Genomic DNA, 72089 nt, shown 5'->3' on the forward strand with positions numbered 1-72089 from the left:
AACCCCCCCTCTCTGTTTCTCACATCAGCTCTATTAGTACAGTGTGAACAGGAAGTAGAAAGGCCTTTCAGAGTCGTACAGTACATCACAGCAGAGGATGGGTCACATCTCGCCCTGCGTTCTCCTCTCCTCTGAGTATATCTCTATTATTACTAGGTATAATGAACTAGTATTTCAACCATTTCAGTAAAAGAATATGTGGTTGTACTGAAACACCAAGGTTTTATTAAAGTTTAGCTGATTTTGAATGCAATGGAATCAATGTTGCAGTTTTGTATGTTGATCTGAACCGATGTCCAGTGGTGGAAAACATTATGTACTTAGTTTCTTAAGTAAAGGTATCAATACTGCAATGTAAGAAATATTCTGTTTACAAGTAAAAGTATGGAATTCAAATTTTACTTAAAGTACCACAAATACAAAATACTCTTTATGCAGAATGTCCCATTTCACAAGTTTTCAAATGTAATCATCTTTTGAAAATAGCAGATCTACAAGCTCCCAATCGCGACGCATTGTGAGCTCGTAGATCTGCTATTTTCGAATGGCCAAAATGTATAGGGCTGAAGTGGTTACTGTATGTTATGTAATAATAATCAAAATCTACAAAGTAACTAGTAACTCAAAGTTTTCAAATAATTGTAGTGGAGTAAAAGTACAATATTTGACTCAGTAAAGTAAAAAATACCTACACATACAATACTTGAGGAAAAAATTAAATAAAATAAGAAAAAGTAAAACAAATTTAATGAAAAGAGTAATTGAAAAAACACGGTCCCCTCACGCATTAGAAGACAATATCAATCACCAGAAGCAATCCATCATGGTTAAAATGGAGTTTGAAGTTACAATGGGTTTGGGTTTGTATAGGAAGGGGGTGTGTCTGATAAAATGAATATCACATATCTAAATACGGAATTAAGCAACTTAAAAACTAGCTGGGTGCTCACAAAAGACTGAGTAGACGTTGAAATGACCCAAAACATGTTAGGAATAATCATGAATAATTTAAATAGTGCTTGGTTGGCACATAGGGTTTAAGTACCACCACAGAGTCTAGGGCAGTGGTTTTCAAAGTGTGGTCCGGGGCCCCAGTGAAATTAAATCAGTTTACCAGTTTAACGCTAATATACATCAGCTATTTGAAAATAGCAGATCTACAAGCTCTGAGCTTAGATATGCTATTTTCAAAACAATCTTGAGAAAATGTAGATTGTACATTTGGAGAAGAAAATACGGTAAATAAAATAATAAAATAATCAAAATGCAGATATTTATGCTTTTCTTGATATTGTCTCATCAAATGTTTTTTCAGTGTTCAGTAGCTTCATCTCCAATGGACACAGACAAGGTGAAGATTGATTAATATCCATTCTCTATTTACTCAATAGTTATATTTCCATCTGTCACATCAAAACAAAAAGTCACACACACACACACAAACACACACACACACGCACACACACGCGCACACGCACGCACGCACGCACGCACGCACGCACACACACACACACACACACACACACACACACACACACACACACACACACACACACACACACACGTGCAGAAACGCACGCACGCACGCATAGTTTACTAATGTCTGTATGTGTTATCAAGGCATGTTTGATGCATCCTGTAATAGGGTGGTCTTTCGCTGCCACCATGTGGTTTTAATATGCAATTGCATATGTTTGCCTGGGTACTAAGAGTGAGTATGCCTATGCATAGGCTACTGCAACTTGTTGTGTAGTCTGTATCCTGAAGTCTCCATGTAAAGACGTGTGTGGAAGTCATCTTTCCTGTCTGATTAATGATCTATATATATATTACTCATCTACTCAACTTGCCATCTATTACACATCTACTCAACCCAACTTTTGACTGTGATTTAGTGACATAAAAGGCTGTTTCTAGCATTTGGTTTAATTCCCCTTAAAGTATGTGTTTGTGTTCTATGTGTTTGTTTAGAGAAGCCAGATGCTGTTCTGACCCTGGAACCCAAATGGTCCCAGTTATTTACTGGAGAGACAGTTACATTCACATGTGACATGAGAGAAGGAAAGAACACTGACTGGTGGTATAACATATACAAAGATGGTGTTGTTGCATATAACACAAACAATAACTATATATTCCAAGCAGATCCAGGTGACAGTGGTGAATACCAGTGTACCAGTGTTCATAAAGGGAATTACCTGGTCAGAAAACAAAGTAATAAAGTCACTTTGATTGTATCAGGTAAGTCATATCATTATACTTTCTCATCACTGCCATTATGTTTAAGTTCATAGCACGAACACGTATAATTATGGAATACCCGTAAAGAAATGTGTAACATTTCCTTTAGATCTTACATTTTTCATCTTTCACACATGAATTACCAGGATATGTTTTAAATAATGGTGGTGAGAGTTTTTATGTTGACATTTCCATTGAAAAACCAACAAAATGCATTTTGAAAATAATTTTGGATAAACAAACCTTGATGAAAATGAACATTTCATCACACTACTGACTTATGTTATGCTCTCAAAGATTTTAGTTTCATTTTGAGTAAAATAATTGTGTAATATTCACATTTAAGTGATTTATTTCCCCAGAAAACAGGACAGGATCATGAATTTCTGATGACAGAGCAACCACTAGGGGGCAGTTAGGGAGTACTGTCAGATCATCAGTTCATTTTGATGTGTACCATTAGATATCCATAGGTTTGAAACATTTTTCACCGGTCCAACATTCAACACATTCCTAGTTCATATAAATGAGGAATCATTGATACTTTAGAATAATGTCCCATACAGGTCTATAACTCTTAAACAAGGGTATTATACAATAGCCTTTTAAAAACCATTTGATAATAATTAGCCACCAATTTATTCATACAAAATACACTTTGTAAAGATTGGTAATGGAGAATATAATATAATAATAATGGAGCGACTTTAGAATAAGATCGCAATAAGGTACATTATTGACATGATCTTAACAAATAACTACTGGCCTTTAAATAAAGAGTTTATTACTCACTTCTAAAACATTATTATATATTAGTATGAAATTGTGTTTAGATAGGTGATGAGGCCAATTGTAGATGCAGGGAGGGTGCTGGGTGGTTGTAGTACTGTAGGTACAGTACAGTGGCTTGTAGTGCTCTGGTCTATCCCTTTCCAGTATTGCTGATTTTAAAATATTATCACTCAGCACGTTTCTAGGCAATACCATTGGATTTTGAAATATCAGGCATTGCATATACGTATATATTTTACAGTATGACATACCAGTAGCCTACAGTAAATAATGTTTTTTAAACAAGAGAAATGTGCTTTCCAACAGACAAACCTCAACCTGTACTGAATGTGTCTCCTCAATGGTTGAGTCCTGGAGCCTCGGTGAATCTGAGCTGTGATGTTGATGAAGAATCATCATCTGAAGGCTGGAGGTTCTACTGGTACAGGGCTGTTCCATCAGACAACTACTACGCTTATGAGCTCTTACCTGGTAGCCTCCATGGGACTGTAGAAGGTTCCTACATCATTCATGCTCCTACAGGCACAGGAGGATATGTGTGTAAAGCTAGGAGAGGAGACCCAGTTTATTACACTAGACCCAGTGAACCTCAATTTGTCTGGTCTGGTGGTGAGTGTGACTCATAATTCATCGTTCTTAATTCTTCTAGGTTGTTTTGCAGACAGCATACATGATTGACTCACTCAATTTCTCCTATTTTCTCTCACATTGTCTGATCTTTTTCTCACTTTCTTTAGTTTATTTCACTATGGCACTGTAACACTGCTCTTAGTTTGACCTCTGGTCCTGTATTGTGTTTTAGATGTTCATTCTTCAGCTTCCCTCACAGTGAGTTCTAACCGAACTCAGTACTTCTCATCTGAGTCTCAGTCTCTTCCACTGAGTTGTAAGTCTGTCTCTACTAAATGGAACATAAAGAAGTACCTTGATCAAATAGTCACATTACAATATGGTGGCAGTGTCACCTGGGTGTACTGGTGTGAGTCTGGACTGGGAGAGTACAGCAATGCTGTCAACATCACAATACATGGTGAGTCCGGTTAATTTATTCACTACCGAACAATACTCAGCCTAGTCGCCAGAGAAAACTTTATCACTGTACATTTTTGCTTCAAAGCGCAAAAAGCATTGAAACTGGAAGTTGTTTTATCCCAAAAATGTTGCATGTCAACATGCCTAGATGCAGAGCATGTTGACTCAGTCCTAGACTTTTTTTCATTCGAAGTAATAACTAACCCTAAACCTAAACCTAAACCTAAACCTAAGCCTAAACCCAACCCTAACCCTAACCCATGGCCGCAATACGCTGACAAGACATGCAATGTGTCAGCGGTTTGCAAAAACGTACAGTGGTAACTCATAAAAATATTTTTTTTTTTATTTGTTCAGTGTGAATCCTAACATTTGGACTGTTTTTCTATTACTTTTTAAATGTTTTACAGATGGTTCTGTCATCCTGGTGAGTCCTGTCCACCCTGTGACTAAGGGACATTCTGTCACTTTTCAATGCAAAAACGCCAGTCGCTCGTCTCTCTCCAACGTGGACTTTTATAGAAATGAAAAACTGGTCCAAAGTAAAACCAATGGAGAGATGATCATACCTGCTGTATCTATGTCTGATGAGGGCTTCTACAAGTGTAAATATTCTGGAGGAGAGTCACCACAGAGCTGGATGACAGTGAGAGGTACGCACACATTTACGTATTACTGTCCTGTGTCATAATCAACTCCTCCTTACTGAATTACTAAATTATTATTATTATTATCAATTACAAAAAAAATAAAAAATAAAGAAAACCCTAAGATACAAAACATTGGTCTCCCAGGTTCATAACAGTGGTTGAATCACAATTGTTTGAAGTATACTCTTTAACCTAAGTGCTAAAATGAGCTGTTCTATTACTAAAATATTAATTTAAGATTATATTTCCATTGTCGTCATAGGCTCTGTGGAAACTGGTTCTCCAGATGTAGTGGGACTGATTGTAGGACTTCTTGGTGTGATTTTACTGACCATCCCTCTGCTCCTGCTGCGTCGATACAGAACATCTAAAGGTGAGAACTACTACATTAGATGGATTACATATAGATTATATTCTCAGAATAACTCTCCAAGACCTGAGGCTGATTCTATAAATGCCTTCTAAACAGTTTTCTGAAAAACCTGTTGCTATAATATAGCAACGATATAAGTTAATTGAGTTTACAGTGATATTCATGTACAGTCATAAAACAATGTATCAGACCTCATGTCCTCTATACTCATTATGTGTAATGAATGTTTGTTTGTTGTTCTTCTGTAGAGATGAAACAGTCTGATCAGATGGAGATGAAGTCCATGGATCAGACATCAACACCTCCCGTTTGTCTTGGTGACAAGGTTATTATAGTTTTGTCAATCTGGGAACCCATTCATTAAAAAAAATGAAACAAATCTGGGGGCACTACCTCCTTGTTTGTGTAGAAACAGGGACTCGGTTTGACTCCTCCCCTTTCTTTGTCCACTTCCTCCCGGGTGCTTCTGTGTTTATTCCTACTAACACTACATGATTAAGGCAGTGGTGCTGAGAGAATCAGAGAGATTATAGTTTTGCTAGTTTACATACTATTTGTTTGTAAACAAATGTTAATTTTTTTAAAGCCTTTAAAGTTTTATTCTAGTTTTTTTATTAGTTAAATTGTTTTAGTTTTTTTATAAAATATAATGTGGACTATTTGTCAGAGGCCAGATTAAAAACTCTCTTTCACTCCATCCATCCATCCATCCATCCATCACGGGTGAAGAAGCAGGAAGAGGAGGATGAGGAGGGGGGAGCAGAGGGAGAGAGCAAGAAGGCCAATGGTCAAAATGATGTGAAGATGGAGGAGAAACCAGAGGTGAGGTGATCATTAACCCAGAGGTTCTCAACTCAAATTAATGTAATGAACTATCCGTTAAGGAAGGAGAGAGAAGCTCTCGTGTCAATGAGGACCTGGTTCTTTGTATCATTCAGCTTGCTGATACATATATTAGCTCCTTGGCTTGACCAGGCTCACAGAGTGGATGTTCAGTGGAAGGAGAGGAGACAGAACGGTGACAAAGCAGCAGTGCTCAGAGGCTTTGTGGCTGAGCAGGTCCACTGTGTGTTTCTGTTCTCCACATCCATATCAGCCAGACCGGGGTGTTGGTCTTGTGTCTGTCTCCTGACTGGCTGGAGGAGAATGAAAACACCTGCTTTACTGTCTCTTCATGGAGAGTTTCATCCTCCATACGCATGGCTTATCTTAGGCAGATATGAGCAGTCAAAGGTCAGCTGGTGGCCTCTATGGGTTTGACCCATTCTGCTTGTTTCCCCAAATGCATCAGGCAAGTTAATACAATATGGTAAATCAACACATTTTAATTTCTCATGTACCATCATAGATCCGCGGCAGGTAGAGAATTAATATAAGCCACATGTTCAAAATATAGACATGAACAAAGTCAGTCTGGATGTCTCGTAAAGACAGTGATGTCACTGAAATGTGACTACTTTTCTGTCTGCCGTCTCCCCCTCTGCTCTCGCTAACATTATGGGTAACCTATTCAAGTGGCAAATTAAATGTGAAACACATCCTCTATTGAGAAAACAAGACGATATGTTGACAAATACACCCATACATTTGAAAACATATCAATATTGTGTCCAGTTCATGTAGGATTATTTAAAAAGTAGGCAAAATTACAGTTGAATTCAGTGGCTTCTATGGGCTGGGCTGCAGTACACCGTTCTCAATTGTGGGTGTGAAATTTTAGGTGCCCGTGTGTCTCTATTCTTTCTGCAATGGGGAGGGAATAGTAGAATACACAATGAACACAAGACCAGAGGAGAGCCCAGCGGGGGCATTCACACTCCTACACAAAAAAGTGTTTTTCCAAAAATCTAAATATTAACAAATGTGACACGTTTCAGCATGTAGATTGGCTACGTTTGCCATTTGTCCTAATGTTAGTGCTAATTAACACTTTAACATACCTGTAAGTGATGCTTGAGCCTCATCTCGCAATTTATTATTTATTCTCTTTTCTGCCCCCCGAGTCTTGTTGCCTGATCATGTAACTACTAAACTTCACACCTAGGACCTAGGACTCACCTAACCACTGCTCATTATGCTATAGTGTGGGATGACTCAGGGTAGAGGACAGAGTACAGCAATTTGCAATGGGCCTAGTCTTCAAGATAGTCAATGGAGTAGTGCCTTGAACCTGTCAAACTACTGCTTATCTGTGTGGTTTTGTGTAGCCTGAGCGCCATCCACTGGTAGATGGTGCTTTGAGGCAAGGCATGTTAAAACATTGGCAAAGAGTCAGGAATCACAACAGTCTTTATTTATGTTTATTTAATATCCATCAATTTATTTTATTTTCTCTGTTTTTAGGGAACTATTCCTTTGCATAGTGAGATGGAAGAACATCCTGTTACAGAGTCACTGTCCTCTCTACATCCCTCTCTGGAGCTCCAAGATGAAACTGATCTAAGTTCATGCTTTAGTAGTTTGAGGATAGAAGAATCCATCTCTCTGCCTCGTTCTCACAGCTTTCCCTCTCTGAGCCAAATTCCATGTTTAGAGAACAAGACAGGTTTCAGAGCAAAGCGGTCCCACAGCGTAAATGATCTTACACTACAAGACAAAACACATACAATTACCCCTGATATCATTGTTGTAGAAAACAAGGAAAGCTACAGGTTCCACTGCAACCAAGCAGGACTGTTCCAATGCAGCGTGACCGGCCTGGTGTTTAAGATGGAGACAGAGGGAGATGTGACTTACAAGACAGTCCCTTGGGACTGTCTTGCTAAGCTTGTATCCCAGTTTAGCAAGAGAGCTGCAGGACCACTGTTTGACATCAAATGTCCTCAGATGTCTGTGTGTCAGTTACGTTTTCCACATTGTGAGATCCTCTCCACGGGTGGAGGCAAATACTTGTCAGTTCTCCATGTGATGGATGATGATGGAATTGAGCTGATCAAGCCCCATGTGATCACAGAAACTCATGTTATCATAAATGTAACTGGATTATCTTTATTTGGTATCATCATCGAGAAGTTGTTCAGGCCCAGTCCTGTCCAGGCATTGGTGTCACTGTTTTATACACCACCGATTGATGATGATGATGATCCAAGTTCAATCCTGTATGTGTTGCTGCTGCCTGGGAACGTTCCGCGGCATGAAGTGGTGAACAAAAGAAGGAGCATACGAGAGGAGATTTATATTGAAATGCCTCAATGTGAACTAATTCCAAAGCAAGAATACACCCTCTCCACTTCCACTCAAGATGATTCCATCATAATTCTACCAAATAAAGCAAAATTTAAAGTTGATGAATCATCCTACCACAATTACAATGCAACATTTGTCATTAATTTAGAGGAAAGGTTTAGCCATGTTAGGCTGCTCCTAAGCAACAGTAAAACCTCCACCCGTGCATGGGAAGGTTATGTGAAACTCTCAGCTGCTGCTTTAAGAAAACAACAAGTTCAGCACACACTGAGTCGTACGGCAGAAGGGAGACTGTTTGATGTGAGGAGCAGCTTCATCGACAGGGTTTCACTTCCCAATCTTAACGGTCTCCTGGACAAACTTTTCGAGAGGAGCGTTATAACTGACGCTGAGCGGGAGATGGCTGATGGGATGCAGATGAGAAATGACAAGGCACGTTTTGTCATCGATACAGTGAGGCGCAAAGGACCTGATGCGAGTTCAACAATGATATTGATTCTCTGTGATATGGACACGTGCCTCTCTGAACATCTTGGAATGATGTAAAACTGGACTGATACTTAAAATACCAGCATTTAGGCAATGTCCTGCTGCTTCTTCTTTTCCTTTTTTTCTGAGGATGAAAATACAAGTTGGACACATTGAAGTTGGATCATTATATTCAACTGCTTTTATGATTTGTTTTAATGAGTCATCCAGGGCAACTTCAAAGTAAACAAACAATGACAAATGCCTTGCTCAAGGACACTTCGGCAGGGTGCTTGGCTGATGTTACATGGACACTCATTGGCTGTTTCAGGATTAAACACATGATGTTGGACACTCATTGGCTGTTTCAGGAATAAAGTTTCTCCCCAATTAAGTCGTTGTGCCAATTAATTTCTCCCCACACACACATGTTTTGTGTGTTGTCACTGCTGTTGTATCCTACTGACTTACCTGCCAGTGAGGAGGTCTTACTTCTCCCGCCCAACACTCCCTGCTGACAGGCTCCGCCCCGTACGTAGTACGTACAGTGACGCCCGGCTTCCCTGCCCCGAACACGCGCGGGCCAATTGTGTTTGTATAGAGACCCTTGACAGAGCCGGATGAACCACTGTGGATTCGAACATCCAGACTCTGCCGTGGTGGGCACTGGGCAGCTACTTTACCACTGTGCCACACCGTGACAGGTTGTATGGAGACTAATGTTTTACAGTGAACACAGTGAAGATTAGTGAATGTATTTTTGGCTGATTGTTTTCACTCCACAAGCTCTGTATTTGCTCAAACATTTCTGTTTGCAACTAAAACTAAATGTTTTATTTCTGTTTGTTCACGTGTTAAAGATTAAATGATTGGTTTTAGGCCCTGAACGTGTCCAAATCCAAAGTCTTGTGCCACAAGGGGGCCACGGTAATTTTTCAGCTTTTTACAGATTATGAGAATGTAAGATTTCAAATGATGTGCAATAAATTTAAATCTGAGAAAATGTCTTATCAAAATGTAAAAATGTTAGCACCTCTCAGGCCCTGTTAATGAGTGTGAACAACAGGTCAACCCCTCCTCTAAGAAAGAATCTCTGCTACAGATGACCAAGGTCAATGCCATTCATTATCCATTAAACCTTTTCTCCTCAGTGGGTTTTTTCACTTTCCTCAAATGTAATAGTCCGGCAGCCGCTGAGGTGGGGTGTGAAATGTTTTTTTTTTTAATTGGTCCAAAATATTGTCTATACATACATTCATGAAACCACCTGCTGAGCTGACCTCAGAGCTGACCCTCTGATCTGACCTCTGACCCACAGTCATGTTGACCCATTTGTGTGCCACCTGGACAGGGATTGGAACGGGCAACCTTTGGGCTTCTAGGGCCCTACCTTATGCCTAAACTTTTTTGGCATTTTTTACTATTGTTGAAAAACATTTTAAAATAGTGAAAATCTACATTGACACGTTGTGAGCTTGTAGATTGGCTATTTGAAGTATTTAAAAATGTTTTTCAAAATAGTAAAAGCCTAAAAGTTTAGACATAAGGGGTAAGGTGTTGTGCAAGATAGGGCCCTGCTTCTCTAACCTCTGACTACCTAAAGCTGCCCACATTATGTATACCAGCTACACTAATATAACAGGCCATTATTTCTACACTAATATAACAGACAAGAACCATCGAATTCATTTTGCTTTTAGACAGACTCTATAATGTCCATACAGTTAATAAATCCTTGACATGCAGATCTTTTGACATATGGAGCACAAAAAATTCACTTGAACTGATGAACTGGAGTGGAGTGGAGTTTGAAATGATCTTGAATGATCTAACACTGCCTGACAGATACTCTCAGTGACATGAAGTTAAAACATAAATAACTTTAACTAAATGCACCTTTTACATTGTCTGACAGTCTTTGTCAGTGGAGAGATTAAAAGCTTAACTTTAACATGAACACCTTTAGACAGAGAAAATGTACTTGAACACAAATCATTTGTGGTTTATGTTTAATGAATAAATATCCTATACTGTATAATTTCCTCTAACTGAACATCTGAAGCCATTCTCACCACACCAGAAAAACAACCCTACTACATTTACTTGAATAACAGCTGATTACATGAAACATATTCTCAGCCGCTCTTTTCAGAGCCGGTATCATCACAACATGATGGTGTCCAGTTGAACATGAACTTTCCACTGGGTACGATGACGTGTCCAATGTTGCTTCATCAGGTGGCTTTTTGGGGCATAAAAGGAGGCTGTGAGACACCAACAGTCACTCTGTCAGAATGAAGGGCTGTGGGGCTTTGCTGGTTTTACTGTTCTGTCTGTCTGAGGCCGGGGCTCAGGTCAACGAGATAGAGAGCAGTGTTGAACCAGGTGGCCTCTTACAACCTGAACTGATCTGGACTGAGCTGAAAGAGGTTAGGGACATGGTGCATAGCTGGGAAGCCTGATATGTCACTTTTACAACGAGGTACAACTTGTAAGGATCGTGCATTTGTGGAATGAGTCTGGCACCAGTGGGGTAGTAGTACGGTTAGCTGTGTTGCTCATTCCAAAAATGCACAATCCTTACAAGTTGTACCTCGTTGTAAAGGTGACTAATAAGGCTTTCCAACGATATAAAATACAATACCAATTGGTATTATTGAAGAAAGAAGAAATTTCCAGTGAGCAGAGATATCTCTGATCTGTTGCCATGGAAGGAAAACTTAATGAATGACAAAACTGAATGAGACCTTAATACACTTTTTCATATTCCACAGATAAGGAAAATCAGTAGATGCAATGCCAGACTATAATGTTATACTGTATGTTTAATGCCAGAGTATCATGTTTTAAATGTGTTCTGTAACTCTGTTTCATCTCCTTAGATATATACATATGGTCCTTAGATACAGACAACCCAACACAACATGTGGATGAAATGGATCTTCAATAAATGCATCAGTGATGGAAGAAGTATTCAATTGTTTTACTTAAGTAAAAGTATCAATACCCTATTGTAGAAATAGTTTAAAGTACAAGTCCGGTATTAATGATTTACTTGAGTAAAAGTATTGGCATCAGAATATACTTAAAGTACCAAAAGTAAAAGTACTCATTATGCAGAAGGTACCATTTCACAACTTTTCATAATAAAAATCCTTTGAAAATAGCCGATCTACAAGCTCAAAAGTTGTGAGCTTGTAGATCTGCTATTATCAAATGGCCAAAGTATGTATATAGGTCTGAAGTGGTTTTGTAATAATAATCTAAATCTAAAAAGTAACTAGTAATTACAGTTTTCAAATAATTATAGTGGAAACTTTATTTTTGCTAATATTTGTAAAATTATTGAACATTGGAAGTACTCCAGTAGAGTAAAAATACCCAAAATAATTACTTAAGTACAGTACTTGAGTAAATGTACTTAGTTACTTTCCACCACTAGTAAATGCAGGGTAAGATTTATATCTGTAGCCATAGAAATGGGTCTTCACCAGTTAATGCGGGGTAACATATACACAACCATACAAATGCAATTATGTTCAAGCTCGTACGCACGCACAGTCACACACGTACATGAAGTCACAGTTTGGCGAGTTGTGAAAACATACTGTGCATTTTATAGAAAATGTTCACACCTTAATTTTCACTTGTCTTAGTCCACTAGCACATTATTGTAACTGTACATTTTCATGACAATTGTGTTTTTACATACATTATATTACAGGTATTATTATATTACGGTACAATTATTTTGTAGGTGTTAAAACGTCAGTATATTTTACGCTCAAATAAATACATTTAAAACATAAATGTTAACTGATTGTATACGGACATTTGACATTTTAATGACATTTGTGTAAAATAATTATATATTTTCAAAATTATTTTCTTTTAGATTTTACAATGTACATATGTTGACCTGCAGTCTGAAAGCTGCGTTATTTCATCTCAAACAAATAATGTCATGTTGTTCATTCTAATGTTTTTTTTCCGGCAAGTGTTTTATACTTAGCCTACTGTACATGTTTTACATTAATACATTTTATTCTCTTTACTCAGTTTGTTCATAAAATGTCATAATCCTTGTATGAATGATCTTAGAATCTGAACAAGGTGCATCTGCTTGTAATTGCAGTTCTATTAAAAGAAGTTTGTTCTTACACTGATGTTGTATGCCACAAGAACAGTGTCATGTATTTCAAATAGTTTACTTTTGACAGTCTACACTACAGCAGTGTTTACCAATTTAGCTGTAACACTTAACTTAACACATTTTATAATGGATCAGTGCAGCTCTGATTGGACTGAAACCTTGCCCAAATTAGGAGTCATACATCAAAGATATGACATTGACGACTGACGTCATTGATGACTACTGATGATACAGGCTGGCCAAGAATTGACCATGCCGATCCCTGTTTTAAAAAAAATGGAAGTAAACATAAATAACATTCCCTTATTTAGAATTTTTAACCAATCATCATTAAGGATAACAATCTCTCTCACTCTGTTTTGGCATTTTCCATGGCATATAATCGGCTCAACTCTACTCTACCCTACTCTATAGTCACTTTACTCTGTTTTCTTCTGCAAATAGGACCCCCTGAACATCCCTCGTGGTCACACTCACATAAACACCCACATCTCTCCATAGGGGGTACAAATGTAAGGGAAATAGTTTTTTTATGGTCACCAGGAGACAGGAAATTGCTTTTACAGCTTCACCCATAGCTGATGGCTTTGAGCACACAGCTTGCATTTTGTTCAGGGACACTTTGACACCAGACTGGGTGAGCCGAAGGTCGAACCGTTGACCTTCCAATTCCAAAGACACCCTCTGGTCTCTACCCACTCAGCTAAAAATGATCTGATCGGAAGGAATCTCTATTAACCTCTACAGTTCAACCAAAAAGTGTCAATAGGCCACGCAGTTGCTCAATGGATCCATTTCACATTTACAACGAATGGTTTGCTAACAGTTCTTGTTATGCCCCCATCTAGGGCAGTGGGTGTCAAACTGGGGTTCCCCAAATTATGGGGGGGGGGGGTAACAATTTAACCCTAGAACACTAACCATATATAAACAAACCTACCTTCTATGACGTCAGTGAGCATCCTGAAGGTACCAAAGGACCCGCCCACCTCAGACATCAGCAACATTATGAAAATCCCATAATTACAATTGTTCGGGTGAAATTCACCCATGGTTAGTGTTCTAGGGACTTAAGACAATTGTAATACCTCTAAGTCTAAAATGATACAAATACAAATAAAAGGAAAAAATACCATTACTGCCTCAAAAGTGATGAACAAACTTTGCTATAAAAGATTGGCCAAATTATCAAATATTACCTAAGAAAGTGGCAAAACATTTGAACATAGCCTATTTTCACAATATTTATCTGTGGAACCGAGTCAAACTAAATGTAATGCCTCAACTCCTACAATTCCAAGTGCTTGTCAGTGTGGGGGGTCCCCAGTTCAAATACGATTATTTTTGGGGGTCATGGCCTGAAAAGTTTGAGAACCACTGGATAAGCCAATCAGAGGCGGAGAAGAAGTGACAGCTCACATTGTGTTTTTTTATTTAATTTATTTACTCCAGAGTATAAACCACAGTGTAAATGTTTAAAATGTTAAAAATCTGAGAATAAAATGACATAATAAAATACAAGATCTGAAAGTATCTTTATACAAATTACATCTTTTTTTTTTTCCTTCACAGACAAAATACAAAAAATATATATAAAATGTATGTAGAATACTGCACATCTTTGCACCTACTTTTCTGTGCTATATTTAGGTTACAAGTGCAATGGATTATACAGGCTGTTAACACAGCTAATCTTATTTTACAGCAAACAAAGACAAACAAAAAAATACACAACATCAAAGAACAAAGAATTGGATAGGAACCATTACTGATCACAATAAAAAGATGCCTTGATCAGTCTAGACCAGGTGTTTTTCAGGCCAAGGACCCCTTAACAGAGAGAGAGAGAGAGATGAAGCAGGGACCCCCAAACTACATATTTATACAATTGTGTTGCAGATAAAAAAAAGATAGATACATCGATTTTCACCGATAGCTTCATAGACTTGTTTGACAGCATCACTGTCAATTCATGTTTTGTTTGTTTACACATTTCTTTCATTTGACTTCTTCCTTGCCCGCTTCTCTTCTCCATGTTTTCCTGACATCTTCATGATTTACTAACCTGGAACAAAATAACATCAAATAACTTAAAAAAAACTCATACCAAGTCGCACTGAGATATTCCAGTTTGGCAATTTATATTTCACTTCTATTAGCTACTTAACTTGACATTGTCATATTGCATTGTATAATGTAATTTACCGTCATACAGATTGTGTTTAGTCCCTGAATGGATAAAATTGGTATCCCAACCTGAAAATGTTGCTATTTTCTGTTCAATAGAGAGCTGTTACTGAACAAACACTCTATAGCAATGATTGCTATGAGAATAGAGCTCCATGGTGGGGGGTGGGGGGTAGTTATCAGTGAGAACCAGGTGGAAAGCCTGGTATGCGTTACTAAAGACCCATATGATCCGGTCTAGGCCACGCCTACTGAAAAAAATAAAATAAAAAATAATCCTCTTTCCGGATTGACGGATCCGGTTTTGCGGTGCCGCTTTGTTTTGGTTCCCCAATCCCTATTTAAATGTAATAGAATTTCCCCGTGCAATACGGATAATACAGACGCTAAATAGTCTCCGGAAAGTACACTCACATTTATATTAAAAAAATAAGCTAAACTACGCCGCATCAAGGATTTTATAGGACGGACCTATTCTGGGGTGAGACGTCTTTCCGGTTTGTCGCGATCCGGTCGCTGATGACGCGGATGACGCGCCTGGTGACGTAGGGCTACTTCCGCTCCCGACCGGATCATATACCCGAAAAGGAATGCTGCCCAGGCTACACAGGACTCTTGACCCTGATTGGATTGTGACATTTGGAAGGTGGTTTGAAGACACCACTTTTGGTGTGACGGGGAAAATCGACAATGACAGTGGTGAATTATAGCGGGATAGGGTGAGTCACTCGGGAGAGACTCGGAGTAGAGACGCTGCTCCTATGCGTGGGAAGGAGCCAGTTAAGGTGGTTTGGGCATCTAATAGGCTAAAGATGATTCCTGGGTGTCTCCCTAGGGAGGTCCATGCATGGGCACGTCCCAGTTGGAGATGACCACGGGGCAGACCAAGGACCAGATACAGGTCATTATATCTCCACACTGGCCTTGGAACGCCTCTGGATCTCCCAGTGAGAAGTGAATAATGTGGCCCAGGAAAGTCTGGAACTCTCTGCTGCAATCGTTACCCCTGTGACCCGATAAGCGGATGAAGATGGGCGGATAGATGAAGAAGAGTTAGCTCTGCAGCTGTTATAGATGAAGATAGAATCTTACCAAGTGCTGCTTCTGGTTTGACCTGGGAATAAACTGTATCTTCCGTTTTCTCTGGAGCCGGTGATTCAGTGAAAGGAAAATAGACACAGAATATGTTAGCAGAATTTATAAGTAGGATATCTCAATCCAAAGTGTGTTGAATATCAGTGTGATCAGCTTCAGCCTTTAATCATACGAGGTTGAGTCTGTCTTAATTCATGTCTAGCGGTATTTTCTCTTGTTTCAATGGAAAAAATGCATGGTTGAGAGAAACGTTATGTATATGTTACACTGTATGTGCTTTTCACTAACCTTTCTTATTCCAGGCTTTGTCTTTGTTTTGGTGGTTAACCTGGGCGTAGGTCACACCTGGTTCTACAAGATAACACACAAGTCAGCATAGACAAAGTTTATTGCAAATTTCTTAAAATATCTAATATTGTTATTATGCTGCTATTTTGGAGGTTAATAATCAACTTGAACAATTACACCCAAATTAACTTGAACGTACGTTCAGTTTGTCGTTCAACTTCAGATTAACAATTTACTGAGAGAAAACAATGAATATACCTGTGTCCGTTATTTCAGAATACAAAGAGCTCTCAAGTGGATCAGCAGGGTTCTCTATGGAGGAAACTGACTGTTAGGAACACTTTTATTCATATTCAACTAGCTGCCTATTAAATATGGCCAAGAAAGTGGAGCATATCACTCAGGTTGTTAAATCCTTACACCTGCTCCCTGTGTGCAAAATAATTGATTTCAAAATACTGTTGGTCTATAGCTTTAAATGGTTTAGGGCCAAAATACATTTCTGATCTTTTATGATATCATGAAACCATCATCTGGGGAAAGGTCCTTTTTCTGTCCCTAAAACCAAAAATAAATGTGGGGAAGCAGCATTTAGTTTTTATGAACCACATATCTGGAACAAACTCCCAGAAAACTACAGGTCTGCTGCCACTCGTATTTATTTTAAAACACAACTAAAGACCTTTCTGTTTGCCGCTGCCTTTGATTGAATTACTTAAAAAAAAAAAAATTCTCTTCTGCACTGTAACTGTATCTGTTATTGTATGTTTTGCCCCCTGTCCGTCCGTCCGTGTGTGTGTGTGTGTGTCCGTCCGTGTGTCCGTGTGTCATTCTGTCATTTTGTGTACAGCTAATCTCCGGCACCGTTGGTTTGATCGCAGCGAAACTGTGCACACACACTCCCTGGATGCCAGAGCAGAACCTCTGCCCCAAATTTTTCAAATTAGCCTTTTATAGCGCCACCAGGAGGCCGCTTTTTGCAAAACACATTTCTTGACAGTACTCCTACAGATTTTATCCAAACATCACGCAAATCAGTACACAGTATCTCTATAGTCATGTGATCAACACGGATCTGTCCAATTTTCCATATTTCATCCTGATTGGCTAAGGTTGGCTTCCAAAGTTTGCAGGATTGCTCCGTTTTCAACAAAATGCCTCAAATCATGAACGCAGCTTGCGATTTCCGTGAGATTTCACACGCACATTCCCACTAGGCCGAGGAAGAAATGCCACTTGAAAATGTTCAAATCAGCCTCATGGTGGCGCTATAACAGACCGATTTGTGTTTTGACCTATAACTGCACCGATCTGTGTAAAACTTTGTAAGCGCACTCCCTAGAGGTCAAGGAAAAATCTTTGCCCTGCATTTTTCACATCTGCCTTTTATAGCGCCACCAGGAGGCCGACTTATGTAAAACACATTTTTTTATATTACTCCTTCCGATTTTATCGAAATGTCACGCAAATCGGTACACATGATCTCTACAGTCATGTGATCAAGACGGATGTGTTTGATTTTTCATATTCCATCCTGATTGGCTAAGATTGACATCTAAAGTTTGCAGTAGTGCCTTGTTTTGAACAAAATGCCGCAAATCATGAACGCAGCATCCGATTGCGGTCAAACTTTGGACGCACATTCACACTATGTTGAGGAGCAAATGCCACCCTTTTAACATTGGCCTGTTATAGCGCCACCAGCAGGTCTAATTTAGCAAAACACATTTTTGAACAAAATGCTTCAAATCATGAATGCAGTGTCCGATTGCCGTGCAAGGCCTAAGAAGAAATGGCACCCTTTTCACTTTGGCCTATTATAGCGCCACCAGGAGGCCACAATAACCTACCTGACCTGGCGGAGACCTGTGCTCCGAGGAGCACTTTTTCTAGTTTTTACTTATTTTGTTTTATGCATCATAATGTCATTGTATAATTGTGTTTCCTTTTCTTGATGTTCTGTGTAAAGCACATTGAAATGTGTAAACTTCATAGAGACTAAAACTTTGCAGGCTCTAAGACACAATTATTGTGTTATTTCCTCATGTCCATGAGATTCAACAGAACACACACATGGACCCCCTCTTACACACACAATGTGGGCTGTGTTACCGTCAATAACCTTCACCATGACTTTCACATTTTCTTTTTTTTCTCACCCTTCTTGGCCATATATCTGAGTTCAATCTTTGAATATATCCCATCACTGGACTCAGCTGCAGGCTCATCTGAAAGAAATTGTAAATTCAATTAACAATTAAAATCATCTCCACCTAATTAATCTAAATTCTGTAAGATCTATATACTGCAGGGTTAAAGTGGTTAAGGCTGGGGCTGGGTGCACCAAAGACCGCTCACTCACTCTCACACACACACACACACACACACACACACACACACACACACACACACACACAGACACACACACACACACACACACACACACACACACACACACACACACACACACACACACACACACACACACACACACACACACACACACACACACACACACACACACACACATTGGGCTGTGGTAAAATCTACCACTACTGCACAGCCCATACCTTCACCTTGATCATATTTCATATTCATTTCATGTTTCTTTCTTTTCTCACCCTTCTTGGCCATATATTTGAGTTCAATCTTTGAATAAATCCCAACACTGGAGCCAGCTGCAGGCTCATCTGAAAGAAAGAATCACAGATATCTGTAAATTCAATTAACAATTAAAATCATCTCCACCTAATTAATCTAAATTATGTAGAATCTATATGGGGTTACAGTGGTTTAGGCTGGGGCTGGGTGCACCAAAGACCTCTCATAATAAATATGGTTAAAGGGGTTTTGGCTGGGGCTTGTTCCAAAAGACCTCTCAAGTGGACCAACAGTGTTAGGAACACATGCATTTATGTTTAGCTATAAACCTAAACAAATGATGGTACACTGTTTACTGTTAGGTAAGACACTTGACTGTTAATAGCTGTATGTGATGGAGAGCATGTGGTGGACAGTTAACAGAATACAACTTTAAAGATCTCAGAACCAAATTATTGTGTTATTCCTTCATGTCGCTGAGATAAAGAAGACCTTTCACTCTCACACACACACACACACACACACACACACACACACACACACACACACACACACACACACACACACACACACACACACACACACACACACACACACACACAGTGGTTGGTCAAAACAACCACTACTACACAGCCCATACCTTCACCTTGATCATGTTTCATATTTCATATTCATTTCATGTTTTGTTTTGTTTTGCTCACCCTTCTTGGCCATGTATTTGAGTTCAATCTTTGAATATATCCCATCACTGGACTCAGCTGCAGGCTCATCTGAAAGAAAGAACCATAGACATCTGTGAATTCAATTCAAATAATCTCCACCTAATTGATCTTTACAATTCTTTAAAATCTCTCTCCTTGAAACTCCACATTTATATCAGCTGTCAGCATGAACCCACTCTTACACACACAATGTGGGCTGTGTTACAGTCAATAACCTTCACCGTGACTTTCATGTTTTTTTAGTTTGCTCACCCTTCTTGACCATATATTTGAGTTCAAGCTTTGAATATATCCCATCACTTGACACAGCTGCAGGCTCATCTGAAAGAAAGAACCATAGATATCTGTAAATTCAATTAACAATTAAAATTATCTAATTAATCTAAATTATGTAAAATCTCTCTCTTTGAAACTCCACATTTATATCAGCATGTGTTATCATGAAGTACTGTATAATGCTACAGTACGATTTCCAGTCGCTTGAGATCCTTGGATTGATTCATTGACGTTGGCGCCACCTGCTGGTAAAGGAAAACGGAGAGGTTGACTTGATCAGTGGTTCAGATAAGTTGCATGAAACTAACTGTAAACTTTCCCCTTTAATATATAATCCTCTTTGAGTGGTTCTCACCTTTAGATCTTCTGTATCGACACAGCAGGAGCAGAAGGATGGTCAGTAGAATCACAACAACTAGTCCTACTATCACTCCCACTACATGTGGAGAACCGGGTTCCACAGATCCAGGCAGTGAAGGTTGAGCATCTACAATCACAAGGAGGTTAACTACAGTTTTCCCAGTATTGGTATTGGTTGCTAGTTACGATTGTATACGTTCATCATTTAGATTCTCGTTTGTCAATAGGAATGCAGTGAGGACCCTAGCTGGAGCCCTCATCTGGTGTCATTTTGACTATGGATGCACCTCATGGTACTGATCACCTCAAAGTCATTAAAATCATAACTAAACCTCTCAAAACAAACTAATTAGACTACTACTAGACCTCACACCTATTACTCACCTAACCCCTGCTCATTTTGCAAGGGTGGGATGGCTCAGGGTAGAGGACAGAGTACAGCCACTTGCAATGGGCCTGGTCTTCAAAATACTAGACAGGTACATGGGACCAGTGCCCATGTACCTGTCTAACTACTTCATTAGTGTGAGTAACGCCCATGGGCACAACACCAGATGGAGCTCCACTGATCTCTTCCCCCCAAATTTAGCACAAACATGGGGATGAATGCATTCTATTCTGCCACAAAAATGTGGAACGCCCTACCACCAGCCATCAAAAGGTACGACTCCCTATCCTCTTTCAAAACCTCCACAAAAGAGCACCTGTCAACAATTTTCAACAGGGCCTATATAAGTCCACTTTAGTATTATTTTTTCAAACAATGTAAATCATGCATTGTGCTATTATAATTTTTTTGCACAAACAACACTTTGAGAATTATTTCACAACTTAATTAATTATTTTGTATTACTTTGGATGAATATTTTTGACAGCTTTTGTAACTTGGTCATAATACAGTTTTTTAAAATATTTTTGTTAAAAAAAAAAAAAAAGTTATTGTGAGCTTGTAGACTTCACTGAATGTTCGCCCCCAGAATAGGGACGCAAGGGTTCATGTGGTTACGTAATTGAGAATTAGTTTACACTCATTTCTGTCTAGTATAGGGCGGCAGTGGCTCAGGGGTACAGTGGCTGGGTAGAGTGAACTGGAAACCGCAAGGTTCCCAGTTCCATCCCGGGCTGGGGGGCTCCCCCAGAGTTAGTGTCGAAGTGTCCTTGAGCAAGACGCTGAACCCCTAATTTCTCCCGATGAGCAGGTTCCATGCCTTGCATGGTTTCCTCTGCCATCGGTGTATGAATGTGTGTGTGAATGGGTGAATGTAATGCACAATCTATGTAAAGCGCTTTGGATAAAAGCGCTATATAAATGCACCATTTACCATTTAGTAGTTTAACACTTGAGTCAGTAGGCTACAAAGTGTTTATCCAAATTCCAACCCTACATGTGAAAAATAATTAAGACAAGGAAAGGTAATACATAAATGTGTTAACTTAGATTTGCATATTGTTTACATATATGAAAAGGAAACTGTAAACACAATACTCACATCTCACTGTCATCCAGCTCTGTGGTGACTCTCCTCCAGAATATTTACACTTGTAGAAGCCCTCATCAGACTTAGATACAGCAGGCATGATCATCTCTCCATTGGTTTTACTTTGGACCAGATCTTCATTTCTATAAAAGTCCACGTTGGAGAGAGACGAGCGACTGTCGTGTTTGCATTGAAGAGAGACAGAATGTCCCTCAGTTACAGGGTGGACAGGACTCACCAGGATGACAGAACCATCTGTAAAACAGTTAAAAAGTAAAAGAAAATCAGTCCACAATTTAGGATTCACACTGAACCACAAAAGCATATAAAAGCATATTTGATTGTGAATAAAGTAATCAGACTCACAATGTATTGTAATGTTGACAGCATTGCTGTACTCTCCCAGCCCAGACTCACACCAGTACACCCTGGTGACACTGTCACCTCTATGTAATGGGCTGGGTTCATCGGGGTACTTCTTCACTTTCCATTCAGTAGAGATTCCCTCACAGCTCAGTGGAAGAGGCCTCTCAGGTAAGAAGTGCTGAGTTCGGTTAGAACTCACTGTGAGAGAAACTAAAATATGGACATCTAAAACACAGCACAGGATCAGAGGTCAAACAAAGAGCAGTGATAGCGACGTGGTGAATTAAACCCAAGAAACGTGAGAACTAGATCAGAGAATGTGAGAGAGAGAAAATGGGAGGAAGTGTGAGTAAGTAAGTGAGGTTGTGTAGAAAAAACAACCTAGTAGAAATAACAATTATGATTTATGACTTAAACTCACCACCAGACCAGACAAACTGAGGTTCACTGGGTCTAGTGTAATAAACTGGGTCTCCTCTCCCAGCCTTACACACATATCCTCCTGTACCTGTAGGACCATGAATGATGTAGGAACCTTCTACAGTCCCATGGTGGCTACCAGGTAAGAGCTCATAATTGTAGTAGTTGTTTGATGGTTTAGGAACAGCCCTGTACCAGTAGAACCTCCACCAGCCTTCAGATGATTCTTTAACATCACAGCTCAGAGTCACTGAGGCTCCAGGACTCAACCATTGAGGAGACACAGTCAGAACAGGTTGAGGTTTGTCTGTTGGAAAGCACATTTCTCTGGATTATAAACATGGTTTACTGTACTGGTATGTCATATTTATGTATGTTTCATGCAATGTCTGGTATCTCAAAAATATATTGGACGTATTGCCTCGAAACTTGTTGCGTGTATTCATGGTACTATTACAACATCAGCATCCCTGGAAAAGGCAACACCAGAGCCCTCTTCTCTCTTCTCAGCCACCTAATACAACCACCCAGCACCCTACCTACAGTACTACAACAACACAGCACCCTCCCCCTGCACCTACAGTATTACAACCACCCAGCACAAAAGTGAGTAACAAAGTCTTTATTTAATGGTAAAAAAATATTTTTTTAAGATCATGTTAATAACATAATGATATAAAGATCTTACTGAGACACTATTCTAAAGTCTGTTCATCATTAATTAGTGTTTACAAAAGTTATTTTATAAATTGGCAGCTAATTATTATCAAATGTTTGATTTGTAAAGGTCAGTTAATAGTTCATAATGATTTATTCTAAAGTATCTACGATTCCTCATATCATATCCTTATATGTACTAACAATGTGTTGCATGTTGGGCCGCTGTTTCAAACGTATTGATAACTAATGGTAGGCCTACACATCACAATGAACCATTATCTGACAGACAGTACTAGTGAACTATTCCCTATAGTATGCCGGGGGCTGCTCTGCTGTGTCATCAATAATTCATGATTGTTTAAATGTGAATATTACATGATCATTTTCCTCAAATTGAAACGTAAGCCTTGGTGAGCAGGGTCGTATCGGACAAGTGAGTTCAGGTTATTAATATCTCATAGGTAAAAAACCTATTTTTGAAACTAGTTAAAAGATATATATGCTGATATGCCCAGAGAGACATGGGATATAGCTCTACCATGCACATTTAGACAACATTGTATATGGTAAATAAATATTCACAGCAATGAAAAGAGTTACTGATAAAAAATGTACTAGTAATGCTGAAAATAATGATTGATATAGATAATTACTCCCTGAAAACAACCAGCTGGCCATTCAGAGCTTGACCATCCCTACTATACCTATGCTGCAGTCATGTTGTAGTGTTTTTCATGAAGGACATTAACTGGCATTAATCTGTCAAATATGTCACATTAATAGAAAATTGAAAAGTTTTGAAAAGCTTTGTACATCAGAAATTATTTTCAAAATGCATTTAGTATTTTTTGAATTAAAATGTCAACATAAGAACTCTCACCACCCTTTTACAGCATATCCTAATTCATGTGTGGAAAAACTAAAATATCTATTGTACATGCTCTTTTATGGGCAGAGAACCAGAATTAAAAGCGTTCGTATATGAGTGCTATCTTAAACATAATGGCAGTGATTTATAAGTATAATGATATGACTTACCTGATACAATCAAAGTGACTTCATTACTTTCTTTTCTGACCTGCATCTCTTTATGAACACCGGTACACTGGAATTCACCACTGTCAACTGACTCTGCTTTAAATGTAAAGTTAGTGCGAACACTGTTTGTGATATATGCAACACCATCTTTGTATATGTTATACCACCAGTCAGTGTTCTTTCCTTCTCTCATGTCACATGTGAATGTAACAGTCTCTCCAGTAAATAACTGGGACCATTTGGGTTCCAGAGTCAGAACAGCATCTGGCTCCTCTACACAAACACATAGAACACAACATAGTACGTAGAATCAAACCAAATGCTATAGAAACAGCCTGTCTGTCACTAATTCACAGTAACAAGCAAGTTGAGTAAATGTATAACATAATGATGAACTGATCATTAATCAGACAGGAAAGATGACTTCAATACACATCTTTACATGGAGACTTCAGGATATAGACTACACAACAAGTTGCAGTGAGCTAGGCATAGGCTGTATCACTTATCAAGGTGACAGACAAACGCAATTCCATGTTAAGCCACAAGGTGGCAGCAAAATATCACACTATTACAAGATGCACAAAACATGACTATACATAATAGTAAACTGACTTATGCTTGCTTGCTTGCTTGAGTTGATTGAGAGGATGAAGTGTGTGGCAAATATGACTCTTGAGTGAATAAAGAGAATTGATATTGAATCAATATTTACCATGACTGTGTCCATTGGAGATGAAGCTACTCAACACTGAAAAACATTTTATAAGACAATATTATCAAGCTATGCATAAATATCTGTATTTATGATATCATTTATTTTTGATAATTGTTGTCAAGTTGAATTAAATACAACATGTGTTACAAACACAAGTTAATTTGACCTCATGCTTGATTTTCAGTAGAATGTTACTGTAGAAGCAACAAGTCAAATGGCGTAACCAGTGTTCTTCCCCATAGAATATGATATGATCATGTGACATCCCTGTGAGGGATGTTCAGGCCCTATCACATCAACCCCCTCTCACAGCCCTGTGACAGTGCTTGCCATCTGACATCACAGTTTTGTGAGAGGGGTCTGATGTGACAGGGCTTCAGGGTAGAGGTCTTCACGGGTCAAATATAAATACCCGAACCCAAATGGACCCGTGATTTTTTTACCCGGAACCGAATGGACCCGGCCTATGGTCCAATATGAAGGACCGATACCCGAATGGACCCGCGAAAAAAATACCCGTAACCGAATGGACCCGGGCCATTATTAGAAATTGAGATCCGGACCCGAACAGCACCGAGAGCTGTCGGAAACCGACCCGTATAGAACCGTGACATACAACGTGTGTGTTGATCAGCGCCGTTAATATGCGCTGTAGTCTTTGCTCGTGGTAGTGAAACACTAAACAGGATTATTATTTCATGTCAACATTCAAGTACAAGTATCAGAAGATGTAACTCAGGTAAAGTAATGCGCCACTCTGCAAGTTTAACTAAAGTTTTCCACCTGTCCAAAGTTGTTCCTAATACAGACAGAGCCTTGGGTCAAGAAAGACGATCATCAAGGCTAACACAGACATAAATATGTTTTAATCATCCTATCCTTGTTAATATATCGCCATTTAGGTCAATGATATAATATTATGTAGTGATATGATAATATAAATAGCAGCCAGTCATTGACTGCGTCACTGCCAGTCTGTCTTCTGAGCGACCGACCTCCCTCCCTCCTCCCGGGTATTAATGGAACCGTCCATTTCACAGTCTGAGCCCCGAGACCCCCCGCTCGCCGGGTCCACTCGGGTATTAGTGGACCGTGCATTTCACAGTCTGAGCCCCGAGAAACCCGCTTGCCGGGTCAACTCGGGTAAGTGGAACCGTCCATTTCACAGTCGGAGAACCGAGACCCGAGACGGACTGTACCGGCTCCGACCCGGACCCGGAGTCACTTCTTATGAATGGACCCGTGACCGAGCCGGGTACGGGTCGGAACCCGGGTATTTTGGGTTACATGCCTAACCCGACGAGCTCTACTTCAGGGTTAGGGTTAACCCTGTCACACTGTGAGAGGGACCTGATGTGACAGGGCTGTCAACCCTGTCACATGATACTGACATCATCAGTATCATGGTCAGTATCATGTCAGTATCATGTCACATGATACGGACCATGATATAGAGACTTAGGGTGCGTTCGGAAATTGCGCACCGGAGCAAACTCGCCTATTCGTTTGTATTGGCCAGTGCAGTGCGCTCAGTGCTGTATTTTCGAACGCACCCACAATGTCCAGTACCACAGACACAATGACCAGTACCATATAGACACAATGACCAGTACCATGGAGACATCTCTGTCACAAAGTGCTGTGAGAGGGGCCTGATGTGACAGGGCCTGACCTCCCTGTGACAGGGCCTTATAGCCCTGCATGTGACAGGGCCTGACATGTCACATCTTTTCGGCAGGCAACACCATATACGGCGGAGTATAAATTAAGCTTTATTTGTAGCCTTTCCCAGACATGCTTCCACCTGTACGAACCCCATTCAACACAAATATAACCAATCTTCCATCATCATCCCAATAAAAAACGTGCAACTGCACACAATTCAGAAGCCACGCCTCATTTGACTGTAGAGTTCATAAAAAATAAAGTCCAGGATGAAATGAAGAAAATGAGCGCTTAAATATATTAACCTGCCGCCCTAAATTCTTAATAAATGTATTAATTAATTAATAACTGGCAGTATAATATAGGAGCACACACTAGGCTGCACTCTAGTTACATCATCACTGTTGTACTTTGGCTGAAGTAAATAAAAAACTATTGTTGAAATGATAAATCTACAACAAGGTGAAAACATTGGTTGAGAACATAACAAAGAAAAAAACATTAAAGCCGCACTATGCAACCTTTTTTAATGACTACAATGTATTTTTTTTTAATCTGTACGGTAGAGTATGTTAATACAATATAACTTTTTTTTGTCTCCTTGCTCTTCTATTGAGATATTTAGATTGTCAAGATTAAATTTATCCCCTGAGCAAGCAAGCAGGCTCTATTAGCTCAATGGTAAACATTTCAGCACTGGAAACCAGGTTCAAACCCGGGGTAGAAGAGGAAAGTTACGTACATAGTCTAGCTTTGTAGAGCCACCATTTTCTTTCATTATAATGGTTAAAATACTACCGTAGCTCATTATTTCTATTAATAGTGATATACTCACAGAGGAGAACGCAAGGAAATATACGAGCCATCTCTGCTGTGATGAACGACTCTGAAATACCTTTATACTTCCTGTTCACACTAACTTTATATATTTGATGTGAGAGAGGGAAATAGGAGGGTGATGGTGTGTGTGTGTGTGTGTGTGTGTGTGTGTGTGTGTGTGTGTGTGTGTGTGTGTGTGTGTGTGTGTGTGTGTGTGTGTGTGTGTGTGTGTGTGTGTGTGTGTGTGTGTGTGTGTGTGTGTGTGTGTGTGGTGAGTGTGTGTGTGTGTGTGTGTGTGTGTGTGTGTGTGTGTGTGTGTGTGTGTGTGTGTGTGTGTGTGTGTGTGTGTGTGTGTGTGTGTGTGTGTGTGTGCAGCAGGGGTTTGTACACCCATGCCCATGTCATGAGCTCATCATTTTTTCACCAACTTCTTCTTTAGTAAATGTCGTGTAGGCCCACTGTCGTTTCATCCATTTTTTTTTCTTTTTCTAAATCCACACGTTCTTGAGTTATCTTGTTCACAGACACACCTACCTACAGACAGACAGACAGACAGACAGACAGACAGACAGACAGACAGGCAGACAGGCAGGCAGGCAGGCAGGCAGGCAGGCAGGCAGGCAGGCAGGCAGGCAGGCAGACAGACAGACAGACAGACAGACAGACAGACAGACAGACAGACAGACAGACAGACAGACAGACAGACAGACAGACAGATGTGATACCAGTAAAATACCCTGCCTGTCACACATTGCTTTCACATATATGTTTTGAATATCAAAATGACAAGGGAGTGAAATCAGTGTCTCTAATATTCCAAGGACAATAAGTTGATGTCAAAGACCTTATGATTCATGTTATGGTAAAACTATTATTTAATAAATATTAAAGACCTCATGGTTGATAAGTGTTAGTGTTCAAAAAAATATTTGATGTCCAGTGTGATATGTTGACATCCAGCAAACCCAGTCATCATCTGTTGACTCGTTCTATAATGTTTTAAAGACATTAAACAGCATTATGAGTGAACACAGTCTATTATAATAACCTACAATCTACATTGAGGACTACAGGCTGTATTAAAGTCCTCACTGTCCACAAAGGAAACAGCCTGCTGTGTTTCGAAACCACAAGCACACATCACTCAGTGGTCATGTTTCCTTTTGACACTAGTTTGTGTTTATGCATGTATGAGTTTCTGTGTGCGTGCATACATTGGTGTGGGTGTGCATGTACTGTTCATGCATGCTCTGTGCACTACTACTAAATATACTGTAGGCCTAATACAGAGCATGCACGGATGACATTTAGAAGTATGAACCATGCACACTGCAGCTTCAAGCACCTCAAAGTATGCAATTCGTATGCATACTTTTTTATTTTTGCAAAAAATGTTTTGTTTGTTTTTCTTGTCACTATTGCTGCTATATTTTGTATATTTGTTACATCTTTCTTATGTTGTATTATTGATGCTATACAATGACGAGGAACCAAAACCACATTTTTACTTCATTACTCTTGTGTAAAATTGCACTGTACTGTGCACTGTATATAAGATAGAACAGTAACAGTCTTGAAAGTTGAACATGCACACCAGAGGGGACAATGCAGTATAAATACTAATAACCATAAGAGCTGAAGAGTGACAACACTGAATGACAGGAAGACATACATCTCTGTAGAACCACAGTGCTGTGATCTCATCACGTTGTCAAACACATGAAACAGGAAACTGTCTTCTGACTCATGGAGGTAAATATATATTGTGGTGGAAGAAGTACTCACATATTTTATTTAAGTAAAAGTAACAATACCACAATATAGTTACAAGTAAAAGGCCTGTGTTCAAAATGGTACTTGAGTAAAAGTACAAAAGTATTGGCATCAAAATATACTTAAAGTATCAAAAGTAAAAGTAATAAAATGTTTGAAAATAGCCAATCTACAAGCTCACAACGCGTCGCGATGCGACGCGTTGTGAGCTTGTAGATGGGCTATTTTCAAATATCCTAGGTAAAAATAGGGCTTAATGTATGTTTTCTAATATAATAATTTATATCTGTCAAGTAACTAGTAACTAAAGTTTTCAAATAATTGTAGTGGAGTGAAAGTGCAATATTTGCCTCTGAGATGTACAGTAGTGGAGTAGAAGTAAAAGTGCAGAAAATTGAAAATGCTCCAGTAAAGTAAAAATACCTCAAACTTTGTCCTTCAGTACAGTACTTGAGTAAATGTACGTAGATACTTTACACCACTGCTCATCACTTTGTCAAACACATGAAACAGGAAACGGTCTTCTGACAGAACGGTCTTCTGACTCATGGACGTATTTGATATTAAAGATAGCACAAAATTGCACATTTTCTTGGCAGTTAAATCCTTCTCAGTCTCTTCATTCATGTTGTGTTCTCAGACCCCGAGATGGGGGCATAACAAGGACTGTTAACAACTTTTAAAACCATCCTTTGTAAATGTGAAATCAATCAATACTGAGCAACTGCGTGGCCTATTGCAACAGTTTTTGTTGAAATGTACAGGTTATAGAGATGGTGGGTAGAGAGGGTGAAAAATGCCAAAACAAAATAAGGGAATGTTATTTTATGTTTACTTCCATTGTGTATTCCTTTTCAAAATAAGGCAAAACAAATATATATATTTTTTGCTGTCCATAGAATAATTGGAACCATTTTTAAACATGGGATCATTATGGTCAATTCTTGGCCAGCCTGTATCATCAGTAGTCATCAATGTCATATCTATGATGTATGACTCCTAATTTGGGCAAGGTTTCAGCCCAATTAGAGCTGCACTGATCCATTATAAGATACTGGCCAAATTAAGAGTTTTCAGCACATTGTTGACAATCCACATACCATACCACAGGCTTGGTTGACTGCTCACATAAAACCACTGCCAAAAAATCCAAACCCTAAAGAACACAATGATTATAGACCAATAGCACTCACATCTGTTATCATGAAAGCTCTGGAAAAAAATATGGTTCATCATCTCAACAATGCCATATTTAACTCGTATGTACTCCCTACGCCGACTTAGATCGTTTGGTGCTAGCAGTCAGATCTTGTCTCTTTTCTATACGTCTGTTGTTCATACTGTGATGTTGTACTGTAGCACGGCCTGGTTTAACAGCCTATCAATGGTATATAAGAACAAACTGTATAGCCAAATTAAGATCTGCGCTAAAATTGTTGGTAGGCCAGTTGAGGTTGTGTTACGTTCCTTTAAAGAAGCCCAGATCAATAGCATGCTTAGACTGGCGAAGAGCATCTCCTCTGACCCCTTACATGTTTTAAATGATGAATATCAACTGTTGCCCTCCATGAGGCGGTTTAGAGTCCCAAAATATAAGAAAAACAGGCTAAAGAACTCTTTTGTACACCAGTCTGTTCTGCTTTTAAACCAGAATCGGTAAACCAAGAGGATATGTTCTATTGTTCTTGTTTCTGTCTGCTTCTGTGATGTGTGTCCTGTAATGTACCTTGTGTAATGTAATGTGTATGTCCTGTCTGTATCTTGAACGGTGACGTCATGGACACAAAGAAAATTTCAGTGTATCGTATCGTATACAAGTTAAGTGTTACAGCAACATTGGGAAACACTGCTGTAGTGTAGACTGTCAAAAGTAAACTGACACTGTTCTTGTGTGGCCTAAGAGATGTGGAAAGAGAGAGAAACATCAGTGTAAGAACAAACTTTTTTCAACAGAACTGCAATTACAAGCAGATGCACCTTTTCAGATTCTAAGATCATTCATACAAGGATTATATAACCTTTTATAAGGTTTTATGAACAAACTGAGTAAAGAGAATAAAATGTATTAATTTAAAACATGTAGGCCAAGCATAAAACACTTTATTGAAAAATAAAAACATTAGAAAGAACAAAAGCATGACATTATTTGTTTGAGATGAAAGAACGCAGCTTTTAGACAGCAGGTCAAAATGTACAAGTTGAAAATCCAAAAGAAAATACTTCAGCAAAAACATAATTATTTTACACAAAAATGCAATTAGAATAGGTTAAAAAACACGTTATTTATCTATTTAAGCTTAAAATATATTGACGTTTTAACACCTACAAAATAATTGTACCGTAATGAAATAATATGTAATATAAAATGTGTTATGTAATATAAATGATTTAAAACTACAATTGTCAAGAAAATTAATCCTTTCTATAATATACAAGTTACAGTAATGTGCTAGTCGACTTTGGCAAGTGAAAATTAAGGAGTGAACATTTTCTATATAAGCACAGGTTGTTTTCACATCACATCTAAGATAAATTCATTTACATTTCAACAATACATTCTAGTCCAAACTGTGACTTCATATACGTGTGCGACTGTGCGTGCGTACAAGCTTGAACATAATTATTGCATTTGTATGGTTGTGTACATATGTATACCCCGCATTTACTGGTGAAGAACCATTTCTATGGTCACATATATACATCTTACCCTGCATTTACCAGTGGTGTAAATTAACTAAGTACATTTACTGTAAGTACTTTACTTAAGTAAAACATTTTGCGTATTTTTACTTTACCGGAGTACTTTCCATTTTCAATAATTTGACAAATGTTGGCAAAAATAAATTTTCCACTATAATTATTTGAAAACTTTAATTACCAGTTCCTTTATAGATTTCGAATATTATTACAAAACCACTTCAGACCTATGTACATTACATACTTTGGCAATTTGAAAAAAGCAGATCTACAAGCTCACAACTTGTGAGCTTGTAGATCGGCTATTTTCAAAGGATTTTTATACATTTTATACAGATGAAAACTTGTGAAATGGGACCTTCTGCATAATGAGTACTTTTACTTTGGTACTTTAAGTATATTCTGATGCCATTTACTTAAGTACATTTTGAAAACCGGACTTGTACTTGTAACTATTTCTAAAATAGGGTATTATTGATACTTTTACTTTTACAGTTTTTACTAAAACAATTGAGTACTTCTTCCATCACTGATGCATTTATTGAAGATCCATTTGATCCACATGTTGTGTTGTGTTGGGTTGGGTTGTCTGTGTCTAAGGACCAGATGTCTGTATCTAAGGAGATGAAACAAAGTTACAGAAACTCGAAGAGGTCGAGTCACCAGAACCAAGGACGGATGTAACATGGTTAAAATGGAGTTTGAAGTTACAATGGGTTTGTATAGGAAGGGCGTGTCTGATAAAATGAATATCAAATATCTAAATACTGAATCGAGTAACTTAAAAACTGTCTGGGGGGCTCACAAAGGCTTGAGTAGATGATAAAGTTATAAAGTTTTTTTGAAAGTGAAATATCCCTTTAAACCCTCTAGAGTCTAGACCCTCTAGAGTCTAGAGCCTTTAGAGTCTAGACCCTCTAGAGTCTAGACTCTAGAGGGTCTAGACTCTAGACCCTCTAGAGTCTAGAGCCTTTAGAGTCTAGACCCTCTAGAGTCTAGACTCTAGAGGGTCTAGACTCTAGACCCTCTAGAGTCTAGAGCAGTGGTGTCTTACATAAAAACTGTCCACTGTCTAGAGTTTTTTTTTTGCATTAACCACTTCAACCCTCACCTCCCTAGTCTGGGGGGAACCCGCTTGGCCGAAAATAGTTCACTGTGAGCTTGTAGATCTGCTATTTTTGGCGGTTTGGTGGAGCAGAGCAGGTACCGTGCCAAAGGTCAAGTTTACAAAGTATTGAGGGTTTATGTCGTTAAACACACATTTAATATGAATCCACCATGTAGTGGGGGGGGGGGCTCTCCCAGTTAAGGGATCCTAGGCCTGAAAAACGTTGAAGACCCCTGGTCTAGACCCTCTAGACAACACTCTGGACCTGAGTTGGCTCTGTGCTGTACTGGACCAATCTACACCAAATCTCTTTGCCAGAAATAGCCGATCTACAAGCTGAAAACGTGTCGCATTGCGACGCGTTGTGAAAAAAAAGTTTGGAAACAAGCCTATATTTCAGTCGATTAATTCTCCTTTTCAATAATACCAATTGGTATTGTATTTTATGTTGTTGGAAAGCCTTATTAGTCAACTTTACAACGAGGTACAACTTGTAAGCATTTTGCATTTGTGGAATGAGCAACACCGCTAACCGTGCTACTACCCCACTGGTGCCAGACAGTCACACACAATGACTGTCAGCAGTCAGCAAGTTCAAAACAAGAGCATACCAACAGAAGAATACTGCAGGGGATTTTGGCACATTTTGGGGGCGCTACCCACAAGAGGCAAATAAAATGACACAGCTTTCTAACAAAACAAATGAGACATCTGAACCCTCCACATTAATATTCCACAATAACACCAAATGAAATAATTGGATTTGATCTTACCATTTCATAGTCGTCTGAGTGGTTGATTACTTCATAGATGCTTGTGTTGCCTAAAGGTAAATAAACACTCATTCATTTAGTGTTTATTTTTGTTATTTCAAATATGGTTTCACTTAAGGTAATTAGTCAACTAATTAGGAATAATGAACACAAAACAAACTGACAGACTTTAATGTATTTCCAAAAAGGACATTTAATTGTTTAATGAATGAACTCAATGAAGATGTATTTTTAATTTGAAGTTATTAATTTAGATTCAAATTAGATGCAACTTTCCTTATATACCCCAGATTTGAACCTGGTTTGCTGACACCATAGACAGTAAAACGTATGGACAATGTTACGCCCATAGACTCTACAGACTGTAAATGAAGCCTATTTTTCAACGATTTCAAATCCGCCATATTTCTATATCCTATGCATTTGGAAATTAATGCTATTGGCTGGGACCAGAGCGGGGGTGGGGAATGAATGTTATTGGTTGTGTAGCTTGTCAATCAAATCATCACAAGGTAGCCACGCCCCTCCTACAGCATACCTTACTTTATCATCAATCTAAATATAAATGGGACCATAATTCACCAAGACGTATATCATGGTGATTGGAAGAAGACTTTAAACTAGCGAGTGGAAGCATAGAGTATTTTTGACAATGTTTATTAAGGTAATAAAATCAAGTGTAAAGTTTGGCAAAAACCCATCCGCTTGAATGGAGCTTAATTACTTCTGACACCAGCAAGGGTGAAACAGAGAGACTATAGGCCATTCATATGAACTGTCTCTTCCTGTATAGCCTTAATTTACAACTCAGAAGCTGGCCCCTTAGCTGACACTTGCTAAAACATGTCTAACAAATCGAATGATACATCTCAACCTGAAAATAAATGACAGCTAACATTAATATTCCACAATAAAACCAAACACATAGATTACAATGATTTAATCATTTGATTAGATTAGATTAGAACAAGTATATACTGTACCATTTTCAGAGTCATGATTGATTACTTCATAGACGCTTGTGTTGCCTAAAGGTAAACAAATCATCATTAATGTGGTGCTTATTTTATTTCATTGTCACGGTTCCACTTAAGTCAATTATTCTACTATTTAGGAAAAATGAACACAAAACAAAATGACGGACTTCAATTTCAGTATGAAAAGGACATGCATTGTTTAATAAAAATAGGAAATGTATTGTTAATTTGAGGTTAGATTCAAATTAGAACCAGTTGTCAGAATCAACATAATTGGTTCAGACTGACCGTGCTGCAGTGGGCAGTAGACAGCATCAGGAGCCCCACTTTGATTGGTCCTCTGGTCTCCAGCTGAGTCCTGATTGGTTCCCTGAGACTGAATAGGTCTGTAATTTAAAGATAAATAATTTAATATACATGGACTAGAAAACCAGATGGAATCTACTGCTGTCATGTTGTCATCTAGACAGAGATCAATATTGTACTTACCTGCCACAGCATGGACCTACAGTATAAATTAAAAATACATAAATCATTGAGTTTTCATATTTCTATGCCATGGTACACAGTATATTTTAACCCATTACAACCGGGAAAGCATTTTGTGTCATTTTAGATTTTAGCTATGTATCGACTCTGTCGGGTGGAAACTTCATATGTCCAAAACTGTAACTTTTTACATTAACCTAAGTTAAAATATGCGTGCGCATATTGCACTAAATCCCACCCAAACAACAACAACAGGCACATTATGCAAAAAAAATATGAATATATATATATTTAAAACTAGAACACACCACTGCCGACAGCAGCGATATATAGCAACATAGGTTATTCAGGGAAAAAAAAGGGATTTAGAAGGCATTTGTAGAATCGGCCTCAGGTCTTAATGGGTTAAGGAGAGTCATTCTGAGAATGTCATCTAGATGTAATCCATGTAGTGGTTCTCACCTTTAGATGTTCTGTATCGACACAGCAGGAGCAGAAGGATGGTCAGTAGAATCACAACAACTAGTCCTACAATCACTCCCACTACATATGGAGAACCAGGTTCCACAGAGCCAGGCAGAGAAGATCCAGTGATTGAAATTTGAGATACTATGACAGCTATGGAAATATAAATTTAAATGAATATATTAGTAATAGAACAGCTAATTTTAGCACTTATGGTTATAGAGTATGCTTCACACAATGGCGATTCAACAACTGTTATGAACCTGGGAGACCACTGTTTTGTCTCTCTTCAGTTCTTTTTACAAACAAAACCTGAAAGGTTTTTCTTTGTTTTGTTTTTTTGGTAATTGATAACAATAATAATGATAATAAGGTAGTAATTCAATAAGGAGGAGTTAGTGGCATTCTCTGGTCTGAAGACAGAGTTTGAGCAAGTAAAAAAATAAATATATATAGTGGTTATTTTGAACTAGATGTAACACGATTATGACACAGAACAGTAATAAGTAAATATGCGTACCTCTCACTGTCATCCAGCTCTGTGGTGACTCTCCTCCAGAATATATACACTTGTAGAAGCCCTCATCAGACTTAGATACAGCAGGTATGATCATCTCTCCATTGGTTTTACTTCGGACCGGTTCTTCATTTCTATAAAAGTCCACGTTGTAGAGAGACGAGCGATTGGCGTGTTTGCATTGAAGAGTGACAGAATGTCCCTCAGTCACAGGGTGGACAGGACTCACCAGGATGACAGAACCATCTGTATAACATTTATAAAGTAAAAGAAAAACATGTTAGGATTCACACTGAACAAATACATTTGATGAGAGATGAAACGTTCCACTGTACGTTTCTGCAAACCACTGACACATGTCATGTCACCGTATTGCGGCCATGGTTTAGGGTTGGGTTTAGGTTTAGTTTAGGCCAGGGTTAGTTACGAATTTAAAAAATCTAGGACTGAGTCCATATGCTCTGCATCTAGGCATGTGGACATGCAACATTTTTGGGTTAAAAAGTCCAGTTTCAATGTTGTTTGCGCTTTGCAGCAAAAATGTACAGTGACAACGTTTTCTCTGGTGACCAGGCTGAGTATTGTTCGGTAGTGAATAAATTAACTGGACTTACAATGTATTGTGATGTTGACAGCATTGCTGTACTCTCCCAGTCCAGACTCACACCAGTATACACTGGTGACACTGTCACCGTATTGTAATCTGACTAATTGACCAGGGCACTTCTTTATGTTCCATTCAGAAGAGATTCCCTCACAGCTCAGTGGGAGAGGATTAGACTCAGATAAGAAGTGCTGAGTTCGGTTAGAACTCACTGTGAGGGAAACTGAAGAATGGACATCTAAAACACAACACAGATGTTACAATGACAAAATAGGAGAAATAGTAAGTAGGACAGACTCAATGGCCCTCATTTATCAACGCGGTGCAGCCCAAATAATGGTCGTCCGGTGAGATCACCGCACCTTTCGACATTTATCAATATATCCTGACGTTGGATTCTTCCTACCGTAGGCTGAAATCTCACGTCTGGTAGAGACCAGTTGTTGACGTTGGCTGCACCTGTTTATTCCATCCTAGACCTGCGGATCAGCATTGTCTGACTGTCTGACAGGCATCTGGACACATAATCCACTCATAAATGTATATCTACACTAATAAATAATCCCTGTGAAAATATAACATTTTATAAAGTAATTTAAACAAACTGCTTTTGCTTTAACAGTCATTCAGATAATATTGTAGATCTGGCTGCATTGAAAATAGCAGATATACAAGCTCACAAGCCAGCGTCGCATCGCAACGCGTTGTGAGCTTGTAGATCTGCTATTTTCAAAATATACGAGCGCTCGGGAGTTTAGACCGGTGCAGCGGCGCTGCTGTTATATTTTCATGGCCACCGGGAGATCAGACATTTAACCCATGGTCCAACACACACCAGCCTTCATTCATTAATGTTCTCTCCAAGCTATCTCTCATTAATGCGGCGCCCGTCTGACGGTCCGAGTCTCACAGGGAAATGGGAATAGCCTACATGACGGCTTTATTTTAGTGTAACTCGAACGCGCACTGCTCGGTATGGGTTAAATAAATTAATATACAAACGTATTCCATTCATGGCGATGTGATTGGTATCATAATATGTCATTCATGTAGGCTACAAGCCTACGTGACAAAGATTTACCGCTACGGTACGGATTACATGAAAAACACAGTTGGGCGGGCGTGTGTGTGTGTGTGTGTGTGTGTGTGTGTGTGTGTGTGTGTGTGTGTGTGTGTGTGTGTGTGTGAGAGAGAGAGAGAGAGGGGCGTGTGCGTGTGCGTGTGCGTGTGTGGCGAGGTGATCGGGGGAAACTCTTTCTTATTGGCTTTTGATGTCTTTGGTCGTATTCTGGTTCTTCTTCATGTCGTAAAATCGGGGTGTTTTGAGAATATTTAAGGGCGTGTTATTTAAATGACGCTCGTTTTCAGACGTGAGATTTATCAAAGCTCCGACCTGATGTACGCCAGGATTGGCTGTGTAGGATTCGTTGATAAATGTGACTTCGACGTTGGTGTACGGCCGAATATATGGAAAAATATAAGCCGGTTTATACGCTCCGTTGATAAATGAGGGCCAATGTCTGTCATGTAGGTTGTCTAGAAAACAACAAGGAAGAATTATGAATTATATGAGTTACACTCACCACCAGACCAGACAAACTGAGGTTCGCTGTATCTAGTGTAATAAACTGGGTCTCCTCTCCTTGCTTCACACACATATCCTCCTGTGCCTGTAGGACCATGAATGATGTAGGAACCTCCTACAGTCCCATGGTGGCTACCAGGTAAGAGCTCATAAGTGTAGGAGTTGTCTGATGGTTTAGGAACAGCCCTGTACCAGTATAACCTCCAGCCTTCAGATGATTCTTTAACATCACAGCTCAGAGTCACTGAGGCTCCAGGACTCAACCATGGAGGAGACACACTCAGAACAGGTTGAGGTTTGTCTGTTGGAAAGCACATTTCTCTGGATTAAAAACATGGTTTACTGTACTGGTATGTCATGCTGTAAGATATGTATGTTTCATGCGATGTCTGGTATCTCAACATATAATGGTCGTATTGCCTAGAAACTTGCTGAGTGTATTCATGGTACTATTCCAACATCAGCATCCCTGGAAAAGGCAACACCAGAACACCTTCTCTCTTCTCAGCCACCTAATACAACCACCCAGCACCCTCCTTACCTACAGCACTACAACCAACCAGCACAAAAGTGAGTAACAGTCTTTAGTTAATGGTTACAAAATATATTTGTTAAGATCATGTCAACATATAGATCTTATTGAGACAATATTCTAAAGTCACAACTATTCATCATGAATTCATGTTTACAAAGATTATTTTGTAAATTGGTTGCGTAATTATTATCAACTGATTCGTAAAGGTCAGTTAATAGTTCATAATGATGGGACATTATTCTAAATTCTAAAGAATCTACGATTCCTCATTTTCAGTATGTACTGACAATGTTGCATCTTGGCCCGCTGTTTTAAACCTATTGATAACTAATGGTAGGCCTACACATCAAAATTAACAGTAATCTGACAGTACTAGTGAACTACACCCTATAGTGTGCCAGGGGCTGCTCTGCTTTGTCATCAACAATTAATGATCGTTTAAATGTGAATATTACATCATCATTTTCCTCAAATTGAAACTTGGTGAGCAAGGTCGTATTGGATAGCTAGTTCAGATTATTAATATTTTATAAGTAGGCCTACGCAACAGTTTAAAAAATGTGACTTCACTGATATCACCAGAGAGACATGGGATATAGCTCTACCATGCACATTTAGACAATATCGTCTATAAATAAATATTCACAGCAATGAAAAGTGTTACTGATAAAAAATGGATACTGACAATAATTGGTACTGTAGATAATTACGCCCTGGAAACCAGCTGGCAATTCACAGCTTGACCATCCCTACTGTACCTACCTATGCAGCAGTCATGTCGTAGTGTTTTTAATTAACATGTAAAATATGTAATGAATAGAACATGTATAAACAGCAACTGCTGAGGAAATATCACATTAATAGAAAATGAAATTATTCAGTAATGTGATGGAATGTTCATTTTCATCACATTCATCAGAAATTATTTTCAAAATGAGGTAGCTTTTTAATAACTCTCACCACCTTTTACAGCCAATTGTAAATACTTTACTCTTTTATGGGCAGAGAACCATAATTAAAAGCGTTCGTATATGAGCACTATGAATGATCTTAAACATAATGGCAGTGATGAGAAGGTATAATGATATGACTTACCTGATACAATCAAAGTGACTTCATTACTTTTGCTGACCCGGTAATTCTCTGTATGTTCACTGGTACACTGGAATTCACCACTGTCAACTGGCTCTACTTGGAATGTATAGTTATTGCGAACACTGTTTGTGACAAAAGCAACACCATCTTTGTATATGTTATACCACCAGTCAGTGTTCTTTCCTTCTCTCATGTCACATGTGAATGTAACTGTCTCTCCAGTAAATAACTGGGACCATTTGGGTTCCAGGGTCAGAACAGCATCTGGCTCCTCTACACAAACACATAGAACACAACACATACGTAGAATCAAACCAAATGCAATAGAAACAGCCTGTCTGTCACTAATTCACAGTAACAAGCAAGTTGAGTACATGTACTGAGGAACTGAACATTATTCAGACAGGAAAGATGACTTCAACACACATCCTTACACGGAGACTTCAGGATACTAGACTACAAGTTGCAGTGGGCTAGGCATAGGCAGTATCACTTATCAAGGTGACAGACATACGCAATTGCATGTTAAAGCCACAAGGTGGCAGCAAAAGACCACACTCAATTACAAGATGCACAAAACATGACCCTGCATAATAGTAAACTGACAGAATTATGTAACTACAAAAGGTGCTCCTCGGAGCACAGGTCTCCGCCTGGCCAGGTAAGTTATTGTGGCCTCCTGGTGGAGCTATAATAGGCCAATGTGAAAAGGGTGTTATTTCTTCCTAGGCCTTTCATTGCAATCGGACACTGCATTCATGATTTGAGGCATTTTGTTCCAAAAAAGTGTTGTGCTAAATCGGACCTGCTGGTGGCGCTATAACAGGCCAATGTGAAAAGGGTGCCATTTCTTCCTCGGCCTAGTGGGAATGTGCGTGCAAAATTCCACGTATGCCTTCATTCGTGATTTGAGGCATCTATTTCAAAACGGACCTATCCTGCAAACTTTGGAAGCCAATGTTAGCCAATTAGGATGGAATATGTCAGTCTTGATCACATGACTATAGAGATACTGTGTACCGATTTGCTTGATTTTTGGACAGAATCTGAAGGATAGCAAAACATTTGTTTACAAAACTCAGCCTCCTGGTGACGCTCTAAAAGGCAGACGTGAAAATGCAGGGCAAAGGTTTTTCCTTGGCCTTTAGGGAGTGTGCTTGCAAAGTTTCACGCAGATCGGTATAGTTATAGGTAAAAACGTGAATCGGTCTGTTATAGCGCCACCATGAGGCTGATTTGAACATTTTCAAGTGGCATTTCTCCCTCAGCCCAGTGGGAATGTGCGTGCAAAATTGCACGGAAATCGCACACTGCGTTCATGAATTGAGCCATTTTGTTAAAAACTAACCAATCCTGCAAACTTTGGAAGCCAATCCTAGCCAATCAGGATGGAATATGGAAAATCGGACAGATCCGTGTTGATCACATGACTATAGAGATACTGTCTACCGATTTGCGTGATGTTTGGACAAAATCTGTAGGAGTAATATACATTTTTTTTGTTGCAAAAATCGGCCTCCTGGTGGCGCTATAACAGGACAATTAAAAAAATTCGGGCCAATAGTGCCGGAGATTAGCTGCGCACAGACAGACGGACACACGGACGGACGTATGGACACACACACGGACGGACAGGGTGCAAAACATAATCTCGGCGGAGACAATAATTGAGAGGATGAAATGTGTGACAAATATGACTCTTGAGTGAATAAAGAGAATAGATATTAAATGAATCTTCACCTTGACTGTGTCCATTGGAGATGAAGCTACTCAACACTGAAAAACATTTTATAAGAATATTATCAAGCTATGCATACATATCTTTATTTATGATTCATTGTTGTCACGTTGAATTAAATCAGTTTCAAACACAAGTTAATTTGACCTCATGCTTGACTTTCAGTAGAATTTTACAGTAGAAGCAACACGTCAATTGGCGTAACCGATAAAAAATAATAGTGAGGACACCGGAAATCCCCGCCCATCCCTTTTCACCCCTTCTTTCGGGTTGGGAAATGTGATGGGCGGGCCTATTTGGGGCCTCTGTGACACGTTTTGCGCAACACTGTGCGCAAGCTCGTGAGTCGAGCCCATTGGTCGAAACCGGTTTCGCTCGTTCATGTGTCTGGCCCCGGCCGTAATAAGCTGCAGTACCTATGAAAGGCCAGCATGTCCAATGCGCTTCACTGCTCCCTCGGTTCTGGGGGTTTGGGGTTAACCCTGTCACACTGTGAGAGGGACCTGATGTGATCCTGTCACCATGATACTGACATTGTCAGTATCATGATCAGTATCATGTCAGTATCATGTCACATGATAGGCTACGGATACAGACCATGACACTGACATGATACTGACAATGATGTGGAGACACAATGACCAGTACCATATAGACACAATGCCCAGTACCAAATAGAAACAATGCCCAGTACCATATAGAAACAATGACCAGTACTCTGACACCCGTCACAAAGTGCTGTGAGAGGAGCCTGATGTGACAGGGCCTGACCTCCCTGTGAGAGGCCTTATAGCCCTGCATGTGACAGGACCTGACAGGTCACATCTTTTCGGCAAGCAACACCATCTTACGGCGGAATATAAATTAGGCTTCATTAGTAGCCTTTTCCAGACATGCTTCCACCTGTAAAAACCCCATTCAACACTTCACACAAATATAGCCAATCTTCGGTCATCATCCCAATACAAAACGTGCAACTACACACAATTCAGAAGCCACGCCTCATTTGACTGTTGTTAATAAATTATATTAATTATAGTTAATTAAAAAAAAGCCCAGGATGAAGAAAATTAGCGCTTAAATATAACCTGCCACCCTAAATAAATAAATACATGTAATTAATGAATTAATAACAGGCAGTATAATATAGGAGCACACACTAGCTGTCTCTGTACTGTATAGTTATATCATCACTATTTTTGAATTGATAAATCTACAATTGGTTGAGAACATAAAAAAGAAAAAAAACATTAAAGCCGCACTATGTAGCCTTTTTTAATGACTAAAATGTAATTTTGTCCAATCAGAGTATGTTAATATAATATAACTTTTTTTGTCTCCCTGCTCTTCTATTGAGACATTCATTTAGATCGTGTCAAAGGTCAAGTCTCAAACAGGATCTGACACCAATTCTGATCTGAAGGTCAAAATTAAATGTAACCCCTGAGCAAGCAGGCAGGCTCTATTAGCTCAATGGTAAACATTTCAGCACTTAAGCTGGAAACTAGGTTCAAACCCGGGGTAGAAGAGGAAAGTTACGTACATAGTGCAGCTTTTTAGAGACACCGTTTTCTTTCATTGTAATGGTTAAAATACTACCGTAGTTCATTATTTCTAGTAATAGTGATATACTCACAGAGGAGAACGCAGGGCAAGATATGAGCCATCTGCTCTCTGCTCTCTGCTGTGATGAACGACTGAAATACGTTTATACTTCCTGTTCACACTAACTTTATAGATCTGATGTGAGAGAGGGAAATAAGAGGGAGATGGCGTGTCGTTTGTGTGTGTGTGTGTGTGTGTGTGTGTGTGTGTGTGTGTGTGTGTGTGTGTGTGTGTGTGTGTGTGTGTGTGTGTGTGTGTGTGTGTGTGTGTGTGTGTGTGTGTTCACCAACTTCTTCTTTAGTAAATCCAGATCTGTCGTTTCATCCATTTTTTGTTTGTTTGTAAATCCACACTTTATTCAGTTATCTTGTTCACAGACACACCTACAGAAAGACAGTTAGCTTGTTCACAGACAGACAGACAGACAGACAGACAGACAGACAGACAGACAGACAGACAGACAGACAGACAGACAGACAGACAGACAGACAGACAGACAGACAGAGAGTCATCATCAGCCTCTGTGGATAGCTTTAAAGCACAGCTCAAGACCTATTTCTTCACTCTAGCTTTTAGTTGATTTTTAAATCTCTGTGTTGTTTTTCATATCCTCACGGTTTTTCCTGAGTCACTGCCTTTAGTGCTTTTCTTTTAATGTTGTATTTTGCTTTTGCTTTTCTTTTTTTTGCTTTATTGTTAAATTAGTTGCGCTTTTTCTGTAATTGTATGCTAGCTCTTTAAAGCACTTTGAGCTGCATTTCATGTCATGAAAGGTGCTATACAAATAAAGTTTATTATTATTATTAGCATTATTATCTCTATCGCTCATAATGTTTGAGTTGTTTTTAAAGACATTAAACAAGTGAAAACTGTCTATATGATTATAATAACCTAAAATATGTCCTCACTGTCTACAAAGGAAACTGCTGTGTTTCAAAACCACAATCAGACATCACTCAGTGGTCTGGTCATGTTTCCACTTAATACTAGTTTACGTTTGTGTTTATGCATGTATGAGTTTCTGTGTGCGCGCATACATTGGTGTGGGTGTGTACTGTTCATGCATGCTCTGTGCATTCTCTATGCTCATGCATACTACTACCAAATATACAGCATACAGAGCATGCATGGATGACATTTAGAAGTGTGAACCATGCACACGGCATCTTCAAAAGTGTGCAACTTGTTTTTTTTGTTTGTTTTTCTTCTCACTACGGCTGCTATATTTCGTATCTTTGTTACATCGTTCTTCTTTTGCATTATTGATGCTATACAATGATGAGGAACCAAAACCAAATCATTTTACTTTTGTGTAAAATTGCACTGTACTGTGCACTGTGTATAAGAACAGTAACACACACCAGAGGGGACAATGCAGTATAAATATTAATAACCATAAGAGCACAAAGGTGTGAAGTGACAACACCGAATTACAGGAAGGCAGACGTCTCTGTGGAACCACAGTGCTGTGATCTCATGTCAAACACATGAAACAGGAAACTGTTTTCTGGCACCCCATTCAGTGCATTGATAGCATCCAAAGCCGGTGCTTCTGACTCATGGAGGTATTGAACGGTAGTGTGTCATTTGATATTACACAAAATAAAGCAAAATTAGATATTTATGTTTATTAAATGTTAGTGATTTGAAAATGTTGGGGTCGATCAGATGGGGTCATGCTTAAGTTCAGTCTGACCTTATTGTAATGCTGGAACACCGTATCTCCTTCCTGAAGGCAGCAACCTATATTCTCCATGCAAAACATGGCTAGTGTCTGAAGTGATACTCCTTGCCAACCTTGCAACAGTGGTTCTCAAACTTTTTTATGTATGTGGCCCCCACCTGAAAACATGTTGTGCCAGGGAATGCAGACCCAGAACAGAGAGACAAAGAATTGTGACAGCTAAGGTATAAAACTCCTCTTCTATTACATACAAATTATATCTCTCTCTCTCTCTCTCTCACACACACACACACACACACACACACACACACACACACACACACACACACACACACACACACACACACACACACACACACACACACACACACACACACACACACACACACACATTTGACCCTGATTTGAGTTATACCTAAATGTGACACACATGAGATGCTTACGCATGAAGCACATACACATATATATATATATATATATATATATATATATATATATATATATATATATATATATATATATATATATAAATATTATGTATATTTTCTTCCAGGGTCCTCTGTTGAGGTGCTTCTCAAACCTTTTCATGTCAAATTGACATATATTTGGCCGCGGACCCCCATCTGAAAATGTTTTGTGCCAGGGACCCCCAGGAGAGAAGATTTGTGTTAAAAAAAATTACAGGGGGGGGGTTTACATGGACCCCCCCCCCCCCTCTTTGAGAACTAATGGTGTAATTACATGATAAGGGTCTTGTAACAGCAGACAACCCCCCCCCCCTCCACGCACACACATACACACAGTACCAACATCTAGTTCTGGGATCACTGCCAGAGCGCAGCTCAAAGCAGAACTCGTTGCTGTCGGGCAGAAACCATCTCCATATTTAAACCTTTCATGAATCTTTTCCCCCCCTACATTAATGGGCTACTTCATCATATTACAGTGTCACACAAACGTAGCAAAATTGGCCGATCTACAAGCTCGCAATGCGTCGCATTGCGACCTGTTCTGAGCTTGTAGATCGACTTATTTTGCTTTTGTTTTGGACACATGAGGTTACCTCCCGACAGCGACGAATTGTTTGTTACCTTTTACCAAAAAAGTTAACAAGCACCAATATGGCCGTGAGGAAAAAGAACACGGACTACCTTGAAGATTTATGTATGACAGGTTTATATGTGATGGAGAGAGATAGGAATTTCATGGCCTTTCCCCTCACAGTTTGGCCTAATTTGTGAAATAAACAGGTTTTTCATACTATGTATTAAAAGTGAAATCCCTTTTAACCCTTACGTAATTCATTATTTCTGTGGGCTTAATATTACTGTCGTCTCATGGTCTGCCCTGCAGCCCCTGGCATTTGGCCATTGAGGCCTAATACCAAACTACATTCATGATTTGAGGAATTTTGTTAAAAACATTTGTTTCGCTAAATTAGACCTGCTGGTGGCGCTATAACAGGCCAATGTTAAAAGGATGGCATTTGTTCCTCAACATAGTGTGAATGTGCGTGCAAAGTTTGATTTGCGGAATTTTGTTCAAAACAAGCCAATAATGCAAACTTTAGATGTCAATCTTAGCCAATCAGTATGGAATATGAAAAATCAAACACATCCGTCGTGATCACATGACTATAGAGATCATGTGTACCGATTTGCGTGAAATTTGGATAAAATTGGAAGGAGTAGTATAAAATAATGTGTTTTACATAAGTCGGCCTCCTGGTGGCGCTATAAAAGGCAGATGTGAAAAATGCAGGGCAAAGGTTTTTCCTTGACCTCTAGGGAGTGTGCATGCAAAGTTGTACACAGATTGGTGCAGTTATAGGAAAAAACACGAATTGGCCTGTTATAGCGCCACCATGAGGTTGATTTCAAATGGTAGTTCTTCCTCGGCCTAATGGGAATGTGCGTGCAAAATTTCACGGAAATTGCATGCCGTGTTCATGATTTGAAGCATTTTGTTCAAAACGGAGCACTCCTGCAAACTTTGGAAGACATTTTTAGCCAATCAGGATGGAATATGAGAAATCTGAAGGACCCGTTTGGTTTAATGACTATAGAAATACTGTGTACCGATTTGCGTGATTTTTGGACAAAATCTGTAGGAGTACTGTCAAAAAAGATGTTTTGCACAAATCGGCCTCCTGGTGGCGTTATAAAAGGCCCATGAGAAGATTTTGGGGCAGAGGTTCTGAATTGGCATCCAGGGAGTGTGTGTGCACAGTTTCGCTGCGATCAAGACAACGGTGACGGAGATTAGCTGGTCACAGACGGACGGACACACGGACACACGGACGGACAGGGGGAAAAACATACTCTCTCGCCATGCCTTTCGGCCTGGCGGAGACAATAATGTGTGGTTGTCACAAAATGCCTCACAGCACACCATGTGTCTCTCCTGGACATGTCTCACAGCACACCATGTGTCTCACAGCACACCATGTCTCAGCAGTCTGTTTGGTAACCATGACCTATAGGGCTGGGCATCTAACCGAAAATATATCCAAACCCAAATTCACAACCAATAACTCACTCAATCTTGCCCATGTAGATTAATCGATTAATCAAGAAGCAGTTTTTTTTTGTGATATACATATTTATTTATTTATTATATATCAATGAATCCACACGGAAATAATCTAATACATTTGTATTAGGGATGTTTGGACTTTTTTTTACCGATATCCGATATACCGATATTGTCAAACACCTAATACTGAAGTGATTAGATAGGGAATTGGGATTTATGTCTCGCCGTCTGTGCCTCTCTGTCGGTCGGTTTGTAGGCTACTCTCACTCTCTCACTCTCTCACTCTCTCACTCTCTCTCTCACTCACTCACTCACTCACTCACTCACTCACTCACTCACTCACTCTCTCTCTCTCTCTCTCTCACTCTCTTTCTCGCTATTCAAAAAAGAAATCGATCAGTCCCTCTAACTATGTAAACATTACAGAAAAAAGAAAAAGACAGATTTCAAGGAACTTGTGCTTTGAACTTTGTTGAACTTGACATGATGTGAGCAGTAATAAATAATTAACTTTTTAAGTGACCGACAGACAGAGAAGCTGAGCGTGTCCTCCAATGTAGCCAATGGAAACCGATGTGGGCCTTATTGAGATTCCACATTATTCTACAGGTCACAGGTGTCAGCGCGTGACACCGTCATGCGATGAAGCGTAAATTAAGCTCAGCAGTGCTTTACAACCTGATGCTGCATGCTGAATTGAAGAGACCAGCTTACAACTTAATTTAAATTGTACTGGTTTATTTGATTAATTTATTATTATTTAATTTCACTATTAAATCGTTTTTTACAGGAAAAAAAACTTTGGGGGACCGTTTTACCAGGGATGTTTTATTTATAATTCAGTTTATAAGAAATGCTGCTACAAATGGGAGCTAATTATAATGTTGCATTTGATAGAACAAAACATTTGAATATCTATTTTGTTAATTATTTTTATTATTTAAAAATGTAGTTCAGTTCATAAAAAATGCTGTTAAATGTAGGAGCTCCCTGCACTTACAGTATCTAAATTGTTTTCGAGTTGATAAATATTCTTAAATGCATTTAAACTTTAAAGAACGCTGTTTTTTGTACAGTAAAACATTTTAAATTGATACTTTTTTAAATCTGCTTTTAATATCAGCTATTGGCCTCTTTGATCACTAGAAAATCCTGTATCGGTCGATCCCTAGTGGAGAGTGGGAGGGTCCTGGTTACAGCTAAGCACTGTCCTGTGTGGATCTGGTAGTTTTTATCCAGGAAGCGGAGAAGAGGAGTAGGTCTACTATTTATCAAGTCATCATTACCAACGTCCTACTGAACTCAAGACGATAACATGTCAGCAAGTGAAGTCGGATCCCCAACGGTAAAATCGGGCCTCGAATATCGACTCTCAAAATGGGCCGAAGATGAACTGTTTCAGGTTTTTAAAGGAGAAATGTCGTCCAGGTTTTCAACTGCGTCAGAAGAGGAACAGCGAGAGATCAGCCAGGCAGCCATGCTGAAGCCTGTGATAAAGTTACACAGAATAGGTGTGTGCTGTTTTTATGTCACTGTATACCGTTTTCTTTCATCCAAATGCATTAATTTTGACTTTCTGCATAATGAGTACTTTTACTTTTGGTACTTAAAGTAAAAGTTGATTCCAATACTTTTGTTCGTTTACTCAAGCACATGTTGGATACCAGACTTTTACTTGTAACTAGAGTATTGTGGTATTTCTACTTTACTTCTTCCATCACTGGCAGTATGCCTCCTTCCAGCAGTAAATCAAATGTAGATAAGAGCTGTGTGTGTGTGTGTGTGTGTGTGTGTGTGTGTGCGTGTGTGTGTGTGTGTGTGTGTGTGTGTGTGTGTGTGTGTGTGTGTGTGTGTGTGTGTGTGTGTGTGCCTGCCTGCCTGCGTGCGTGCGCGCGCGCACGCACGCACAAAAAGTTGGTGGAATGTGACCTTGGCCTGCAGACTTCCACATGGATGTGCAGTGCAGTGGTTCTCAAAGTCCTCAAGGGGGATTCAGGGCCCCCGACCAAATTACTTAATATTTTTTTTTGTACCTCTTTAACCGTATTTTATTCTTCGGCTTCTCCTCTTCCCTTATAGCAGTGGTTCTCAAACGTTTTCGTGTCAAGGACCCCCAAAATGATATGTATTTTCCCACGGACCCCCCATCTGAAAATGTTTTGTGCCAGGGACCCCCAGAAGCAAAGATTTGTGTTAAAAATGTTCGGTTTAAAATTTGCACATATTCAAAGATGTGCAAAAGAATTCAAGATTTTTCAAAAATAGCAGATCTACAAAGAGGTTGTATATCTGCTATTTTTTAATAGCCAAAGTATAGATGGTTAAAGTGGTTAAAATTATTGTGAGGCCGTATTAACACATTTCGCTCGGGTCCCTGGCATAAAATATTTTCCTGTACAGTTGGCTGATGGCTCAGGCTTCAAACAGATAGACAAGAGTCAGAGGATGCCCCCCCCCCAATCCCTCCACACATCCTGTGCAGCTCATTTACAGTGCACCTATAGCCCTGGCAGTACTCCCCTGCATGGGTGTTACACAATTACTCTGTTTAACAAAGAATATTCCAGTCCTCATTACCAATGTCCTACTGGATTCAACATTTCAAAATGTCAGAAAGTAAAGTCAGATTCCCAGTGTTAGTGTGTTTGAGTAGCACAGATACTGGTCCTAGTTATAAGGAGTATAAGGTTAAAATGATTAAATCACTCATCAGGCAGGCCAAGAATCTGCGTAAATGTTCCACTAGCCAATCTGTTCCCGCCCCGGCAGTTGCTTTTGCCGACATTAAAAAACAAATATATATATATATATATATTAGCCTATCAGTTGGTAATACAACACAGCTTCCATGTTATTTCAATACATTTTACGTTTTTTTTTCTCTCTCCTAATTCTCCATTCCAAGATGTCTTTCCTGCCAAAGTACCACTGAAGAAACATGTCTACAGTAGTAACAGTCATCTCAAACATCATCTGAGAATACACACAGGAGAGAAGCCCTACCACTGTGAAGAGTGTGGGACCAGGTTCAGCCGGAGCAGTAATCTCAAAAATCACCAGAGAATTCATACAGGAGAGAAGCCCTACCACTGTGAAGAGTGTGGGACCAGGTTCAGCTGGAGCAGTAATCTCAAACATCATCTGAGAATTCATACAGGAGAGAAGCCCTACCACTGTGAAGAGTGTGGGACCAGGTTCAGCGAGAGAAGAAATCTCAAACGTCACCAGAGAATTCATACAGGAGAGAAGCCCTACCACTGTGAAGAGTGTGGGAAACGGTTCACCACAGACAGTGATCTAAAAGATCACGCGAGAATTCATACAGGAGAGAAGCCCTACCACTGTGAAGAGTGTGGGAAACGGTTCACCACAGACACTAATCTCAAACATCACCAGAGAATTCATACAGGAGAGAAGCCCTACCAGTGTGACCAGTGTGGGACATGGTTCAGCCGGAGCAGTGATCTCAAATGTCACAAGAGAATTCATACAGGAGAGAAGCCCTACCAGTGTGACCAGTGTGGGAAACGGTTCAGCCGGAACAGTCATCTCAAAGATCACCAGAGAACTCATAGAGGAGAGAAGCCCTACCACTGTGAAGAGTGTGGGAAATGGTTCACCACAGACACTTATCTCAAACATCACCAGAGAATTCATACAGGAGAGAAGCCCTACCAGTGTGACCAGTGTGGGACATGGTTCAGCCGGAGCAGTGATCTCAAATGTCACAAGAGAATTCATACAGGAGAGAAGCCCTACCAGTGTGACCAGTGTGGGAAACGGTTCAGCCGGAACAGTCATCTCAAAGATCACCAGAGAACTCATAGAGGAGAGAAGCCCTATCAGTGTGACCAGTGTGGGAAAGGGTTCAGCATGAACAGTAATCTAAAAAAACATGAGAGAACTCATAGAGGAGAGAGGGCAATGTAGTGGCACACACCGATGCAACAAAAAATACACACAGGCATATACAGTACAGTACGCACGCACACACACACACACACACACACACACACACACACACACACACACACACACACACACACACACACACACACACACACACACACACACACACACACACAGACGATGATGATGATGATGATGATGATGATGATGATGATGATGATGATGATGAAACTTTGAAAATAACTTATTCTGGTCAGTGGTTAAGGTGTAGAAGTTGCATTGGTGGGATGCAGGCCGGGCAGCGATAGATCTGATTCTGTACCCCCTCCGACATGTAGACCTGTCCCAATCCTATATTAAAATTGGCCAATGGGAGGGCTGGCGGACATATATACGACTCCTGTCACTATGACTCAGACATAACCATATATAGAGCCTGGGCCGCGATCCGTCACTATGACTGCCTTCAACCCATATATGGGCATATACTGATACTGATATGGGCTTAAAAGGGACAAGAGATGACAGATACAGAGATCTCCATATATGGGCATATTGGCCGGATCGGCAGTGCGACGTAGTTGTGAGGGCCGCGTAGTTAGAACCTCTAGTTATATGTATAGTTACATAAAAGTATTATGTAATCCATCGTAAAACATAATCAATAATTACATAATCGCCTAATCACAATTATTTGAGATAATCACAATTATTTGTGTCAATCATCAGAATAATTCTCCTTCATCTGTATAAATGTATCTGTTGAAAAATGTTCATACGTTTTCAAACATGAAAAAAAATAGCTGATCTACAAGCTCGCGACACGTTGTGAGCTTACAGATTGGCTATTTCCGCTGGTTGAGGGCTTTCTGCAACAAAGGGGGTGCAAAGATCACGGGGTTCAAATTCCAACGTGGGTGTACCTTTTTATGTATTTATTTCAAAGCATGTTCCGATAAATGCTACGCTAGTGTGAGGTTAAGGTCAGGCATAGGTTTTGTGAGGTTAAGGTTAGGTTTAGGCTTAATTTTGTGAGGTTAAGGTTAGGTTTAGGGTTCGTTTTTTTAGATTGCGGTTAGGGTTCGGCATAGTTGCAAAAGCACAAGGAAGAAGGAAGAACAGGGAGACGTCAGCAGCATTGAGGGCAAACTTCTCCCTTCGCCTGCGTCATACTGTACCACTGCATTTATATCTGACCTGCTTGTATGTATATATTTATATATTGGTACGAGACAGTACAGAATTTCACTGATATATTCATGCCATGTAACTGATTGATCTTGGTTGGTCTTAATTGACTTTGGTTTTCTTGTGATCATTATTTCTTTCTCAGTTACGTTGATAAGTTCGCCTCAAAGCCAGCTTATAACCCTTGACACAAACGTGTTGATATTATCCGTTAATGACGACCTGATCTCCGAGAAAGGGATTCAATGTAGGGTTGAGGTAAAGACAGAGCCAGCCTTTATAGCCTCACATGTTCAATTATGTTTTGTTTTTCATGATTACATATTCATTATGTTGTGTTTATCATATAGATCTTATTATCATGCTACTCATTTGCCATTATTTCATGCTGCAGCATATTCACCGTTCCCTTATTTTATTATTGTTACTCCATAACCTTTTGTCACAGCCTCATGGTCAGCACCAAACACCTGTTTGCTACAATGCTAGCTATGTGGGTAATCAGGGCGCTTGTGTTCACAACTTGACTTGTGTATGAATGGGTGAATGTAATGCACAATCTATGTAAAGCACTTTTATTGCCACCCGTAAATTTATTGCGCGCGTTGTGGCTTGTGTTGTTAGTGACATGTGATATGTTGTTGTTGTGTTTAGTGCGACTTCTCTCCAATGTAATATAGGATATGAACAGTTTCCGACCCAATACTGACCCCTGGGGGACTCCACAAGCAATGTTCAAGCATGTTGACACAGACTCACCCAACTTCACAAATTGTTTCCTGTCACTCAAATAAGGTTATACTTCATGTTACACAGGGCATCACTCATTGCCAAATAAATGAGTGCTGACTTTGTCAGATGTTTTGGACGCCCTGCTCCACTTCCCCATTCTGTGGTTCCAAGGCTTTCACACACAGCAGTGTTCTCACGCATGTGGAAGTTCAGCATGTCTAGTCAAGAGTTTTTACTTCTCCAAAACAACACAGAGTTGGCTGCACATTTTCACCCATGATGTCTGGGTTGTGAGCTGAACGCACGTAAGAGTTCTCTGCAAGGACACAACATGGCAGCCAACAAAAAATCCCCCCTCATTTTCCTTCCGCATTTCTAGCCAATGAAATCTTCCCCTCGGCTCATTTGCCTGTTAGCCAATGAAAACCCGACCCTCACCCCTTTCCCTAGCCAATCAATGTGATGTTTACACTGCGTTGCGGCCCGCACTGCACTAGCCCACACACTGCACATCCCCATCAGCACAGCGGCCGCAGCCTCTCGTCTTCAGTATAAAAAAAGAAAATACACTTTTGTTACTCACCAAATCAAAGACGGTTTTAAGATGTTGAAAGCCTACTTTCCTTAGTGGGAAAACTTGTCTAAAATACACATGAGGTGGGGGGCTCTGAGTGCTCCCACTAAGGAAAGTAGGCTTTCAGCAACTTAACACCGTCTTTCTTTTGGTCAGTAGCAAACGTGTATTTTTATTTTTTACTAGAGACGAGAGGCTGCGCAGCCTGTGCTACCGGGGGTGTGCCATGAGTTATAATATATCTAGAGGGCGGATTGCCCCACCCCCAGCTATTCATTTCAATGAAATTGCTCAGTGGCGTTTTGAAGCACCCGGAAGTAAGAAATATTGGTTCCATATTGGTTCCATGGGTCCATTCCATTGGTTCCATGGGTCGTGACGCGTCGTGAGCAGGCGCACAAACGGCAGATGCACGTGCAAAATGCGGAAGTGTTGCAATATCAGATTTGACCACAAGGCTTGGCCGCTTCACTGTTCTACCTTGGCTCTGGGGGCTTGGGGTGTGCGGGCAACGGCTCGAAAGTAACATAGCGTTAAGGAGAAATCACTATGGACCAGCTCTGGTCCACAAATATGCCTTCATTCAGGGGTATTCTTTGAATGGAATATAATTAAATAAAAGAGCGATAAAGTCTGCGCACAAGTGATTCATTTAATTACCAACGCCTGTGGAGATTGGTCCAGTCCGTGCATGCCACAATAGGCCTATGAATTCATTCAGTGTCATTCTTTGAATCCAGTATTGATATAATTTCCACACTGCGCATCATAACATATTTAATTACTAACACCTGTGGAGCTTGATCCAGTGCACTGATCTTGCAGTGCATTTGATCGCTTGTATTTGCGTGCTTTGTTTATTTATTATTTTTTTCTTGATGAATAACCTCAAGTGGGCTGGCAGCATGCGATTTATGTAATACTGTGAATTAGATTGGGTTTTCATTGTTTGCATTGCACTGTAAATGTTAATATAGTAAGAGTAATAAAGTCAACCACTGTGAATTAAGCGTCATAACACCTGTGGAGCCAGATCCAATGCTGATGTTGCTGTGCATTTGATCGCTTGGATCATGGGTGTGCGTGCTTTTATTATAATGTTTTATTTCTTGATGTAATAATAACCTCCTATGGTAAGTGGCAGCAGACCAACATGATGGTGATTTATAAAATACTTTGAATTAGATAGGGTTTTCATTGTGTACATTGCACTGTAAATGTTTATGTCCCACGATAGCTTCCAGGAGTTGTACCAATATTGTCCTATTTCAGCTCACAAACACACATAGTAAAGTGTAGTGCAGTTTTTGTCATGAATATTATAGTCTGTGAGCCAGGTAAAAAAAATTGGGACATGGGTACCATCTGGGGGGAATAATTCTCATAGTGATTTTTGGGAAGGTATACACCCCTAGTGCAAGAAAATATGTGATAGGATTGCAGCGGTGGTAGCTTTCTGTGTTATCACTCCATCCATTCATAACCCCATGCCAAAACACACTTTTAAAAATTATAGAGAGAATCAAATGAGGCATTCCACTTCAAACTGATGGTTTTATCTCATTATTGACCCTCTCTTTTTGGAAAATGGTGGGCATAGCTCAGACAATATGTTTTTCAGAAACGTTGTTAAAATTAGCAACTCTAGAAAGATATATATATATATATATATTGACTATACATTACTCAAGGTGTATTTCTGTTTTCATGAAAGATGTTGAGGCAAGTTCCCATCAATGCAACTAGTGGCAACTTGCAACCACCAGTTGCAAGACATTTCAGCGGTTTGGACTGACCGGTTGTAGGCCTGCATGTGCCTTTGGGGAAATGGTTGCAAGTTGTTGCAAGTATTGCAGTTGCACAATTGTGTTGCGAATCATTGGAGTGGACTGGCTTACACAAAGGTTTCCACTGTAAATAACCTAAAGATTTAATACCATGTTCAGCCTACATGATTCTAAGGAAATTATGAATTATGAATTATGAAATTCAATAAACAACATTTTGTGTGTGTAATGCGTAACTTTTTACTTTACCATTATATACATGAATATCACCTTTGCAGCAGGTGCTTTTTCCACAACAGTTGTTTACATGCAAAGCACCTCTATGTCTTGCAGAATCGCTAATTCATTCATTCATTCATTTTTTTACCTACAGTAAGTGGGACAAATCGAATATCATGCAGGTTCCACCCTCAGTTCATGTAGTCCGTAGGACTCCCAATTTACCATCTAGGGGGAATAATTCTCATAGTGAAGGTATACATTTTGGGAAGGTATACACCCCTCGTGCTAGAAAATATGTGAATATTGCAGCGGTGGTAGCTTTTTGTGTGTTATCAATCCATTCATAACCCCATGCCAAAACACACTTTTCAAATTCAGCCTATACCTGTACATACTGTAGAATCGAAGCATTCTACTTCAAACTGACGATTCTGTCTTATTATTGACCCTCTCTTTTTGAAAAACGGTGGGCATAGCTCAGACTATATATGTTCTCTATTACTGGCAGTGACACCATAGTGACGATACATTACACAAGATGTACTTCTGTTTTCAAGATGTTACAAAAAGGTTCCTGTAAATAACCTAAAGATGCAAAACCATGATTACATAGATTCTAATGAAATTATGAAATTCAATAAACTAAATATAGCCTAATGTAAGTGTGTAAGTAATTAATTCTATAAATGCCTTCTAAATCCTAACATAAATATAAAGCTAAGGTCTAAAATGACACTGATGCTTTCCCGGATTGAATGGGTTAACATTACATACATAAATATCACCTTTGCAGCAGGTGATTTTTTCACCTCTATGGCTGGCAAAATTGCTACTGTAACTCATTCATTCATTCTTGAGTAAATATTAAGAATCGATTATGCAGCAGGTTCCAGCCCCAGTTCATTTAAGCCAGGACCCCAAATTTGGGCCACCACCGGTACCATCTGGGGGGAATATTTCTCATGGTGATTTTTGGAAAGGCACCCCTAGTGCTAAAAAATATGTGATAGTATTAATGTAGGTGTGTAAGTAATTTTACCATTACATATTTGCCGCAGCTTTTCACCAGCAATTGTTCACATGGCAAAATCGCTAACCCACTGTACCACTGTATTTGCAAAAGGTTAATAAATAAAAACATTCACTTTAGGGAAGTTTGATTCCCCGGCTGGGTCATACCAAAGACTGAAAATGTGACTCAATGCCTTTCTGCTTGGCAATCACCATCAAGGGTTATATTAGGGGAAGTCCCTGTGTCATACTAGCGTCATGTCCAGGGGGTGTACTGGACTATCACTACTTTTGGGAACGTAAGTGGATATCCAGGTTTTGGGGTTATGTGGCACTTGAGCTAAGTGATATTTTTAACGTTAAAATTAAGAAGGATCCGGGAGCTTTCATCTTGGGTCTCCCTTCAAAAGAGATACATTGCACATCTTCACAATTTAAGTAACTTGATAAACTGCTACTATTAGCCCGAACATAAATTATGATAAATTGGATTAAGGATGAGCCCCTTACCGTGCAACTCCGGTATAGAGAGATGTTTGTTTTCACATGGGCCTTTTATAGCGCCACCAGGAGGCCGATTTGTGCAAAACATATTTTTTGACAGTACTCCTACAGATTTTGTCCAAAAATCTCGCAAATCGGTACACAGTATCTCTATAGTCATTAAACAAAAATTGTCGTTCAGATTTTTCATATTCCATCCTGATTGGCTAAAAATGGCTTCCAAAGTTTGCAGGAGTGCTCCATTTTCAACAAAATGCCTCAAATCATGAACACAGCATGCAATTTCGGTGAAATTTTGCACGCATATTTCCACTATGCCGAGGAAGAAATACCACTTGAAAATTTTCAAATCAGCCTCATGGTGGCGCTATAACAGGCCGATTCATGTTTTTACCTATAACTGCACCGATCTGTGTAAAACTTTGTATGCGCACTCCCTAGAGGTCAAGGAAAAACCTTTGCCCTGCATTTTTCCCATCTGCCTTTTATAGCGCCACCAGGAGGCCGACTTATGTAAAACACATTTCTTTATATTGCTCCTTCCGATTTTATCCAAATTTCACGTAAATCGGTACACATGATCTCCATAGTCATGTGATCAAGACGGATGTGTTTGATTTTTCATATTCCATCCTCATTGGCTAAGATTGACATCTAAAGTTTGCAGTAGTGGCTTGTTTTTAACAAAATTCCGCAAATCATGAACGCGCCGTCCGATTGCGATCTAACTTTGCACGTACATTCACACTATGTTGAGGAACAAATGCCACCCTTTTAACATTGGCCTGTTATAGCGCCACCAGCAGGTCTAATTTAGCACAAAAAAAAATTGCACCAAACCAAATCATGAATGCAGTGTCCGATTGCCGTGCAAGGCCTAAGAACAAATGGTACCCTTTAAACATTGGCCTATTATAGCGCCACCAGGAGGCCACATTGCAGCTGCCAATGTTGTGTCTTAACGTACAATCACGGCGTGTCCTCGCCGGACATGCTTGCAGAGACTCTTGGGTAATGAAGTCAAAGACGTTTGATACCTCAAACTACATAGTGCTGCTTTAACTGCAATGATACACCTTCCCATGAGCTCACTTGGGGTCCCGACCCATAGTTTGAGAACCTCTGTTTTTCAGGATAAATAAGCTGAGTCTTGATTAATTGCTACACCTACTAAACTTTGTTTTCAGCATTCAATATGATCCATAGTTATATTGATGTCTATTTCAGTCGATTCCACAATTTTCTTTTTCAGCTGAAAAAGTGCTCTAGACAGTGTTTTTTCTGTATAGTAGAGTGAACATACCTTTAGGGCGCGCTCCCACCAAGAGTTGGCTGGCCGCTGTTAAACGCAGGTTGTGCGCGGCCACAGTTTTTTGCAGCCAGCGGATTCTAAAAAACGGGAGTGTCGCGCCTGTAACTCACTTTCAGGAGCCTCCCCGTAGCCCGCATCGGCTGCTGCCTTGAGCCTTGAGCACCATGTTGCTTCCTGAGTCTTGAGACGGTCCGCCTTCGACTCACCCGATTGGACAGAGGGGGAAAATCAGCGCCTGCCTCCAGCAGTTTTATGCTTAGTCGCGGAGAGCAGATAAACGCAAGGTCTGCGCGACTAGCGGAAAAATCTGCTCTTGCGTGAATCAACGCATTTGCATTGACAATGCATTGGCAGATTCTGCAAACAGCGGCCAGCCAACTCTTGGTGGGAGCGCGCCCTTACACAGTAAAAGCTAGTGTGAACATACTTTTATAAATCAAAGGTAGTGTGAACATACCTTTATACAGTAAAAGGTAGTGTGAACATACCTTTATACAGTAAAAGGTAGTGTGAACATACCTTTATACAGTAAAAGGTAGTGTGAACATACCTTTATACAGTAAAAGGTAGTGTGAACATACCTTTACACAGTAAAAGGTAGTGTGAACATACCTTTATATATAAACGGTAGTGTGAACATACCTTTATACACTAAAAGGTAGTGTGAACATACCTTTATACAGTAAAAGGTAGTGTGAACATTAACCCTTAGTTTGTCATTTTCTGTTGCTTTGCTTATGATTCTATGTCCTGTAACCTATGGCTCATAGTAGCACATGTCTTTCACAGACCCATCCCCAAATATAAGTCAAACTATTCCTGACTTCATATGTATCGTGTTCTGTCCCAACTTAATTTATTTGATACGTTATTTTTTTAAATATCTATTACATCCCGCATGGAACTTCAGTTTCCAGCTTCACCCAGCTGAGGGCTGACCACAGAGGAGCGCGGAGGGGGAGCAGTTAGGGATTAAGTGTCTTGCTCAGGGACACGTCAACACATTGCTGAGGGCTGGAATCGTACCTGGGACCTCCAGGACCTCCGGGGTCCTAGGTGGGCTCACTAACCACTCAGTTTGTTTTATGGTCTCTTTGTATTCACCTGCAAATTCATAGTGATAATAAACCAACAATATGTTATAATATACCACATATTTCCTGGGTAAATACTTAGTAATTAGGTGACTCTCTAAAAACAACAACCAAACAAAAAAAACAAAAAAATGCCAACAAACCGTTTCTAATATTGTGAGGGAGGAACGCACCATCAGAAAAAGAGGAAGAGAGGCAAAGACATAAAAGAGAGACGATACTTCACCTTTCTTCAGCGTGTGTAAAGAAGTGGACCGTATTACTTTAGAATCTAAGTCATTAAGGTAAAGAAGTGGACCGTATCACTTTAGAATCTAAGTCATAACGGTAAAGAAGTGGACTGTATCCTATCACTTTAGAATCTAAGTCATAAAGGTATGTCTGTGGCTTTCCACTCTGAAAACATTGAGATGGAAGAAGAAGGTGATGCAATCTATTGTAATGTGGACAACACTCAATTTCAGAAGCAACAGCCACACAAGATACTGCAGTCTGGTAAGATATGTTATTAAAACCATATATAGGATTAAATGTGACGTTACGTCATCAATAATGAGATTGATTGATTGATTGATTGTTGGGCTGGTATTCTTTTACATGTAGGTATAGAACAGAGTACAGAGCAAGGGACTTCAACGTGTTTCAGGCTATGTATGTAGGCCTACATGAAGCAGGGACCCACATTATATTATAAAATTGTGTTGTTGTTGTTTTTTTTACTTTTAGAGAAAGCCTTCCGTGCAACTTGATAAGAGGCTTTCAAAGCAGCTCATCATATTTAACTGATTGTCTGTTGAGTGGGTATTTTAGACTACAGCTTTGAAGATTTACAGGTTTTAATTTTAAGTGACTATGAGTTGAGAAATTTGAGACTATAGTTTGGAAGTATTACAGGTTTTTATTTAAAGTGACTATGAGTTGAGAGATTTGAGATTATAGGGAATAATTACAGATTTTTATTTTGAGTGACTATGGGTTGAGAGATTTGAGATTCTAGGGCAGGGGTCTGCAACCCGCGGCTCTGGAGCCACATGTGGATCTTAAGCCCCTCCCTAGTGGCTCCCTGTAGCTTTACAAAAAGTATATGGAAATTAACTATGTTTATTTTCTTCACATCTTAATTTTAATGTATCGTTCCTGTAGTAGGCCAAACGTGACACGTACATTCTTACGTTTTCCAATATTGTAAAAATGGGTAGAATAAATAAAAAGTTTCAACATTTCTGCCAACTAAAATTTTCATCATAGCCTGCAACACATTTATTGGTGAGGAGCCAGACAGGTGGCTTGTGTAAACAAACCGGTGCGATTCCAAATGCAAAGAAATAAAGATAACAGAGAATTTAATAGTTCATGGACAGAGTAATTTGCTTTCACAGCCAATACTGCTCGATTACCTGTATGTTTGATTAACATCTATTTGTATTTAGTCATTTTGATAGGTTAATATACACTTAGCCAGTGTAGCCAGTGTTGACTTCATTATAAGGCTCAAATCGTCACCTTGCTAAACTAATGGCCTAAGTCATTTTCAGGAAAAATTAAAAACTGATCCAAAACAAAACTATAGGATATTTCTTAATCATTTCACCCAAAACATTTATAACAAATGATTACTATTAATCAAAAAATAACACTGTCTGTCAGTTTACCAGAGGTGGCCAGTGTCATGAGGAGCTGACTTAGGCAAGAATATAATTGTCCTCAAAATGACTTAGGCCATTGGTTTAGCAAGGTGACAAAATATATTTGAGGCTCCAGACAGATTTTGTATTAATGTTTTTGGTCCAAAATTGCTCTTTTGTCATTAAAGGTTGCTGACCCCTGTTCTAGGGAATCATTTCAGATTTTTATTTCAAGTTACTGTGAGTTGAGAGATTTGAGACTATAGTTTGAAAGAATTACAGGTTTCATTTTATGGGACAATGAGTTGCCTCCACATCATGCTGCAGCTTTATAGTTTCATAGATTCATTTGACAGCACTATCCTCAGTGTTGTGTTTGTTTGTTTGTTTGTTTGTTCACACAATACTTTTGCTAATATGTCGGATTCACATTATTAAAAAAAAGGAAAAATAGAAAAGCGTTTCTATCACACAAAAATGTGGTGCCCTCTGAAAAAAATGTGGACACACAGCTTAACTGCTACACTGTGCTTGGTGTCAACAGTCACTTCAACATTTTCTGAGAAGAAGTGCAGCTCCAGGCTTCCTGTGGTCGCTGTGGGTCTGCTAGGTCTCCTCCTATTGGTTGGAATTGGAGTTGGAGTTTATGGTAAGTATATTCATCAATTACCATCAATGTCCTCTGTCTCTGTGGAGCCTGGCAACAACATAACATGTATATATGTCATCATTGTCCACTGTCTTTCAAACCTGGCACCATAACATGTCATATTAGTAGAGGGAATTAAGCTCAACAAATGGTCAAATCGTTACATGGTGGATACAAGTACCACATTTGGTAAACACATTATTTAGGGTGTATCTCACCATTTCAGAAGGGGTGCCCAAAACTTCAGACCCATTAAAGGGAAAATCCAAACTGATTGAGCTAATTATTAGCCTGGTTCCAGACCATAGACCCCGCCCACTCTCTGAGTGGACTGCCTCTCTTGGTCTGGTGTTGTAATGTGAACCTAGGACTTATTCGGTACAATGGGGATCGGGGGTGGGGATCCCTTGTGATTGGTTTGGTGAAATTCTAAACCAATTCTAATTGGTTTAGGGAAATTCTAATCCCCTCCCCCTTGTAATTGCCTACACTGGAGCCAATGTCAGGCTGAAGCTCCACGCAGCTTCAGTCTGATAATCAGGCTAGCTAATTATAGCTTTTACATTTATAGTAACATTTTTATATATAAAAAATGTCTTGAATACGTTTTAAACAACTTTAAACACCAAACATAGGCTTTAAAAATACAATTAGATTACCTTCAAAATTAATCATTTTCTGAGTGATATATGCAACGGCATATATACATAATTGTTTGTTTTTTTTACTTAAAGGAGAATTCCGGACATTTTAAGTGTTATCTTTGATGTGTCGTTACTCACCTACCGACGTAAACAGTGGCATTGTTTATTTCCAGATATTCCCCTGTCGTCATATTTTCAACCTCCTCCGTTGTCATAATGGGAGCGCGTGTCATAGGGAAATTCGTCTATTATAACCGATGCAAAGTTATTTTTTTCTCTACTACTACTCATTGTGGAGTCTGATGATAGTCAAACATGCAGTGAAAGTTCCTGAGAGGCTACCGCTAATGACGAACGAGCTAACGCTAGTTGCTTGTTTCTCAACATGGCAACACCAAGTTGCCAGGTTCTGGGAGAGAAACAAGCAACTAGCGTTAGCTCGTTCGTCATTAGCGGTAGCCTCTCAGGAACTTTCACTGCATGTTTGACTATCATCAGACTCCACAATGAGTAGTAGTAGAGAAAAAAATAACTTTGCATCGGTTATAATAGACGAATTTCCCTATGACACGCGCTCCCATTATGACAACGGAGGAGGTTGAAAATATGACGACAGGGGAATATCTGGAAATAAACAATGCCACTGTTTACGTCGGTAGGTGAGTAACGACACATCAAAGATAACACTTAAAATGTCCGGAATTCTCCTTTACTTAAAGGACGACTTCACCCATTTTTAACCTATCTTCATATAATAGGTCCTCACTAATGCTCATGATAAAATTGTACAATTGTTTTCTACTTGGTCTGTGTCTCATAGGAGGACTGTGGACAGTCCAGAAACCCGTCTACCAGTGACATCATCGTTGGGCAGGATTTTTTTTTCCAAAAAGATTTCAAAATGTTTATTTACATTTTTATTAACGCAAGAACAATGGCTTCTATTATTGCATTGCAACTTTCCAGGAATAGAAAGCCTTCAGTTTCTATTGGCTTGGATTCCCTATCGATGATGTCACTGGTAGACGGGTTTTTGAACTGTCCACAGCCCTCCTCTGAGACACAGACCAAGTAGAAAAAAATGGTACCATTTTATCATGAGCATTAGTGAGGACCAATTATATGAAGATAGGTTGAAAATGGGTGAAGTCGTCCTTTAAAAGACCAAATGGATGATTATCTAGGGCCTAGATAATTGATTTTAACAATATATCGTCTATAGCCTAGATTCTAGGCTATAGACAATATATTGTTACAATATTCATGACCACAACTCAGCCAGGGGGATTAAACTAAACAAAACAAAACAAAAAAAAACACTTTAAATGCAATCCATTTACTATATATGAATAATATGAATGTATTTTTTTTTCAGTGGACATTTGCTTCTAGTCTGCACAGTTCTAGTGTTGTTACAAATATATACGTTTTTCAATACATCTGAATAATTGCAACACATTTGCTGCACTATTGAAATTGATACTGTATGCTTCCTTCTACCTATCTTCTTGTTTCTGCATTGTGGTGCACGCACGCACACACACACACACACACACACACACACACACACACACACACACACACACACACACACACACACACACACACACACACACACACACACACACACACACACACTGCCTACACACATTTCAACAGAAGGTTGATGATAAAAATGACCACTTCTGTAACTTGGTCACTTCTCTCTTTTCGTCATCAGTTTCCTCCCATAACGTGGGAAAAAAGCAAGTAGTGTCAAAATATGAGCATAGTTTCATAAGCCATGTGCAGTACAATACTAATAATAAAACATAAGCCATGTGCAGTACAATACTAATAATAAAACATAAGCCATGTGCAGTACAATACTAATAATAAAACATAAGCCATGTGCAGTACAATACTGGCTTGTAAAACAGACCATAGGGGTCTTGCCTTCGGCCCTTTATTTATTTGTTTGTATTTATTTGATTGACAGATGAGCTTCCACTGCTTATTATTATTATTATTATTATTGTTTTGTTTTTTATAACAAATTATTTTTATTAATATTCCCAGGTTGACTTTTATTTCCAGTCCACCCATGATATGAAGTTGGTGATAAAATTGACCACTTCTGTAACTTAGCCATAATTCTCTTTTTTGTAATCTTTCAGTTTTCTCCCATAAAGTGAAAACATGCAGTTTATTAAGCCTGTGCAGAACTATACTGTATGGCTTGTAAAACTGTACCCTCAGTCTGTCAACAGCAACAGCAGTGACAAGACACAGAAATGTGTGTGGGGAGGAATTAATTGGCATAATAACTAGTAGGGGAGAACAGGGACGAACGACGCACCCTTTTCTATTTCCCTCCCTGCACAGAGATTAATTAATTTCATGTAACCATACTTTTTTGTGAACAAGAGACACTTGTCCTCTCCCATTACCCGCAGTCCGTTTTAATTTTAGTGAAACGAGTCGAACGCAATCGGTAAGTAAAGTGACGTTGCGCTACTCTCCGCACACGGCCACCAGTCGGGACGAACGGTGCATACATGGGGGGCGGACGGCGCGGTCGGATGAAATGTCCTATAACAAGCACATAAGTTACATTTCTGGCATCTAACTCTCATTGATGCTTCAGTAGAATCCTACGAGCAAATGACCATGCTGATAGTCAAATAAATGTATCATGTTAATGTCCCCTCTGTCTGTTTCCTCAACTTTGTGTTTTACACATGCACCGTTCGTCCCTCCCTGTCCGTAATGCACCGAGTGGCTTAATGCGCCGTTCGTCCCTCCCTGCCCTCCCCGGATGTTTTGCTAGCTAGCACAAAAGCTAATGAATATTTTTCAATGGAACCTTCACTGAGAGTTAGCCCACAGATTAGCCTAACAGACAAAATCCATTTACAATCGGCACCAAATAAACACAGCAGTACAAATGGAAAACACTCAAATAGGGTATTTTTTACTACAGTGTGGAAATACACAAAAGTGGCTTCAACTCTGCCAATTTTGATCAGAACTGGGAAAAAAATCGTGTCTGATGTTTTCGACCGAAGACGAAGAGGGTGACGTCGCCGGATGTGACGCATTTTAAGTGTAGCATGAAAAAAGGTCCGTGTTGCAACCGTCCTTGCGCGTCGTTCGTCCCGGTTCTACCCTAAATTGGGGAGAAAACGGGGTAAAAAACAAAAAAGATCAAATAAAAAATATATTTAAAAAATATACTTTTTTTTTTCAGTCGCTAGTTTAAAGTCTTCCATCAATTATTATGATAAGTGTTTTTTTGTAAATTAGGCTACCATTAATTTTCAAATGAATTGTAAAGAAGGGTATGCTTCTACTGGTTCTACCAGGTGAAGACCCACCCTCGCTCACCTTCTACCCAATAGCATGCAATTATTCACAACGGGAAATCCAAGATGGTGGATTTGAATTCAAAACGGGTCTGTAGAAACCGTCACGTCCCCTTAGTTCATATTTCTAACCTCATGTAGGCTACATACTGTTCCTGGTTTATGCTAGAGTATGTAGTCTAAATAGCTGAGATTCCTGCCTCTCCTTATTATGTACAGTATGTAGTCTACATATCTGAGATTCCTGCCTCTCCTTGCCATGCTTTTCTTTACCCCCCACCCCCCTCTTCTTTTCTTTTCTCTTTCTGAAAACAACAAAAACTAATGTCACCCACTTCTTTACACCTGTGAACCTGTGATGTGACAATAAAGATGATTCTGAACTCTCAGTTCTTTTAAATCAACCACTCTCTTTTACTGAGATGTTTTCATGATTCTTCAGCAGATGCCTCTGTCATTTTGGTCTGAAGCAAAGTAGTGGCTTTACCATTTACCACTTGAAATATATAGTAACCTGACACTCACCCTGAATTTTCATTTAGTTTCACTCAGAACATATTGTTTCTAATGGGTGTGGTGATTCAGGGGCTTTACTTGAGCTGGAGTTCAACTTGTACAACTAAAGGCTGAGATGTTTTTATTTATTTATGTTTATTTAAGTTTTTGTACCTTTTTCTGTGACATTTCTCTGCAGTGTCTGTCAAGGCGAGCGCCAAGATGGAGGAAGGTAATTTACACATATATATTATATTCAAAATAGATAATGTTTTGAAAAAGCAATTTATATTTGATCCACATAATTGACAAGGGAAAGCTTAAAGATTTGGTCAAATAAATTAACCACTCAAATGTTATGGTTAAATGTAAACTGCATATAAATTCTGATTGATGTAATGCTAATGCTGGGATGATTTCAGCCCTCCTTGCTCAGCTGTCCACCCTAGAAATGAGGCTCAACGCCACTGAGAGACACTATGCAGGTATTATAACTTCATGTTTAGTCATTAAATGTTCTTGTGCTCACTTTATCCTTCAATTAACTGCTTCTCCTTTGAAGAGAGGAAAATAATAATTTCTCAAGTATAACTTCCCATTGTAGATTATGCTGATATTGTCTATCAGAACGCCACAGATACTCATCTCAATGTATTATTTAATTCCCTTTGTAGATTTGTACTGAGGTGTCCATACAGAACGCATCATTGTTCTTTATATACTGTAATTGGCTGCAGCCTTAAGGCAAGAAGGCAACTTCACTGATATCTATTCCTTTTAAAATGTGTTCACTTTAACTGTCCTTCTTGTCTTCTGAACTGCCTTCTTGTCCAAGACCTTCAGACCAGACTGGATACTAGTGAGAAGAACCATGTCCAAGACCTTCAGACCAACATGGAGGCCTTAAAGACAGAACTTAATCTAGGTAACTAGAAGCAAAATGTCTAAGACATTTTAAGTGTGCCTGCCACTCGTGAAGTCTTTTAACTCCCTTTGATTACTTGTAAGTACTTTAACTCAAATACAGTACAGTAATATACAGTACTTTATAGTATTTTTACTCATTTTATGTACTTTTGAGTATTTTTACTCATGTTGTGCACTTTTAATTCGATTTTACTCATTCTAAGTACTTTTAAGTATGTTTACACATTTTAACAACTTTAAAGTATTTTTACTAATTTGAACAGCTTGTAAGTATTTTTACTCTTTTTATGCTCTTGAATTAAATAATTAATTAATTAATTAATTTGCATTTCAAACATTAAAAGTAAAAACAAAAACAACAACAAAACTCCACAAATAGTGAACCTATATGGGAATATTCCTATCAGTGGTTCTCAAAGTGGGGTCCGAGGACCCCCAGGGGTCCTTTAGGGGGTACCAGGGGGTTCCCAGTTAATATAGCATCACAATCATTTCAACCACTTTATCCGTTTAAATGTTGGCTATTCAACAATAGCAGATCTACAAGCTCACGGCGCGTCACGTCGTGCCGCGAGCTTGTAGATTAATTTATGCCATTTTTTAACATTAATGAAACATTTTAAAAATGTTTTTAACATAAATCTTCTCTTCTGGGGGTCCCTGGCACAAAACCCTTTCAGATGGGGGTCCGTGGCCAAATACATATCAATTTGGGGGTCCTTGACACGATGAAGTTTGAGAACCACATATATATATGGTCATATGGACGGTTCTTGCATTTATATATCGTCACTGTCAGGTGGAAACCTCGTATGTCCAAAACCATTCCTTTTTTATTTTTATTTAAAATAGTTAAAATAGCCGATCTACAAAGAGCTTGGAGATCTGCTATTTTCACTATTTTTGTGCAACACTCATAGATATTAAGATATTAATTTACAAAAAAAAAGAAAAAGTCTAAATATGGAGATGCAAGGTTTTTGCCGATATGCTGTAATAATAATATGAATAATTTGATATTTAATAGTATAATGAATGCTTTTATAAAGATATAAATAATGTGTTAATAAATAGTAAAATATATGCTTTTATTGTTGCTGTGAAAACCTTGTATGTCCAAAACCATTCCTTTTTTATTATTATTTAAAAAATAATAATACAAATAATAGTGAAAATAGCAGATCTGATATTTCCACAATTCTGACACTCTTGTATGATGATGTAAGGCATTCATTTACAAAAAGGTAACGATATGTCGCTGTATGTCCAAAATCATTCCTTTTTTAAAATAGTGAAAGTAGCAAATCTAAAAGCTCATTGTGACGTGTTGTGAGCTTGTAGATATGCTATTTTCACCATCTTTGCAACACTCATGTATGATGAAGTAGGGTGTTAATTTACAGGAAAATATGAAGATATGAGGTTTCTGCCCGACAACAACTTTATAATCATACAAATAATTAGATAATTAATTGTATAATATATGCTTTTATAACAATACAAATAATGTGATAATGCTCCTGTGTTGACAGACCAACCAAAGGTGGCCTTCTCTGCTGGGTTGGGAAGTGGATATGTTGGACCATTTAGTTCTGATACCACTTTGGTTTATAAGAAGGTCTTGACTAACATCGGCAACGCCTACAATCAATCTACAGGTAGGTGTTGATTACGTTAATTATGTTAATGACCTTACATTAAGTGATTAAGTTAATTATGTTAATGAGCTTTACATTAGGTGATTATGTTAATTATGTTAATGAGCTTTACATTAAGTGATGATATTAATTATATTAATGAGCTTTACATTAAGTTATTAAGTTCATTATGTTAATGAGCGTTACACAATCAATTATCTCTCACCAACTAATGACACAACTTACATCTCTGTGAAAACATCAGTTACAGCATGTGAAGGGTTAACTCTGCTGTGTCATTACAGGCTCAAATGTTCAAACACAAATGTTTTAAAATATAAAAATATATGTGAGCTTGTAGATCGGCTTTTTTAGATTTTTTTTTGAAAATCTTTCCTTTAAAAAATAAAAGTGTCAACATGATCCGTGTATGTGTGTGTGTGTGTGTGTGTGTGTGTGTGTGTGTGTGTGTGTGTGTGTGTGTGTGTGTGTGTGTGTGTGTGTGTGTGTGTGTGTGTGTGTGTGTGTGTGTGTGTGCGTGCGCGTGCGTGCGTGTGTTTTCTAGGTTATTTCCGATCTCCAGTGAAAGGAGTTTATTACTTCAGATTCACTGCAGCTGTCAAAGGATCATCAGAGTATATGCAGATCTACATGTATACAAATGATAAGCTATTCATTGCTAACCGTGGATACAATAATCATGAATATTATGAATACGTATCTAATGGAGTGATAGTAGTGATGAAGCAGGGAGACACAGTAGACATGAGGTTAGAGGGTGGGAAGAGGCTCTATGATAACAATTGGAATCAGAACACATTCAGTGGTTTTCTGCTCTATTCTATGTAAACTACTGACACAGCTGAAAAAGTACATTTACTCAACTACTCTACTTAAGTATAATTTAGTAATCATCATCATCATCATCATCATCATCATCATCATCATCATCATCATCATCATCATCATCACCACCATCATCATTATCATCATTCTAACCACTTTTTTTTAACTTACTATTCAGAAATAGCTGATCTACAAGCTCACAGTGATGTGTTGTGAGCTTGTAGATCTGCTATTTAAAAATAAATCATGAATAATGTGAAATCATTTTTAAAATATAAAATCACAAATCTTCTCTTATGGGGTCTCTGGCTCTAAATCTTTCCAGATGGGGGTCTGCAGCCAAATACATATTAATTTGACAATCCATTACATCTCAGAGGCAAATGTTGTACTTTTTACTCCATTACAATTATCCAACTGCTTTAGTTATTAATTACTTTGCAGATTTACAGCATTAATACAAACATACATTAACCGTTTAAGCACAATTTTATACATTGTTTCTTGCATAGCAGATCTACAAGCTCACAATGCGTTGCAATGCATCATGTTATGATCTTGTAGATCTGCTATTTTCGAAAGATTTTGACAAAAAGAAAAAGGTGAAATAGTCCATTCTGCATAATGAGTACTTTAAGAATGTTTTTACGCTAAATACTTTCATACTTTTGCAGGTATTTTATTGTAACAGAGTATTTCTACATTGTGGTTACACTTCATTGTGGATCAGAGTGTAAATGTCTAAATTGTAACTTGTGCTTGTAAATGGTATTTGTACTTTTACTCCAGTAAAAATGTGAGTACTTCCATAATGCTCATATTCATGTTGTCAATAAAGACACATTCAAAAGCACTGTTGTGTCTATTGTATGTTTTAATGATAATTTTTAACCAGTATATCATATTTTTTTTGTATTATATTTTTGTTATTGCATTTTTAATCTGTATATCGTTGCTGTCGTGCAGACACCTTGTATCTCCATATTTCTTCTTTATAAGTGTTATATTTTATCTCCACTATTAATGTCCCTACGCTAAAATGTTGCTGAAATAGCTGATCTACAAGCTCACAACGTGTCGATCCTGCAGATCTGCTTTCACAAACTTGAACAATTCAAAAAGTGAAAGTGTGTGTGTGTGCGTGCGTGCGCGCGTGTGCGCGTGTGTTTCATACATACTGAACCAATGACAAGTATTAAGAGCTTGTGACTAAATAATAACTATATTGGATCCATTTACTGAAAAGTTTTGGACATACAAGGTTTCCACCTGACAGACAATGTGATAAAAACAACAACGTGCATGTTTGAATATGTAGATTATCAAATAATCATTTAGGTAACATTTTCTCATATGACAGAATATTTACCCCAGCAACATCTGGACCAGTGTTAATTTCCGTCGACTAAAACTATGACGAAACATTTTCGTCGACTACATTTTTTCACTGACGAGAACGAAATAAAAACTAAGTATGATGAATAAAACTATGACTAAAATCCAAAAATAAATCCAGTAGAACTAAGACAAGTCATTTAATGCTTCCGAAAATAGCCGATCTACAAGCTCACAAGTCATACCGCGTCTGCTTGTAGATCGGCTATTTTCGGCACACAGCTAAGTATCAATCAGCCATTACGCCATTAATCAAGCCCTGCCAAACTTTAGTCGACTAAATCAATGTAGATTTAGTGGTATCTAGAGAGCACTTTCATGTAAAGCCTTGTACAGCATGAGGACAATGTGGAAATCTGAGATGGGAGATGATGACCTCAGGAGGCGGCTGTTTGTGGCTCCAGTAGAATCAAAACAAATAGCTTT

General features: G+C 39.0%; 3 protein-coding genes across 3 annotated transcripts; 1 reads left to right on the top strand and 2 right to left on the bottom strand.

Moving 5' to 3' along the window:
- Positions 1 to 14523: 14523 nt before the first annotated feature.
- On the bottom strand, positions 14524 to 27672 carry LOC308091589 (sialoadhesin-like). The gene is made up of 16 exons (XM_080437251.1): positions 27605 to 27672; positions 25102 to 25137; positions 24387 to 24659; positions 22690 to 22995; positions 22269 to 22493; positions 21915 to 22157; positions 20420 to 20551; positions 20256 to 20306; positions 20041 to 20109; positions 19768 to 19836; positions 19087 to 19155; positions 18625 to 18693; positions 16724 to 16777; positions 16466 to 16528; positions 16175 to 16225; positions 14524 to 14960 (listed from the first exon to the last, which is right to left on the bottom strand). The coding sequence occupies exons 1-16, from the start codon at positions 27633 to 27635 to the stop codon at positions 14956 to 14958; spliced, it is 1746 nt and encodes a 581-aa protein (XP_080293377.1). The 5' UTR covers positions 27636 to 27672; the 3' UTR covers positions 14524 to 14955.
- Positions 27673 to 31619: 3947 nt separating this feature from the next.
- LOC308091981 (sialoadhesin-like) lies at positions 31620 to 43719 on the bottom strand. The gene is made up of 11 exons (XM_080437756.1): positions 43581 to 43719; positions 41947 to 41982; positions 40207 to 40479; positions 38575 to 38877; positions 37002 to 37229; positions 36391 to 36633; positions 35868 to 36023; positions 35205 to 35421; positions 34923 to 34967; positions 33940 to 33989; positions 31620 to 32674 (listed from the first exon to the last, which is right to left on the bottom strand). Exons 1-8 carry the CDS (start codon positions 43609 to 43611, stop codon positions 35402 to 35404), a joined length of 1290 nt encoding a protein of 429 aa, XP_080293882.1. The 5' UTR covers positions 43612 to 43719; the 3' UTR covers positions 31620 to 32674; positions 33940 to 33989; positions 34923 to 34967; positions 35205 to 35401.
- A 16684-nt stretch (positions 43720 to 60403) lies between these two features.
- LOC308091590 (cerebellin-1-like) lies at positions 60404 to 70271 on the top strand (the record flags this gene model as incomplete). The annotated part of the gene is made up of 7 exons (XM_080437252.1): positions 60404 to 60596; positions 62271 to 62375; positions 67058 to 67090; positions 67281 to 67343; positions 67694 to 67783; positions 69318 to 69443; positions 69988 to 70271. The coding sequence occupies exons 1-7, from the start codon at positions 60479 to 60481 to the stop codon at positions 70269 to 70271; spliced, it is 819 nt and encodes a 272-aa protein (XP_080293378.1). The 5' UTR covers positions 60404 to 60478.
- Between the last annotated feature and the right edge of the window lie 1818 nt (positions 70272 to 72089).

The sequence above is a fragment of the Gymnoscopelus braueri genome, assembly GCF_963280865.1.
Source record: "Gymnoscopelus braueri genome assembly, chromosome: 9".
Classification (NCBI taxonomy): domain Eukaryota; kingdom Metazoa; phylum Chordata; class Actinopteri; order Myctophiformes; family Myctophidae; genus Gymnoscopelus; species Gymnoscopelus braueri.

Coding starts and splice junctions, on each gene's coding strand:
- LOC308091589 (XM_080437251.1), bottom strand. CDS start 27,635: ATGGCTCGTATATTTCCTTGCGTTCTCCTCT. Junction 22,158..22,268: donor TGTCAACATTACAATACATT/GTGAGTCTGATT, acceptor ACTGTTTTACAG/ATGGTTCTGTCATCCTGGTG. Junction 20,110..20,255: donor ATCTCAAGCGACTGGAAATC/GTACTGTAGCAT, acceptor TCTTTCTTTCAG/ATGAGCCTGCAGCTGTGTCA.
- LOC308091981 (XM_080437756.1), bottom strand. CDS start 43,611: ATGGCTCATATCTTGCCCTGCGTTCTCCTCT. Junction 41,983..43,580: donor CTTGCCCTGCGTTCTCCTCT/GTGAGTATATCA, acceptor AATGTTTTTCAG/TGTTGAGTAGCTTCATCTCC. Junction 37,230..38,574: donor TCAGTTTGTCTGGTCTGGTG/GTGAGTGTAACT, acceptor GTTGTGTTTTAG/ATGTCCATTCTTCAGTTTCC.